Here is a 67387-nt window from a genome sequence, read left to right as displayed (position 1 = left end):
GATGGAAGCAGCAGGAGGTGGAAGCATTATATATGACCCCTCTATTGCTTTTGTTGATTGCTTAGGTTCAACATGTGGGGCTGCTGCACTTGGCGGGCGTGGGGGAATCCCAGGACCTTGAGATTTGTTCTGCCTGGATAGCACGACATAAGAATTGTCCATCCTGCTTGCACCCATAATACTGCCCTGAACAGAAGATGCATGCATACCTGCATCCAGTAATGTAATACTCGCATAAGAGAGACCAGTACCACAAAATTTCATCGTGGAGAAGTGTAATGGGTGGTGCTAACAATAAAAGAAATGACTAGAGTAAAGCTATCAAGGCCGATGGCCAAATGCTAGTTCTGGTCTTAGCAGCAATGCAACAGAATAACTCAATTGTTGAACCTGATTGGCAACCAGAAAAAATCAATCAACTCCGGCTTCTACCATCATGAAAACTAAATAATGAGGAATCAGTAGCAACATGATCGAGATAGCAACTTTTCCGACTTTAAATACTAGAAATATAGATGTTTGCCTATGCAATTGACATGTCCAAGTATTTGCCGATTTAGTCCTTCAGCTTATCCTGAATGTGATCATGCTGGTTCAACTGTGTGTGAATTACCTCTCCAAAGCAAGATAAGAGTGCCAAGAGATGCATATTTGGCATAATCTAACCACAAAAGCGACTCAAATCGATGGAATAATCATGGGTTAGTAAAGGGAAGAGGGATAATCGGGTGGGGGAAAGGTAAGGGTACCGGACGCGGCGTGGGCGGGCAGCCTGTCGGCGTAGGACTCGACTCCGACGACGACGAGCGCGCGGCGACACTCCTGGCACTTGAACCGCGGCAGCGACGGGTCCACCGCGCCGCCCTTGCCGCTGCCGCCGGTCGGGGGCTTCATGTCGCAGGGGACGCTGCTGCTCCCGCTAGGCGGACGCGTCGCAAGCTCCGATGAATTGAGCGGACGAGAAGGGGGGGGGGGATCGCCTACTCTCCTGGTCGGGGGACGAGGGAAAAGGTGTGGCCTGCGTCCAGCTGCGGCCGGCGGCTCGTCCTCGGCTAGGGACTAGGTTGGTCAGATGTGGCGTCCGGGTGCCATGGCCATGCCGCTCGGTGCTCCAAGGAGGTTCGTGGAGAGGTGGAGTGTCCCCGCAGGCACGCAGCAGAGAGACGGGACACGGGAGACGACAGGGAGAGGAGGCGATTTTTTTTTTCTTCTTCCAGTGCGTGGTGCGTGCGTGCGATACTGGGCTGGGATGGGCCGAAGCATGGGCTGGGATGGGCCGAAGCATGGGCTTGGATGGACCGAAGCATGGGCTTTTTGCATATCTATATTTTTAGGTTACAGCGGTTTACCCGCGGTATTTTAGAATCCCAGAACATAACTGTGAGTTAGTTTTATCATCGAGTGTGATATATCAGAACTGTGGTTTACTCATGTTGTGTTGTTACACAAGGATTACTGATACTGGTAGCCAAGTTGTAATTTGTTACTCCATCTAATCATAAATACATGCCCTTTTATAAAAGGTTCGGTTAAACTTTTAAAACTTCAACTAACAATAGCTTTCAAAATATTGAATTTGAAAACTTTAAAATTATATATGTAGATTTATCTTGAAAAATACGTTTATAATATCACAAACTTAATAGATTTTATAAATACTAATAAAAAATACTGATCAAATTATACATTAGAGACCGTATCTTATTCAATCTAGCATGTATTTATGACTACAGGGCTTCACTGACTGGCTTGTGCCACTGATAATTGATATCTACTTTCCAGCTTGATACACTGATAAATTTGTTAGGAAATCTAGAGTTTTACAATAGAATATGAGCTCGTTTAGATCTTTTGGAGTTTGACCTTATCGGAATATATCTTTATCTTTTGGAGATTGATTCTATTTCTTAAGGGTTTTAGCATATAAATATAGAGGTGATGCCCCTATTATAGAATACAGATGGATAATAGAGAAAGTTTTTTTTCCTATATTGTGTCTTCTATTTGTGTGATTGTTTATCACTGGAATCTCTGGACTACACCCAGTAGTAGAGGTTTCTTAACACATTATCAATACGAAGTTTTGTCGAAGACCAAGCTAGCGGAACGAATCTATCTACGACCGAACTACACTGCATCAAATTCATCCTGCACCACGTGATCTCATCAATCCCTACGATATGTGTATGCTGAGCAAATAGATCGTTTTACGGAATTGATCTGTTTGCTAGATCATGATTTGTATGTAATTAACGCTGCACGTGGCTATACCATTATCACCTGTAAGCGGCAAGCGCCACCACCCATGATGTGCGCCTACCACCAGCAAAACAGTTGGTCGCCACCGCCCCACTGCCAAGCTGCATGGGGCCGGACCAACACTGCCACTTCTCTGCCGCCGCGGCCGCCTACAGCATGCCGCCAGCCACACCATCACTTGCCTGTATGCGCGACCGTCGGTCTGCGCGTGCGCGCTGCCTTACCTGTTGCACCGATAGCCGTGCCCGTTCCAACAGCCACCGCGCGCCGCCACTTGAGTTGTCGCATGCACCACCCGAAGCCACCGTCATGCGGGCCGCAGCCGCAGTCGATGCTGCATGCCTCCACCCCGACCACCGCGCTTCGTCGCTTGAAGTCGGTCGTTCACCATTGTCGTCGCACAGCCCTTTCGCGAGCTCGCCATTGCCTAGCCAGCCGAGCAGCGCGCCGCCACCAGCACGGGATAGGCCCAACAATCGCCGCCGATGCCGCCACCGGATGGGAACCCTAACTCTAGGTTGACCTCGGATATTGGGCCTTTAACTTCTATTAAGTTTTAAAGATGTCCTCGCTAACGATTTCCATGTAGAATCTGGTGAAGAACATGATATGGAGAACCTACTCATCACTAAGTGGGATAGTAAAGTGAGAATACTAGAAAAATTTCTCGCCATGAGCAGTGACTTGTACTACACTTACATTAGAGCACCTGAAGTGTTCACTACCTTAAGACTATATTTCATAGTGCAGAATTATTCACCTTGGTCTTAGAATGATGAGGAATATAATTACTAACTCACAAGATCATGATATAAATGTAAAAAAAATCCTGAATCATGAAGATTTTATATGTCATGCATGTGCTATCGAGAAAGTAATAATAAGACCATCTACCTTGAAGGTACAATATAAAATCGCTACATTCCTATACCGAATACGTGGGGGATATTTGTTGTCCTATTGCGTCGTTGTCTTGCCTATTTCGGTATTTTATGGTATTGATTGACGCATCCTCGAAGTGATCACATGTATGTATATTATCTACCCGCAACCACATTCTTTGCAAAGTTGATCTCGCAGATAATACAAATTAGGAATAATTTTCTTGATCATCGAGTGAAGTCCATTAGAATGAACAACGATGGAGAATTTACTTCTAAAATATTCAATGATTATTGCATTTGTATGAGAATTAAAGCTCTGATAAAAAGAATAAAATTTATTGCAAAACCTTTGTTGCAGCACTGTAATTTATCTGCTACATGTTAGGGACATGCAGTCTTACATGCAACAACTCTCATTAATTATAATCATCGTCCTATAACATTCATTCACCTACGCAACTAGTGCAAGGGGGTAATTATGAAAAATTCCCATTTGCACAGATTTGAATGTATGGTTTATGCGTCAATAACGCCGCTATAGTGAACAGCTATGAGACCTTTGCAAAAAGTTGGAATATATGTCGGTTATTAGACTGCATCTATAATCTGTTATTTAGAACCAACAACTGGAAATTTATATACGGTCCATTTTGCTGATTGTATTTTTGATGATAATAATTATTTGTCATTAGGGGAAGGAAATATACCCTTGGATGAAAAATATTGAAAAATTATTTGGCAAACTAAAGAAATTGAGACACATGATCCTCGCACTAGTGAAGTAAATGATGAAGTATAGAAAATTATTGATTTGTAGAAATTAGCAAACGATATGTCTGATTATTTTTTGTGATTTGAAGAGCGTGACTAAATCGTATGTGTCTGCACACCATGCATTGGAGAGTGTGGAAGTATCCAAAGAAGGTATCCCTTATCTTGTGCTAGGAGCTCTGAAAAATAATAAAAGGACAAAAAATTTGGTTCCTCAAGTTCCAAATAGCCGGAGACATCTGACAAAAGTGGGGAATGAGAGCTTACCACAGCCGATTATAAAAATACCCCAAAAGAAAAAGAAGAGGAGCCACTTGAGACCTAATGATGGTATGAAACCTAAGAAAGTAGGCATACCAGATTTGAATATTCCCATATAGGAAGAAACTAGTGAAAATACATGTGCTGAAATTGATATTGGTAAACTAAAAGACCTTACTCCTATAGTAAGAAATAATAAAGACGAGATGTAGAAGCAGCTGAAAGTGCAATCTATAATGAAATAGCAATAAACTATGTGAATTCAGAGGATTTTGGAACAAAGCAACCATAGTAGTTGATATATACTTCGCAAATAAAATTATCACATTTTAAGATGATGACCATGAGCCTGTATCGCTCACTGAATGCAGAATGAGATCAGAATAGAAAGATCTACAGAATGCAATAACAGTTAAATTGTTATCCCTAAATAAATGAGAGGTTTTTGGGCCAGTATGCCGCACACCTCCCCACATCAAACCAGTAGGATATAAATAGATTTTTGTTCGCAAGAAGAATAAAATGAATGAAATTGTGAGGTACAAAGCACGATTAGTTGCACAAGATTTCACTCAACGACCAAACATTGATTAAGAAGAAACCTATTCTCCAGTCATAAGTGGCATTACCTTTAGATATTTGATCTCAATGTCAGTCAACCTGAAGTTGAAAATGGAATTGATGGATGTTGTGACTGCATATTTTTGTGGGAGTTTTGTTTCTAATATTTTTATGAAGGTACCTGAATGAATACTATTGTCGAATCAGGATAAAAGAAATAGACACATTTATAGCATACAATTTAAGAAGTCGCTATATGAGTTGAAACAGTCAGGTAAAATATGGTACAATCGTTTAAGTGAATTTCTTAGAAAACGAGGCTATACAAATAACACTGATTGTCCTTGTGTATTCATAAGAAGGAATCAGGATGAATTTTGTATAATATCTGTATATGTGGATGATCTGAATATCATCAGTACAGAAGAAGAAATAAAGGAAGCAAGCTTGTACTTAAAGTCTGAATTTGAAATGAAAGATTTAGGTAAAACCAAGTTTTGCTTAAGCCTGTAGTTAGAGCATGTGATAGATGGAATTTTAGTACATCAGTCAAACTACACTCGGAAGGTGTTGGAGCGGTTTGATTTTGAAAAATCATTTCCCGTTAAACCCTCATGGTTGGAAGGTCATTGCAAAAAGATCAAGATCTCTATAGACCTAGAGAAGATGAGGAAGAAATATTAGGACCAGAATTCCTATATTTAAGTGCAATATGTGCGCTAATATATCTGGCTAATTGTACTAGATCAGACATAGCATTTGCAGTGAATCTAGTTGCATGATACAATGCAGAGCTCACTAAAAGGCATTGGAAGAGCATGAAAGATATTCTACATTACTTGCAAGGTAATAAAGATCTAGGTTTGTTCTACAGAAAGATATCAGGACCTAAGTCTGGTTGGATACGTAGATTCTAGATATCTATCAGACCCGCATGCATACAACGAAATCACAAACTGGTAATATTTTTCTATGTGGTGGAACTGCAATATCCTAAAAATTATTCAAGCAAACTATTGTATCTACTTATATGAACCACTCGAAAATAATAGCTTTATATGAAATTGCATGGGAATATGATTGTCTTAGAAGAGTGATCAATCATATCCAACAGTCATGTGATTTAAACACTAATAACACCCCCACCATTATCTATGAAGATAATGCTACATATGTTGCACAAATGCAATCGGGATATGTAAAAAACAACTTAACGAAGCATATCAACCCCAAGTTTTTTATGCTCATGAATTGCATAAAATGAATGAAATAAAGGTAATACATACCAAATCATGTAAAAATATTACAACTTTATTCACTAAGTCTCTCTGTATCTAGTTTTGAAAGATATGTTCGTAGCATTAGAATGATGATGCTTAGAGAGTTGCACATTTTATGAGAAGAATTTTCATATAATACCGATACGAAGAATTAAATCTTAATCAAGAAGATTAAGTACCAAAAGTTAATCATAAAAATTATATGAAGCATTTTCGCTTTAATGAGTTTTTTTTAAGTTTTTCATGATAAGGTTTTTAACAAGTCAATTCATTTGATTATATCGTGAGCTATGTAATCTTTCTTTTAATTTTTCTCACTGGATTTTTGAGGAGTTTTGATGAGACATATATATTTCACGAGAAATACCCAATGAAGTGTGTTAGGAAACCTGAAATTTTATAACAAAATATAGGCTCATCTTGATCTCTTAGAGTTTGATTATATTATAATAGGTCTTTATCTTTTAGAGATCGATTATATCTCTGAGTGATTTTAGCATATAAATACATGGTGAAGCTCTCATATACATATAAAAAATAGAAAAATTGTTTTCACTACATTATATCTCCTATTTATATGATTATTTATCCTTAAAATCTCTAAACTAAACCTACTAGCATAGATTCCTCAACAAAATCTACTGCTTGGGCCGTGGATCGTCTTCTCGAGTTGTCATTTCTAACATGGTTTTGCCATGCTGTTAGATCGCAGGAACATAGTGTCCAGATCACGGGCACAGGGCAGGAGAGTATCACGCTGTTCCGGACACAGCGCTTGCGGACCTGGTGATGCCTGATCTGAAGAAGATGAATGCTTTAATCCAGTTTGCGATGCAGAATATGGATGGCGTCGCAGCGCAGGCCACACACACAAGGCCAAGATCAAGACCGGATCAAACAATGGTGCCCTGATCGGGAGACGTGACATGCGCCTGACCCGCTCTCCTCTCATTCTGGACGCGTATCAGGTTCACGTCGATCAGTCAGGTAGGCAAGGGGCCAAGGCGTGCACATGACGAGCAGCTCGTCCTGCCTGCCTAGCTCTGCCGTGGCCACGGTGCTGATCTCGTCGTCGTAAGCACAGGCCGGCCGCACTGCTGCCGCATGACCCAACAGTGGCGGTTGGAGACCATAATGCTGTCGCGTCACATGGATTCACCCAAGCGACGTGACCTGTCTGGAGCAGCTGAGTTGCAACCGACACGACGCGGAGGCGGAGCCGAGCTGCACCGACGAGCTCGGGGCACCAATGGCTCGTTTGCTTGCAGCCATGGAATCGGCTGTCTGGCGCAGGCAGCACATTCAGGAGTCCGATTTCGAACGCCTGGGGCTGGATGCTGCTGTCTGGCTCAGGTAGCCGTACTGTACGTCAGAGAATCTTGTCAAAAGAATTGGGGTTTGAGGCTATGTTTTCAGGGGAAATTTCAGTTTTTGGCACCCTGTTGGTGTGTCCGTCCAAGTTTGACACTAGCTGTCGTGTCTTTTATCTTCTAACACCATGCCACACCAACTAGTGTCAAAGTTGGTGAGACAAAATGCACACCAAAAGATAAAATTCACACCAACTAGTGTCAAAGTTGGAGAGACACCAGTTAGGTGCCAAAAACTGGAAAAAAAAATCCTGTTTTCAGGGCCATATTTTCGAGGGAAAATTCGGTTTTTTTGGCAGTGTCCCTCCAACTTTGATACGATTTGTGTTGCCATGCATTTCTTAAAAGAAGAGGGTGGAGAAGAAGAGGAGGAGCATAAATTCAAGTGTTTTTACATTCTAGAAAAATTGGTGTGACAGGATGTTAAAAGATAAAAGATACACCAACTAGTGTCAAAGTTTCTAGAAACACCAAATGGATGGGAAAAAAGCTGAAATTTCCCTGTTTTGGGTGCTGTCCGATTGTCCCAGGAGCATGACGGCCGAGTCATCTCGTCGCATCTCATCGGCAATCCCTTTCCTCGAGGAAAAAAAATATAGAGGCGTGTGTCCAAATCGGCAAGCCCGTCTTAATCGCATGAGCCGAGGGACAAGGAAGGAGGGAGGAGGATAAGCTTGAAAAAACGTCAGCCGGCGCCATGCCGAGGACCGTGACACTGACACGGCGTAGCGAGGGATTCAGAGGCTATAATAGATGAGTCATGAAAGGGAAAAAAGAGTTCAGAGGCAACAGGCGTACTGCATCCTTGCGAATTTCCTAAAGCACTGAACGGTCGGTCCAGTGAGAGCAGACACTCCGTTTCATCCCAAAAACATTTGGCACATGAAACTATAACTTTACCTCTTGATCCTAATTGACAAGATCATTAGTAGCAAACGGATTTCATAACTCAGCAACTAAGAAAAGAGTGGGAGAAAAAAAAAGGTGACGCTAATTTTCAGTCACCTGTTTTTTTTTTAAAAAAAAAAAAATCAGGCGATCAATCTGAGCAACCTAACCTAGGAAGCAAAAGTGCCGACAATGAGTACAAAGCAAAGCCTTGGGAAAGATTGGACGAACACAAAGTCGCACAGAATAATTCTAAAAAAAAGTCTGCACATAATAAATCAGAAACAGATGTTGGTATCTTCAAGTACCCACCTGTATCACTTTTGTGCTGAGAAAGAAAAAAAAAGATATCACCCCACTAGAGGGATTGTGCCCATTGCCCAAGATATACAAGGTTTTAGTAAAGAAACTTTTGCATTGCATTGGGCTTCACATTGTCTAATCTTGTTTTAATCCAATCTTGGAAGAAAGTAACTGGTGTGAGTCATTGGTATATTTCAAGAGGCATGAACCGCATGTCAATGAGGACACCTTCCCAATCAATTATTCAACCACTAGAGATGATTCGCGTTATCACGTATAATGATTAACTTGAACAAATATGAAAAGGAAAAGAGAGAAAAGATCATTGATAGTTTTGCACAAACTAAGACAAAAAAAAAACATGCAAGGGGCAATTCAGTATGTTCATTGAGATTCAGCTCCTAACATTATGTTGGTTGTGTTGCATCGAAGCAGTTTAGAATTCACACAAGAAATAAAAATGATGCGCACAAAAGTGACTAAATAAGATTCAATGCAGTCCTACCCATCAGATTAAGTTGAGCAAAAAAATGTATTAAGATGAACAGAAAAGGACCGCGTTAGCACAGATAAAATAGTGCTTGAATTGAAGGAGAGGGCATCCAGAATAGTAGCAGTACTAGCACAACTACTGATGCATTAGAAGTTGAAACCCCAAACTATTGGCATACGGATATTTAACATAAAAAGAGGCATATAGATTCACATCTAAAAAGATGGATGTGGATGACAACATATTACCACCTCACATTTTGACAACCAGACATACATAGACTTGCTTGCAGGCGGCAAGCAGCATGGACGAGAATGACCTCTGCTACCCTCTACCATCTAAAATTGCTACTAAATATAGCTATAATGAATAGTAAATAAACAGTAAATTTATAAACAGTAACCGTGCAGGCATCCTCTCATTTCGGTTTGGCTTCGCCCCTGCTGCTACCCTAGGCAGCACGCCAAATACATGTGGCTAGGGTGGATAGAACCATGAAGTCACCAGCAGCCATGGCCACCAGGAAAAAAAAAAGGCCATAAAAGAGCAACAGAAATCTGTTTAAGGGTGCGTCTGGAACATTCAGCACAGGACAATGCTGATGTAGCGGTGCTAGCGTACTAGTAAAATTGACAGCCGACCATGTGCCCTGACCCTGACTATTGCGAAGTACCGCATACAGTTCATTTTTATGAGAACCAAGCCAGATCTAACAGGTACCCAAATAGATACGACTTATCTAACATTTAAGGAAGATCTAATACATGGATGTGGCAAAGACAAAACAAGTGGAGTACTAAACATGATTGAATTCAACGCAACACAAGAAACGCGGACAACATGAGAGTCTTTCCATTGAGCAGCACTTGCAGTTGTGATGAATAAACTCTCCAGAAATTGGTAGCACACATGGGGCAACTACACTCGCCAACACAATCATGCTGCCCACGTAGAGAGAAAGCACACCCTTTGTGCTCTCCGACTTTACTGAACATGCTGTTCCCCAACTTAAAGTCATCTTGATCTGATTTTTGTCTTCAGCATGTTGTTTAAGGCGTGTATTGTTCAGATTATATGGACATAAACTAACCCAAATCCTTAAAAATGAATGCAACATTCGACTAAAGCTACACATCGAGGTGGCTAACTCATCACCCATAAGGCCATAACCACTTTTTTTAGCATAGAGGCTAAGTCATCTTCACCATGACAAAAGAGTGGGCAAGATGTCATCCAAAGGTTTAGCATGCTTGGTCTTGCGTTCCGCAATTGCATAATGTTATAGTTTTCACCTTCTGAGACATATATATACTTAGTCCCCATCCAAAGGGAACTCAAGAATGCAACATTTCAAGGAAATGTTTATTGGCAACAAAGCACCAGTTTTTACGAAGGACTGAGTGTAATGTTTAGGTTTTTTTATGAATCAGGCACCATTCGGCCTCCTATAATATTCTGTTCTCTAAATTCAATAGTCTTATTGTGGTACCATCTACAACTATGAGCAAACATTTTGATCCTTTCTCTATTCAAATGTATTAATAAACAATTCCTCCTTGGTAGAAATCTACTGAAACAATAACTACATGAATAAAGAAATAACTAGAGTGTGTGCATGGATCAGTTACAGATCATTGCCATGCCACAAAAGAAGATGCAAAGAGGCATACATAATCAGGGCACTAGAATTGTATATGTATCATATTTGCGTTGCAGAAACAGCCTGTGGAGGAGGATCAAATTGCTGGTTACTACCTTAATCATTTTAAAAGCGGATCATCACTCCAATAAAAAACACCTCTCTAACTGAAAATTTACCTGAATATCTACACACCTTGCAATAACAAGTAAGGAGCTAACTCAAGGGCGATCGATCCAATACATCCAGCTTTCAGCTATTATACACCTGCGGGATGAGCATAGCACAACCATCAATACATACGGTCATCAATGAATCAAACTGTCCTTCAAAGAAACACAGATGTGACATACTGAACGCAAATGATGAAACTTTTACCTGGAAGTCGGAGAGAAGACTCCGGCGACCATCCACGGAGCAGTGGAAGTACACAAGAGCTGAGGATGATCTTGATTCAACAAGTCCCCAGAGCAAGAGGTGTCCATTGAGTTTTGATACCACACGAGAAAAAAATGAACATAAAAATCCATCACAACTCGACGAACAATAATCCAAGAGTAGCAGAAGCATCCCGTGGCTGCATGCATACACTTTTCTCTCCTTCCTATCGTTTTCCTCTTCAAGGAAGACCAAGAAACGCATGGTTGAACGACCTACTACTGTCCGGACTCCTCGTCGGACTCGCCGTCCTCGCGGTCGTCCTCCCCATCCTCCTGCTGCTGGTGATGGTGATGCTGGTGCGCGTGCGGGTGCTGCAGCTGACTGCTGGCCCCGGCGGCCCCGACCTGGTGGTAAAACTGGCTGAGTGAATGCGCGGTGAGCACGCCGATGTGGCCGTCCTGCGACAGGCCGAGCTCGAGCCCCGGCATGGTCGCCGCGTTGTGTCCGTGGAACATGGGAGCGAACCCGATGTGCCCGCCAGCGCCGAGGCCCCCTCCGGCGGCGCCCCCGCCCGGCAGTTCGAGGCCGGCGGGGAGCCCCATCCGCTGCATAAGCCCGCCGATACCAGCAGCATCGGCGCCGCCCGCGGAATTCAAGAAGCCGGGCGAGAACCCAGCGGACGCGGCGGGCGGCGCCCACATGTGGTGGTGGTGCGGCCTGACAAACGCGGTGGTGGGCGATGTGAGTGACGGCACGGAGGCGAGCGCGGACGCCGGTATGGTCCCCGTGCCTGTGGCGGCGACGATGGCCGGCTCGGCCTGCTGCAGCAGCCACTGCACCGTCTCGCCGTCGGACTTGTGTCCGAGCTCCCTCGTCAACTGAAAGATCCGCGCGGCGCAGAGAGCCGGCATCCGGATCCGGCGCCCCCTGCCGTCGACTTTGGTGTGGCGGTCCTTGTTGGAGCTCCGCTTGGGCGCCAGCGACTGCTGCCTTCGTTCCCCTGCCGCCGCCTGCAGCAGCTGCTGCTGCTCCTTCCCACCGCCCCCATCCTGCTGCGGCTGGTGGATTTGGATTTGCAGGTGGTGGTGCTCCTGGTGCTGTGCCGGCTGCTCCTGGTGGTGGTGGTAGTCCTCGGGATCCAGCTGCTGCTGCTGCGCGGTCGAGGTGGTGGGCTCCGTTTTGTTTAGCGGTGGGGGTGTGGGGAACTTGGGGTCCATCTCCAGAAACACAACTGCAAACTGCACCGACTCCTCTTCCCAACCAACAGCTAATCAAATCAGCCTCTTGCTCTTGCCTTCTTCTTCCCCTGCCCTGAGGAAGCCAAGAACAAGGAGAAGATGATAGGGCAAGACTCGAGAGTCGAGATGATGGAGAGAGATGGTGATGGCCCTGATAGGGAGGACAGGAGGTGAGGGGTGGTGGAGGAAGAAGAGAGAGAATAGAAGGAGAGAGAAGGGGGGAATAAGAAAATCTAGGGAAAGATACCACAGTGCACCCACTTTCTAGATTTACTCTGCTAGTATTTGGACTTTCCTTCTCCTCTGCTCCATTGCCATGCCCTCCTATCTCCTCTCACATCATTCTGGGGTTTTACCCGATGCTAATCTTTCTGAAGTGATGCTTAGCATGGTGTTTTACTAATTACTGCCCCCCCTGAGGTTGGTAGAACTCACCGAGGGCTGAGACTGGGTGCGATGCAAAGGATAGTTTTTAGAAAGGGAAAGAGGGGGCAAAGTTGTCAGCCGCTAAGAAGAGTGCATTTTTCTTACGTCCACCTGGACCAGTAGCGACAGCAATGCTTATCAGACTGTTACAGCCTGTGATCCGATCATTATCACCAGATGTAGCACAATTGTATATGTGAACACCTAGTTTTGTTGTTTGTTTACACTTCACACTTAAATAATAGTATTACTATAACAGGCAGTAGTGCCACTACTATAGTGATATGTATACAGGGGTAGATCTACATTTAAATAATAGTATTACTATGACAGGAGGTTTCAGCCCCACAGCTAGGACTCCATTGAAGATTAGAGCTGAAGAATGAGGAGAAAGGGAAATAAAAAGAGGAAGATAAGGTGAAAGAGAAAGAAATAGCCTCCCTGCCCATCGGATCTGTGTCCATCACTATATGTAAAGCATTGCTAGAAGCATCGGGATGACACAGGTTCCACGGTGCATGATGCTGCAGAAGGTGATATTCAAGTAAAGATAATATTATATGGATTCTGAAATAAGGACGTAGAATGACTCCTGTTCCTACTCCTACTTATTAAGGAAAATAGGCTTATAAAACATTTTCCAGATGCTTGACTTCGGTGCAGGTGGACGGAGCAGATGCATGCGATGTGAACTGAACTGAACTGAACTGAACATAGCCCTCCCTTTCAGGGGCCTGTGTACTTATTTTCATGCATGCTTGCGCTCGGAAGTCTGACGCCCGGACGGCGCAATTGGCTGCTGTGAAACTCTTGACTCCAACACAGAGCTTGGACGGTCTGCAACTCCACGAGCGAAGCACGAACCCTGCAAATTCACTGTGCAGCCTGCGGTACAACTAGACGGCCGAACGGAACAAGAAAAAACAACTGTTTTCCATTGTTCCCTAAGACAGACCTTAACAACAAATTGTTATGGTAGAAATGGCTGCAAATCAATTTTTATAGTGATGTTTTAGACTGTAGTCAGTGGTGAGTACAGAACAGCTGCTCTTATGGCTCATCCACCTTTATCTTCTTTTCTCCTTTTCTCCTATTCTTTTCTTCTTTCTCTTATCCATGATAAGAATTTCCCCCCTCACCTCTCTAAATCCTCCCCTGACTGTAGCAGTAGTGTAACCTTAAACCTAAGCCAATCGGTATTTTGATTGAGCTATCCACTTCATTCCACGCATGATGATTTGAAGTGCACTCTTGCATGAGCGACCCTTGGAGAGATTTCATTAGCATTTCATGTCCCCGTCATGCCTTTTGCGTTACCATCATCAGTATAAGCAACAATATCATAAAATCATCTTTATATAAGTAACCAATCACAATCTTAACTTTTATATTCGTTTATGCAGCTTCAAATTTAATCAATCAAATAGAAACTTAGCTTAGCTTATTCGGACAAATACAACTAAACCAACACTCATCTTTTCAATAAATATAGCTCTACTCAGTTAGATTATACGACATAGCTCTACATGACCCCATCGAGAGACCAAACACAACCTTAAGGAATTCTCCCAAAGTACTAACCTGGCCTGTCTATTCCTCACCTGACAGCCTAATTGGCATCTCACTGCTCCCTCCTCAGCTTAAATCAGTCAGGCATCTCTCTTTTTTTACCAGAGATTACCTCGGCTTGTATTAAAAGCCAATAAACAAGTTCACATCCACATGAGTATGGAATATAGCCACTAGAACAAGAAACAAAAAGAGCTGGGGATACCAACGATCTGTATAGACATACCAACATTCCTAGACCAAGGCTATAAGTTACTGTCCAATTACATTAAATACCAATAACAGCATCTAACAGCTCGCCAATATCACAAACGGGGCTAGGATTAGGCGCGAAGCCCTGCAGCAATTCCCAGAGGTGAGCAGAGGCGTTGTCCACCTTTAATTTATCATCAGCAGATAGGAGGATGCCCCATTTCTACACAAACGATAGAGCGAGAATCAAAACTGCATCAGGCCTTTTGGGGAGCTCCTTCTCGATCGCCATTGTGTTCCTCGTCCTCCACAGAGCCCAAACTATACCTGCAAAGAGGAAAATCCCTAGATTTTGAGAGACGTTAAACAACTTCTGAAGCCAGCTCGCCTATAAGTTGGCTACCAAGGTAGGGAAGCCATTCCAACAAAAGGCTTCTCTCAGAGCACTCCATGAAAACTGCGTGAGCACACACCCAAAAAAGACATGGTTGATATTCTCAATTTTACCATACATGCAGCAGTGCTGACTCCCCTTCTAGCCCCTCTTCTTAAGGGTGGAAGCGACTGAGAGTTTATTATGAAGCATCTGCCAAAGAAAAATCTTAATTCTGAGTGGTAATTTAGAGGCCCATATCTTCTTAGCCCCCTTGCTGAAAACCCCCTCAAACATTAGGAATCTATATAAAGACTTAGTAGTGAAAGTCCTTGATTTGTCTAGAACCCAATCTACCTCGTCTTCAAACTCATTCATCTGCACATTTTGCAGCTTGTGCATCAGCTCCTCCCATTAGAGCAGATCATTATCTGTCAAACTTCTATTAAAATGGATCTCCCACTCATTATCTACATAACTGTCAGACACTAAAGGTTCTGGATTATCACACATGCTAGAAAGGGCAGTGAACTGGATCTTAAGTGGAGTTTCTTCCAACCACACATCCTTCCAGAAAAAGACTTTATTACCTTTATTCACTTTATATATGACTCCCCATTGAAAAAGATGCTTGACCTTGTGCAAACCTTGCCACAACTGAGAAGTTCCTCTCTGTTTGGAAGTGAAGAAGTTACCATCTAGCATGTATTTGGCTTTGAGAAGTGTGAGCTAGATCTCCTCCTTCCCTGAGTAAATCTTGCCAATCCATTTGATAAGTAGGCATTCATTCATAATCATTGTGTTTAAAATGCCAAGACCACCATAGTCTTTAGGCCTATAAATGGCTTTCTATTTAGCCAAATGATATTTGTTTACATCCTCAGCCCCCCTCTAAAAGAACCTAGATCTGATGGTGTCATTTTCTTGTGTACCCCTTTAGGGAGAAAGTAAAATCCTATAGTATATATGGGAAGACTGGTTATGCATGAATTTGTCAGAGTCAATTTGCTCCCATATGTTAGGTATTTACCCTTCCATGTCTAACCTTTTGCTTATTTTTGCTAGGAAAGATGCAGTGATGCCTAGGTGATGATCTGAGACAGGGATACCCAGATATTTTAGATGTATCTCCCCAAGTTTACAGTTGAGCATATTGGCCACCTTATATTGTTCCTCCTGTTCCATCTCAAATGTAAATACCTCAGTCTTGTTGAAGTTTATTTTGAGCCCATATAACCATTCAAAGCAGTAGAGTATGATCTTAAGATTGAGAATTGATCTATCAGATCCATCAAACATTACTATTGTTTCATCATCATATTGGACATGGGTGATCCCTCCTAGAATCAGTTGGTTCACCACTCCCTCAAGCAGACCTTTAGAATATGCTTTGTCCATCAAAGCATTCAGAGTATTTGCTACAATGTTAAAAAGCAAGGGGGAGAGAGGGTCATCCTGTCTTAGCCTCTTATAGGTTTAAAAAAAGTCCCCTTTGACCATTAATATTAATGCAAACCTGCCTCCCTTAATAGATTGCGTAATCCACTCAATTCACATCGGGGGAAATCCCTTCCCTTTTATGACACCTTCAAGGTAACTCCACTTTACTTTGCCGTATGCCTTTTCAAAGTCTATCTTCACCAGCAAACCTTGCTTTCTTGTTCTTCTTAATTCATGAATGACTTCATGAAGGGTCACCACATCCTCCAGGATGTTCCTACCCTTAATGAAGGCAGTTTGGCTTGGACCAATAACCTCCTTGGCTATATGTGTGAGCCTGTTAGTGAGGACCTTAGTGAAACCCTTGAAGTCCACATTGAGAAGGCATATAGGTATGTATTGTTTAATTATGTTAGCCTTTCTAGTTTTAGGAATCAGTGTTATCACCCCATAGTTTAGCCGTTTGAGATCAAGCCTCCCTGCATGCAGGTCATTAAACATGTAAAAAATGTCCTCCTTGACATAGTCCCAGAAGATCTTGAAGAAGGTGGTAGTGAAGCCATCAGGCCTAGGTGCTGAATCTTCTTTCATGTCCCTAAAGGCATCCTCAATCTCCTTGGCAGAGAAAGGTTGAACCAGAGTGTCAATGTCTTCAGCTGGCAGCCTGTTATGATTATCCCAGAAGGAACCAGCAAGTAGTAGGCCATCTCTTGAGTCAGCCTCAAAGAGCTTTTTGTAGAAGTCATAGATGTGTTCCCTGAGCGGGGATTGAGAGGTGATCTGACCTTGATCAGTCTCCATAGACAAGATTAGATTATTCCTTCTTCTCCCATTGGCTAGAAGGTGGAAGTATCTGGTGTTGTTGTCCCCCTCTTTGACCATAGTTCTTCCACATTTATGCTTTTAAAGGATCTCCTCTATGGAGATGGTTTTTTCAAGATTCTCTTCTAGCCTATATCTATTTTCCCAATCCATCTTGGATAACCCATCAGAGTCGGCTCTTTCATCAAGTGCAGCAATTTGAGCCAGCAGGTCTTGTTTCTACTTGTTCTGCTCACCCACCTTTTGCTTATGCCATCCTCTAATGAATTGGCTGGTGTCACATAGGCTTCCATTCCATTTATCCATAGAGTAGACATTTTCATACATTCTTCCTTTCTTTTCCAACCACCTTTGGCAAACCAACTCTTTGAAGTTTTCAGTGAGCAGCCATTGTCTTTCAAAGACAAAGTATTTGCCTCTTTGGACCCCATTCTCCCCTGAATCCAAGACAATTGGGCTATGATCTGAGCAAACTCTAGTCAGGCTCCATGCATGATATAAAGGGAAGTGTTGTTCCCAACTACTGGACATTAAGAACATGTCCAAGTTCACCATTACTGACTTTGACTGCTTATTAGTCCAAGTGTATTTGGGTCCGGCTCTTTTCACCCCTCTAAAGTTAAAGTTCTCAATGAAACCATTAAAGAGGTCCATCAGGTTCTTATCTAAGTTACCACTATTCTTATCATTTGACTCTCTAGTGAGGATAAAATCACCCCCAAGAACAATAGGTAGTGACACGTTGTCACATATTGCCTCCAATTCACAAATAAAATCTTTTGATGTCTTATGGTCTGCAGGGCCATAGACTGTGATGAATTCCCATCTGAGGTTGGTTATCCTCGACCTCATAGTGATCTGGATGTAGAATTGGTATAACTCCCAATGCTCTAATTCTAGCAGGTCATTCTTGACCCCTACTAGAATCCCCCCAGAATGGCCCTGGGTTGGTAGAACAGTCCAAGAGAAGTCATGTCCCCCAGAGATTTCTTTAAGCTCTTTAGCTGTGAAGTCCTTCTTCATAGTTTCGTGTATGCCCAGGATGTCCAGCTTTTCCTGCATGATGTAGTCTTTAAGCTGCTTCCTTCTTGTTGCTTTCCCCAACCCCCTAGCATTCCATATGAGGATTCTCATTTATACTTTTTTTCTTGGTCTGTCTCTTCCTCTTCTTTTCTCAGGGGCACCCCTTGTGACCTCCCCTTTTTCTGATCCTGGCTTGCCATAGCCTCTCACAGAGTTATCAATGACCTCCATGTTCAACTACTGTTCTAGGTCCTCTACCTTGGCAACTTCCTTCTCATTTTGCTTTTGAAGAAAAGCTTTAAAGGTTGCCTCAGCAGTCTTAACCCTAGCTAATTCCTCAGCATTAAAGGCATCTATTTGGATATTAATATCATCAGCTACTAGATCTAACTCAGAAATAACATTTGCAATGCATTCACTGGAGGTATTATTCAGGATAGTAAATTGATTCCGATTTAGGGCAATACCTGTAGAATAGTTCTTCTGCTGAGCTCTTTTCATGGCCTTGGCCTGAATGGAGATCCCATCCATAGGGATCCTGGAGCTTGCCCTAGTTGCAGGTTGGGCCTCTTCTCTTGTAGGTCCTAATCTTTGAGCTTTTAGCAACAATCACTCATCCATGGGAGATATCCCCCTCCTCAGTCTTGGAGCTCAACTGAGATAAGTTATCAAAATTCTCATCTTCTGCCTCCCTACTTGTCTGCATACCAGGATAACTTAAAGTGCTATGTCCAGTCTGAGTCTCAGGGTGATGATCAGATACGTTGGAAGGGGGAGGAGACAAGCATGTCCAAGAGCTAGCACACATCAGGTAGGAGCCCTCCAAGTTGTGGACAATTATCATGCCATCAGGAACCACCTCCTCCTATGTGCTTGTCACCTCACTCCCCTGCCCATCCTCCTTCTCATTGGGTTCCTTGGGCTGTCCAGGGTCATGTAGCAGGAGTCCCTCCTGTTAAAGAAGGAATCAGCTAATAAATATCGAGTAGATAGATATCCATTGTTAGGATCTCAACCAAATGTAGTTAAGTTAGGATCCTAACCGAATATGGTTTGGCTGAGTCTTATTTGTAAGATGTAATCTTGAGACCTTTATATATATGATCACCCGAGCATCTCATAGTAGTTGTGGCAATTCCCAAAACCAATCTACTAGCTATTTTTACATGGTATCAGGGCCTGAGCTTTTCTGATATCCACCAATGTTGATCGAATCCACCATCAGCACTGCGTCATCATCGTCGCTGCAACCCACCGTCACCGGCGTGACTGGGAGTGGACTGACGCTCTTCGCTGCGCCCAATTTCGCCTAGTTCATCAGCAAAAAGCTGGGATGCGATAACTATCTTCTTTGGAGGGCGCAGATTATGCCCTTCCTGATAAGCCATGGATACCTTGGCTTTGTTGATGGCTCCACTCTGTGTTCGCCCATGATGATCACTGTCACTGGAGAGGGTGGTGCAGCATAAGCGCCGAATCCGAAGTTTCTGAACTGGGTTCGACATGATCAAACTGTCATGGGTGCCATCAACTCGTCCCTAACAAGAGATGTCCTCTCTCAGGTGATTCTCCTCTCCACATCCTATGAAGTTTGGAGTACCCTGGAGAGACTTTTCTCTGTGCAGACGAATGCCCGCATGGTTGAAGTCCGGATGCAACTGTCTCACCTAAGTAAGAAAGACAACAGTGCTGCGGAGTACTTCCATAAGGCAAAGAGTCTAGCTGATCGGCTAGCTACTGCCGGCAAGCCATTGCTGGATGAGGAGATAATCGCCTATCTTCTCTCCGGCTTGGACGATGAGTATGATTATCTGGTGACAACAATCACTGCACGGATGTCGCAGAGTGAACCCATGATGCTCAGTGAGTTCTACAAGAACTTCATCAACTATGAGGCCAGACTTGATGGCCGCTCTCGGTCCAAGCAGATGGATGGTGGAGCATTTGAAAATTTTGCTGGCCGTGGTGGGAACAACAACCGTGGCCAGAACAACAATCGTGAAGGCAGACTTGGTGGTGGCGGCAGTGAGCATGGCTGTGGCCGTGGCAGGAGCAAGGCACCACGCAACAACAATTCCAGCTCAAGCAGCAGCAATCGTCCTGTTAGTTAGATTTGCAAGAAGATTGGACATGTTGCTGTCAAATGCTGGTAATCACTCGTTTGAAGTTGATGATACCCATGCTGCGAATTTTTGTCATCATGACAATAGCGCCTATCAAGTTGACACAAATTGGTACAGTGACACCAGGGCAACATATCACATAATAGTGATCTTGATCGCCTCACCACACGCGAACGCTATCATGGCAAGGAGTAGATTCACACAGCCAATGGCTCGGGTATGCCAATTCTTCATGTTGAAAATTCTTGGCTCATCACTCCTCATAAAACTCTAAAACTTTGTAATGTTCTTCATGCACCTAATGCCTCCAAAAACCTTCTATCAGTTCATCGTTTTACTCGTGATAATGATGCCTTCTTTGAATTTCATCCTGATTTTTTTGTGCTTAAGGATCATGCAACGAAGATCCCACTGCTCCAAGGTCGATGTGATGCTGGTCTTTATCCCATACCGTCCATGCAGTTCCTCAATTCTAGCAAGAAGGCACTCCATACGTCTCCCTCTTCCCTAGAGCAGTGTCACATGCGTCTGGGTCTCCCTACGCCAACTATAGTTAATAAAATTCTTCAATCCCATAGTTTAGTTTCGTCAAATAAAGAGTCTGTAGCTACTATTTGCAGTGCTTGTCAAATGGGCCAAGAGCCATCAATTGCGTTTTTCAGACTCGAGTTCATCTGTTGCTACACCTCTTGAACTTGTTCACTCTGACGTTTAGGGTCCTACTATCCCATCCGCTAGAGGTTTTAAGCATTATGTCAGCTTTGTTGATGCTTTCAGTCACTACACTTGGCTCTATCTTTTAAAACACAAATCTGATGTTGAACAAGCCTTTTTGCTATTTCGGTCACAAGCAAAAAGATCACTCAACAAGAAAATTATCTCTTTTCAAAGCGACTGGGGTGGTGAATTTCAACAGCTTAATTCCTTGTTCAAGCAGCAAGGCATCACTCACTATGTCTCTTGTCCTCACACCCATCAACAAAACGGTATGGTTGAACGAAAACACAGTCATATTGTTGAGACAGGCCTAGCTCTCCTTTCCCATTCATGTGTTCCACTTCTTTTTTGGGACGAAGCGTTCCTCACTGCTTGTTATCTCATCAATCGGCTTCCTTCCCCCACTATTCAGAACTCCACACCTCTCAAGCGACCTTTTCATGTTGAACCAGCTTATCATACCTTGCGTGCTTTTGGGTGCACTTGTTGGTCAAATCTTCGCCCATTCAACAAACACAAACTTCAATTTCATTCCTAGTTATGTGTGTTTCTCGGGTTTAGCTCGATGCACAAAGGATTCAAATGTTTGCATATTCCCATGAGTCGTGTTTATATTTCCCGTGATGTTATTTTTGATGAGCATATCTTTCCCTTTACCACCCAAAACCCCAGACCCCCTCCATCCTCATCAGTGACAGAAGCCTCCCTTCTTCCATAGCTTCTCCCTTTGATTCCTGCTGCTGAGAATGCCTAGCCTGAAGTTTTGACTAATCCATCTCTTGGACAAACTGATTTTGCTCTTGATCGTGGTGGTACTGTGCAGGTAACAGGTGTTATGGAGGATGCTGCTGGTGTTTCTAATGGAGCATCCCTCACCGAGCCAGATTTCCTCTGATTCTTCCTCTGCACAGCCGAGCCCGAGTTCTGAATTTTGTCCAACAATAGAGGCGGCTCAGCCTGTTTCATCCCAGCCAGTCACGCGTCTTCAGCACAACATCAGAAAGCCTTAGACATCACATGATGGTACTGTCTTCTATGATCCTCGCAGTAGGACGTTCTCGGTCTCCACATCTGAGCCAGTTGAGCCTGCTTCTTTTGTTGATGCTCTTCAGCAACCCTAATGGAAAGCCATGGTTGAAGAGTATGAAGCCATCCTGCATAATAAGACTTGGCGCTTTGTTCCTCCTGTGCCGGGCCAGAATATTGTGGACTGCAAATGGGTTTATAAACTTAAGAGACATGCTGATGGTTCTATTGAACGCTTCAAGGCACGCTTGGTTGCTAAGGGCTTTTGGCAGCAATATGACATTGATTATGATGCAACCTTTAGCCCGGTTGTCAAGCTAACTACAGTTCGGCTTGTTCTTTCAGTTGGTGTTTCTCGTGGGTGGTCTCTTCGATAAGCTGATGTCAAGAATGCATTCTTGCATGATGATCTCCGAGAAAATATTTATATGACTCAACCTCCAGGGTTTGTGGATGTGACCAAACCTTGGCATGTTTGCAAGCTTGATAAAGCTATCAATGGGTTAAAGCAAGCCCCGCGTGCATGGTATCACAAACTAAGTTCCAAACTCCTGGAGCTGGGTTTCACTTCATCCAAGGCTGATACATCCCTTTTCATTCTTCGGAAAGATGGAGTTCAAATGTATGTCCTTATCTATGTTGATGACTTGGTTATTGCAAGCTCCTCTGCACCTGCTGTTAATAATTTGCTTCGCCAGCTACATCAGTCTTTTGCCATCAAGGATCTTGGTCCCCTTTATTATTTTCTTGGCATTGAGGTGACTGCAGATCCAGGGGGATCACTCTCTCACAACAGCGATATGTTCAAGATATTTTGAAGCGCACAAATATGCAGAACTGCAAGCCTGTTACCACTCCATTATCCAGTTCAAAAAACTATCTAGAACCACAGGCAACCCACTGACAGCTAGAGAAATGACACGATACCGTAGTGTGGTGGGTGCTCTTTAGTATTTATCACTCGCCCTAATATTGCTTATTCAGTCAATAAGGTGTGTGAATTCTTGCAAACGCCGACTGATGTTCACTGGGGTGCTGTCAAGCGCATTCTTTGTTTTCTGCAGCATACCAAGACTGATGGGTGAGAATCCATCGTGATACCTCCATGCTGATCAGCGGCTTCTCTGATGCAGATTGGGCGGGGTGCCCTGATGATAGGAGATCAACCGAAGGTTTTGTTGTATTCTTATGAGCCAATCTTGTATCATGGAGTGCAAGAAAGCAAGCTACGGTTTCTCGTTCAAGCACCGAATCTGAGTACAAGGCTCTAGTGAACACTACGACTGAAATCATTTGGATACAGTCGGTTCTAGATGAACTTGGGGTAACACTTGCTCGAGCACCTGTTCTATGGTGTGACAATCTTGGAGCAACATACTTATCAGCCAACCCAGTGTTTCATGCAAGGACCAAGCATATTGAAATTGATTTTCATTTTGTTCGTGAACATGTTGCGCGCAAGGCACTGGAAGTCAGATTTATCAGCACAGATGATCAATTAGCTGATATTTTCACCAAAGCATTGACTGTTGATGTTTTTGGGAAAATTCGGCACAATCTCAACTTGACTTCTAGCAAGCTGGGATTGAGGGGGGATGTTAAAGAAGAAATCAGCTAGTAGATATCGAGTAGATAGATATCCATGGTTAGAATCTCAACTGAATGTAGTTGAGTTAGGATCCTAACTGAATATGGTTTGGCTAAGTCTTATCTGTAAAATGTAATCTTAAAACTTTTATATATATACTAGTTGAGTACCCGTGCGTTGCAGCGGAAACAAAAATTACACAAACTGACTTCAAGCATATGCAAAAGCTAATACTTACATCAACAAGTAAAATAAACAATCAAAAAACAAACCCATCATACTTTGTAACTCCCAAAGGCACTTAAAAATTAACCTTGCTTAGATTCTATACCTCCACAGATCCATCACTAATCGTAGCAAGAATTGTAGTCTGCTCTGGCACTTTAAATGCAAGAGTCCCAGCCAGTTGACTTATGTTATAAGTTATTTTGTCCGGAAGAATAAGCATGCAGTAGTCATTTCTGAGCGATTAAAGGAGCTTTTCATTTCTTTACTTGTAGCATGAGTTCTTCAAGCTGGCTTGTAAAGACCTAGCATGTCAATGCATCGTAAGGCTGCAACCTGCAATGAAAGAAATAGCAATTCTAGAGAAATATAATAATGTCATAAAATTGTTTCCGAAGGACTCGTGAATACAATCATGTATGAAAATTATGTGCATATAGACACAATACTTTTCCATGGATCTCGTATTTGATTGACCCATCCAACTCAGCTACCAGCGCCATTAATTTCGAAACTGTGCTGTTGATATCTGGTACAGTGAAGGACAGCATTGAAGAATAGACTCTCTGCGATGCAAGATTACTGCAAATATGTATGAAATAGACAACATTTACAATTCCATGCGCTGGCCCATTGCAAAAACATGCTAAAATGTCTCAAGAACATACATTTTGCAACTGGAAATTTATATATCTTTCTTAACATACAACTATCCCCATACTCCACACGAACATGATGTTTCACTATCCTATATTCATATAATGATGATCTTCAGAGTCCATGAGAAGAACTGACAAGTGACAAAAGCTAAGGAGGACAAATTAATCCAATAGTTGATCAAATATTTTCATACACTGAATACCACAGCTGTTCTTGATCTAAGCTTGCAAGAAGCACCATGAAAACATATGAAGTGTATTTTTCATGCAATATTAAATCTAGGGTCATCCCTCATCTTGGTCATTGTTTTCTCAAGAATAATGGGCAATCTGCAACCTCGCAGATCCAACACTCCTTCGGCCGTACCATACGTTGGAGCATTGCTATGGCCGCGATGCATGTTTGACATGTATTGGTGTCGGGCACACGACCTATGGTAAGTCCAACCATGCACATCAAAAAAAGAACCTTTTGCTCAAAAGCCTGAAGCCCACCAGGCCACCAGTAAGTTGTGAAGCGTGCAAGAGAAAAATCACTTAGTCGTGACTCCATCTTACCTGCACAGCTACTCATCTAAGCTGTGCTAGGTGCTCATGGCAAATAAGGAAATTGGAAAAGGAAGTATTTTTCAACACCCATTTCATATGCACAGGAAAAATTTCAAGACAAAGTTCTTTCTACTCCTGGAGCCCAGATTTTCACGACTGGATCTGAAGTTGGCTGTATTTCGGTAGGAACGTACTATACCGAATATCTAGCAATGTGCAGTCATGCATGCCATCACCAATGTGTTTTCAGCGTCTGACAAGTGCACCACACACGCATTTCATCAAACACATGAACCTCACAGCACGGAGCACCACCGCAGCAGCAAGCAGCCGAACCCCCTCCGCCTCATTCCGTCAAACCCCTCTCAATAGTCAATACGCATCCCCTACAACCACCCGAAGGCCTACGAACCAGAGAACACGACGAGGAGAGGGCAGTATCAGCAGCCGCACCTATCGTTGGTGTGCACGAGCGCGAGCTTGAGTGGCCCCGACGGGAGCTCGGCCCAGCGGAGCGTCACACGTTGACGCTGAAGTCGTGCCCCTCCGCGTAGAACCACGCCGCCCGCGGCACGTCCCGGGGCCGCTGCAGCACACATTGGAGCGTCGCCGCTGCCATCCCCCACCACCTCCTTTTCCCTTCCCTCCCCTTCCACACCACGCCAGCGACACGCACAATACTCTCAGATCCAATGGCCCAGAGCGTGAGCTGGAGGCCGACGAACGGCGTGGACGCGGTGGCCGTGACCCGGCGCCTCCGCGATGAGGTGGCGCAGAGGGGAGGCAGGTCGGCGCGATGAAGAGGGATCGGGATCAGGGCGACAGACGGGCGAGCGAGCAATGAGGATGTGTGGGCGCTAGTGCGGCGCGAAGATGCGGGCGGACGAAGATGCGGAACGCAGGGGCGAGCGGAAAATGCGGGAGCCGAATGCCATGAGGCGGAACAGGAACCCGTACCCCAGCTCGTCGGGCTCCGCCACGGAGCGACCCTCGCGCTCGACGAGGCGGTGCAACTTCTCGAGGGCAGCTTCTCGAGGCGGACTGGGGCAGTGGTGAGGTGGAAGGTTCACCAGGGCGGAGCAGGGCGTCGTCGTGTGTGCGGCTTCGGCTTGAGGCGGTGCGAGATCGGCGGCTCGGAGGTGGCGATTCGGGACGGCGGCGGACTGGGGCAGTGGCGAGGGCGGAGCAGGGCGTCGACGTGCGTGGCTTGAGGCGGTGCGAGACCGGTGGAGGAGGAGGACATCCCCAGGCGAGAAGCGAGCGCGCGAAGATCGCAAGGAGAGACGTGGGGGTGCCGGTGCGCCGCCGTTCTGGAGAATGGGGCGTGTGGATCGCGGACGGGGACGGAAGAACGGAAAGCGGGGATTAGTTTGCGGAGGTGAATCGTCGGTGCGGGAAATCCGGGAGCGGAACGTAACCGTGAGCGGAACGACGACGCTTTACAGATCTTTTAAGTAGTACAGATATGATCAGCTGAGCATCTCATAATAGCTGCGGCAATTTCCAAAACCAATATACTAGCTATTTGTACACTCCGGAGACATTATGCTTCAGAACCCTGATGAGGGTGGGAATCTGATGAGAAATGTCTGATAGAAATATCAGGCCTCTCTCTTTCTCTCTACACATGCAGGCAATGGCGAGGAAGGACATGCTTTGGTTCAGGAGCCGGCTTGGGCAGACAAACTGATGACGAACAAGACCGACCAACTGAAGCGATCGGTGGTGGTGGGTGCGTCTGCTCTGGCACCGCGTCTGGGACTGGGACTCCGCTGCTGCCATCAGTTGGGACCCATCTCGCATCAACGCAACACGGCACCCGCCTCGTTTCATTGGGAAATGCTTCGTGTACAAACGATGAGATGAGCAGCTTCTTTTTCGCGCTTTCTTTTCCCTGTGAGATGGATCGATGGAGCATGTCTGCCGTCTGCAGACGATGAGCAGCTCCAACGTGCATGCAAAGGCAAAACGAGCCGAGGGGAGAGACAAGTGCAGTTCGCATCTCAAACTCGGCTCGAACCGAGGCGAATAAACAAATCCAGCTTGGCAGAGGAAGGCGTCGCTCCCTCCCCGAAAGTCTTCGCGAGCATGCGGCCGCCACCGAATGGAGCTCCACGACGTCGAGATCCCATGCAAGAGGAGGAGCAGGAGCAGGGAAAGATGGACGCGATCGTACATCAGAAAAAGAAAGGAAAAAAAAAAGCAAGAGGCACGGCCTGACAGAGAGACAAGGGGATTGCTGCCTGCTGCATGGATCTCGCGTGTACATCGATCTCAAGTGGAGTACTCTCAGGCTCAGCTAGAGATGGCCGAGCACTAGAGCTGCACTAGCTACATCTGCCTAGCCTTCCATCATCAGTAGTTGGCCAATCAACCAGTAGACTAACACGCACGTTGAACTTGAAGTACTACTTCCTGTCATTTCTGCTCTTGCGACAGGTGACGACCGATAAGACTGGCTGGTCTCGTGGCTCTCGCCGGCGGTCGGCGGGTATCAGGTTCCGTGTCGGGACTGCACAACACTGGCTGGTTCCTGATGATTAGCCGCAAGAACCGGTACCCACTTCCTGTTAGCTAAGTGTGTGCTAGCTAAGTATGCGTTTGATTGGAGCGTCACATTAAATGTAATAGATTATCTATGTTTTTTTAATGAGATGATCTAATTTTTTTATTTGATTTGGATAGATAGAATAAATCAGTTTTCTATTTGTTTGGTAGAATTAAGTAGATAAGATGAGCTAATTTTCTATTTGATTGGTAGAATTAAAGTGGATATGATGATCCATTTATATTTATATGGATTCCATAAATATTTAGATGAATTTGTGTATCTTTGAATTTGTTTGAATTCAAATTAAATTAAAAAGATAATATCGCATTGAATGATAAAAACATATATAAATGAGCATTATAAAAGAACTTACTTTTTCACCAATTAACATATGATTGAAAATATTTATATAAATTAATACATCACATTAGAAGAATATTAGTGAATTTTTCTGTTTTTTGGAATTTATTTGAGCATTAAAAATTACGAAAAGTTATAAAAGTAGGCTTTTTTAGAGAATTTTAATTAAATATTGGCTCATATTTTTGGATCAAATCAATTAAAACAGGTTGCTAGTGAGCTATAATTTACTTATAAAAAGATTTAGAAAGTTTAGACCACTTTTGTACTTCTAAATAAAATCAGAAATTTAAATGAAAAGCGCTAACACGCGCGTAGAGACGACGATCGCGAACGCACCCGATCCGGTCGTTTTCGCTGGATCGCTCCATCCAGTATCGTGAGCTTCATACATGCTAGCCACTCCATCCACCCTGGGGAGCAAATCAAACACTGAGAAAATTGGATCACCTTCTTCCGGAAGGTTCTATCCATCGAACCAGACGGACCCTAATACGCCCTGTCATCTTTCACCGAATCAGGGACTCAGGGTAGTACAGGTCACAGGAAACAAGCGGGGTAGGAAAACATAGATTTTCATTTGGCTGATGTAAACATTTGTGCAAGCGGGGTAGGAAAACATAGATTTTCATATGGCTGATGTAAACATACATTTGTTACGATATTGTTAGCCAATATCAAAACGTTTGACCACCCACATCTTAAAACGACACTTGTTTTTTTTTTTATGAACGACACTTGATTTTTGACTGAGATGAGTAAAAGAAAATAAAGGAAAAAAGACAGACGGAGAGGCCATTTTCATAGAGTTTTTTTTATTTCTATACTTTCTAACATAAATAATTAAATAAATGTAACTTAGGTTTAAAGATTTATGAAAATATGCATTTACCGCCCTCTCATGGGACGGTTAGACCCTTAACGCCCTCTGAGAGGATGATAAGCAGTCTGTCCATGCCACAGTGGTAGTGCTGGCCCTTATCGCACTCTTATAGACCCTTACAACCTTCTCAAAGGGTTGTTAGCCCCGTGTGAACCCTACTCATCAGCGCCGTGTGAATATTATTTGACGGCTCCTATTTCTCCATTCAAAATAATGGTCTTTTGTTGCTCTAAAAATTCTATAATTTTTTATGGGTTTCATAATCCATATGCAATCAATTTTAATTAGATTCACCTAAAATCCTATATATAATTTAAACCTACTTTTATAACTTCTAATAATTGTTAGGGCCTCAAATAAATTTTTAAAAATCTGAAAAAATTCACTAATATTCTTATTATGTTATGGCTAATTTTAAAAATTATTTCTAGTCATAGGTTATATGCTAAAAAAGTGAGTTCATTTGTAATGCTATATTTTTTTCATCATAAATTGAAATGCATATAAATAGATCATTACAAAGGAAATAATTTTTACCATATGACATAGGGTTGGAAATAATTTTAGAAATAATTTTAGCAGATAAGAAGAATATTAACGAATTTTCTAGATTTTTAGAAATTTATTTGAGTTTCTAACAATTGTTAGAATTTATAAAAGTAGCCTTTTTGAAGAAGTTTATTTTAAATTCTACCTAGTGTTTTTTGATAAATTCAATTAAAATAGGTTACACATAGATTATAAAACACGAACAAAAAGTTCTAGGATTTTTGAAATAATAGAAGATGGAAAAAATTAAAGCCGTTGAACACTGTTCACATAGGACTAAAATGTTCCCACATAGGGCTAAACACCCTTGGAGGAATCTGTAAGTGTCTATCCGTCCTATAAGAGAGTACGAAGGGCTAATATTGTCATGGTGGCATGAATAGATTGCTTATCGCTCCATCATGGAAATGCATTAGACGTCTATTTCTATAAATCTTTCCATCTAAAGTATATTTATTTAATTATTTATGTTAGAAAATATAAACATAAAAAACTCGTTTTCATATAAGGTAGGCTCAAAGTAAAAGTCAGATCAAATCAGTCAACATTGTATTGCGGGCTCCTCAGTCGCTTCATCCGTTTCGGCCCAGCAGTCCAACAGCAGAAGGTATCGCCCTCGACTCTGCTCCGTCGCGTGGCCCAGATGGTGGCGGCTTGCTCGGGTCATTCCAGTCTTTGGGTGTCCAAACAGCTCGATACCATCCGCTTCCCCCGCGTCAAAACCCAAGCTAGACCTCCAACGGACGACAAATTTATAAAATTATAAAATATATATATTTACAATTTTTTATTTTAAAAATCTCTATAATATAAAACACAAGTTGATTCATATATCATCTCTTCTTCTACTCTCTTCACATCTAATAAAAACTCATAAGATTTGAATAGTTTATCAACTTTTGCTATCCACATTTATCCTTAACATCCATGTCTCGTTACCGGCTACAGATATATGACCAATTTTACTAATAAAAATAAATAAATAAATTAGAAAAATCAGTGGATCATCTTATTTTCTTTTTTCGTATCATATCTAATATCAAACTAGGGCATCACTCCTAACATATTCGTTCAAAAATATTCTCATAGCGTATTCACATATCTATACATTGAGTTTGTACTTAGAAGTATATTTGAGATGACTAAACTAAATACCGTTAATACATTCACTGCTTCATATCACATATTTGTTGGAGCGGGTCAAATAATAAAAATTCCTGCGCTTGGGCACAGTCCAGTCCAGCGGCCCAGCTACTACAGCTGCAACTGACCGAGCACGGGGCCCAGCCCACAACGCCCCGGGCGAACCAACTAAACCCTAGTCCCCAATCTCCCTCCGTCGGCACGGCCATCAGCCTTCCTCGCCGCCGGCCGCGATGCTGAAGGGGATGATCTCGTCGATATCCTGGGTGCCCAAGGGCGCCGCCAAGAACGTCCCCGTCGTCGCCGAGCCGCCCACGCAGGAAGAGATCGACGAGGCCATCAAAACCTTCACCTTGGACAGAGAGTGAGCCCGCCGCCCTTTCCTTCCGGAGATTACTCGCCTTGCATGCTGCTATCCTCGCAGTGACGAATTGTTACCGTGTAATCTGTCTTCAGTGGCGGGAGTGACGCCGACGAGGACGATGATGCTGGAACCATGGACGTCGACGGTCAAGCCGAGGCTGAGGGGGAGACGGAGGAGGTCGACGAGATCGCCCAGGCCAAGGCTGCCGCCAAGGCGCTAGCAAAGGGGGTTGACAATGTCGCTGATGAGCTCCTCGAGCTCAACATGGATAATTACGACGATGAGGAGGATGGTCGGTGCTTTGTCTTGTCTTCCTTTCTTCCTCCCGCGAATTCAATCGGGACAGGTGTGGTTGGAATTTGAGCTGAGGTGATTGCTGTATTGCGAACCTATGATTATGTTAGGGCTCGAGATTTTCAGCACCGGGTTGGGGGATTTGTACTATCCAAGCAACGACATGGACCCCTATCTCAAGAAAAATGATGTAATTACGCTTCCACACCCATTTTTCTTTTTTTGGGTCAACTGACCAAATAAATGGATGTAAATTGATCCCCTTTTCTGCCATATTAGGATGATGACGATGACGAAGATGATGAGGAGATTGAAGACAAGACTATCAAGCCTACCGATTTTGTTATTGTTTGTGCACACAGCGAGGATGACATCTACTCTCTTCAGGCAAGTATCACCTAGAAGCTTTTCTTAATTTGCTAAAAAATGATAGCTGTGGTAAAATTTGGTTCATTTTGTTGAGAAGAATGTAAACATGAAATCTTTACCTGTATTGATATAATACGTTATATTACCACGCTCTCTCCAAGGCACCAACTGATTGGTCATTGATTAACTCATTTTGGCAATGCTGGTTATACTCTGTAAATTAGTGTTCTGATATTGATTCCAGATCTTGCAACACTCGATGTAAAATATCATCAATTCATGTTAGTTTCTATTTCTGACGCTGCCAGCCTAGACTTGCCTGCCTGTTCTGGATGTATCAGTTTAGATACTTCGTGGTTATTTGCATCATGAGGTAATTATATATGACAGGTCAATATACTTGAAGAGTCAGAGGATGGCGAGCAAAATATGTTTGTGCATCATGATGTTCCACTCCCTGATTTTCCACTATGCACTGCTTGGATGGATTCTAATCTTAAGGGTGGCGATAAAGGTAAAACTGTGATGAGTTTACAAGTAAATGGTGCCATTAGAAGAAAATTATTGTCTCATTTTGTTGCTTTCTCTGCATTTTCATATTGCAGGGAATTTTATAGCAGTTGGAACCATGGATCCTGCAATTGAAATATGGGACTTAGATATGGTAATATCTCTTGAAACGCACAGGGCTATCATTTCATACAATGAATTGTTTCGTTGCAAATTATTTTATATACTCTGATTTCACTCAATAGGTTGATGAGGTGCAACCTCATATGGTTCTAGGAGGACTTTCAAAAAAGAAAAAAAAGGCAAAGGGCAAAAAGGTTAGCTACCGTTTCCAATGTTGAGCCTGATTTGGGGTTGTCATTGCTTCTGTGTGCTAAATATGCCCTCTCTTGCTTTTGTTGTACAAGTTTCAGTCAACACTCCTAGCGTTACCCAAAGTAACACTGAAGTTTCTGTTATAAGTCCATTAGTAAGTTGTATTCTAGTTTATGATGTTATCTACTTGTTTCTTCAATTTCTGTTGTGACCTGAGTCTAGCTTACCATGTGGCGCATCATCTGTCTGGTGTCTCGGTGGCTAAACTTTAGGCTAGATTGACAAACAATCTTGACCTAACATAGCATAAGCCTCTTACCAGAAGCTGCTTTTAAGCTTTGTGTGCCAAACCGTTTTTGGCTTTGTATGCTCTCAAATATGCCAAAATGAACTGGTTTGAGATCTGGGCTCGCTTTATCTAAATGAACGTGTGTGAATCAAGATTAAAGTGTTTCATCTGTTTGGTCTTCACCTTAAGTGTAATGACATCACATTGGGTTCTTCTTAGGTTCAGTAAGGTTAGTGCATGCTGGGTTGCTTTCAGCTATCTGATTGATTACACTAGTTCCCATATGAATGCTTGAAAGTATAACGCTGATTAGATGAATGTACTTGGCCAGTTGGCCTGGGCAAACATTATTAGCATTGTTTTTTCCATGTTATTCTGATTCGCATATGGCTGTGTACAAGTGGGCATTCATGTATTCCTTTTCTTCAGTCTTTGTTAGCTATACTAATATTCATACTGCATGAATTTTCACTTGCAGGGGAAAAAATACAAAAAGGGGAGCCATAGAAGTTCTGTGCTTGGCCTTGCATGGAACAAGGAAGTGAGGTGAGCTTTCAACTTTTCATTTCAACTTAAGTGATGATGCATCTTTTCACTTATTAGCTCCCGATGAATGGCTTGTTCTGATGAACTCCAGGAATGTTCTAGCTAGTGCCAGTGCGGACAAAACTGTTAAAATTTGGGATGTAGCTGTTGGTAAATGCGCAGTCACAGTTGAACATCATGATGACAAGGCAATGATTAATACCTGTTTTCTTTGTTGTTTTGTACTTCTGAGCCTGAGACATCATGCTGGTGCATAATCTTAATTTGCTTTCGCTTGGTTTGCAGGTTCAAGCAGTTGCATGGAACCGACAGTCACCTGAAATTCTTCTTAGCGGATCTTTCGATAGAACAGTTGCCATGGTAGTCTATCTGCCAGTTATCATGGGTATTATTATTGAAATTTTCTTTCCTGATATTTGATCCAACATTCTTATCTACAGAATGATATGAAAGATGGTGGACAGAGCTGCCATAAATGGTCTGTTGAAGCAGACGTGGAAAGCTTAGCTTGGGATCCACACAATGAACACTCGTTTGTGGTGAGTAAATGAAATTTTTGCTCGTTTTCTGCATATCTAAACTCTGTTATCTGTCTAGTTCAAAACATGATAGGAGTTGCTGAAAAGCAAGAACTAGTTGAAATGAGAACCAGTTGAGACCTTAGGCTATTCTTTTAGTGAATTTCCATCAGAAAACAGCTTAATTGAAATCTAGATGGATAGAGCTAGTGGTTCTCTCAGCCAGCCATGATATAGTGAATAATTTTCTTATGTATCTGGTGAATATGCTTTTCTCCTTGATTTATGAAATGTTGCACTTCTTTTTGACCGTACGGTTTCTGTTAAGGTTCTATTTTGAGGATATCTTAGTCAAAGGCTTTATGTCTTCCAGGTTAGTCTTGAAAATGGGATTGTCCAAGCATTCGATAAGCGAACAGCTTCATCAAAATCATCTGGTCGGCCCACATTTACTCTGCATGCACACGAAAAGGCTGTTTCTACCATCTCCTTCAGCCCGTCTGCCCCTAATGTATGTTATGTTTTTTATACCTGGGTGCTTAAAGAGAAGGAAGTGCATCTATTGAAACCAGATTACTGATGCCAGCTTTCTTTCTTGCAGTTTCTTGCAACAGGCTCAACCGATAAGATGGTAAGTAATTTTCCAATGGTTTGATGACATATCGATAATGTTCAGTCAGTTACTAACTTCTCTGTAAACACAGGTGAAACTCTGGGATTTATCAAACAACCAGCCGTCATGTGTTGCTTCTCTGAATCCGAAGCTTGTATGTTTTGAAGTGAAATTCCACTTTACTTGTGGAAGGAATTATGTTAAATATCTTGCTTGTACACTTTGCTATTTCAGGGAGCTATTTTTTCGGTATCATTTTCAAATGACAATCCCTTCTTGTTAGCTTGTGGTGGATCAAAAGGCAAACTAAAAGTAAGCACCATGCTCATGTCTGTAAGCTGTTGAAGCTTTGCCTGCGATATATGGCTGTCTTAATTGGCATTCTTTTTCATGTTTCACAGGTCTGGAACACACTAACGGAGTCAGCGGTAGCTAATAAATTTAACAGGTAGAACTGAAATATCACCGGCACTGAAGGGGGATGGATACTTGTGGCGCCAGAAAGACAATAGCATTCAAATTTTACACATGCGTGGGTAGATTGATTTTATGGTAGAAGTTTTGTCCATGTGATGAAAGCCTAGTTTTAGTGAATGAATGAGATCAAAGCATTGATTTATGTATTTTGGTGCTTGTACAACAAATGACTCTAGGCAAGGTTTTGGAGTGGAACTATCAAGTTATGACGCATTGGCTCAATCCACCTTAGTGCAAAAAAGGTAGCTGTTCATATACACAGCCTCAAAACAGCACACTCTTGAACCCCATTTGAAAACAAGAACTTCACATGGAACACTTCAGCAACTACAGTAAACAGGTAAGGCTTCATGCCGCGTGAAAACCAAATTCTTACTGATTCTTGTTTACTTTACAAGTTTACAAATATCTGCTGCACTGCAACAAAGAAAACGAAAATATAAGCATTTTCGGCAGTAACTTGGTAGATTCTTGTGTTAACAATTTGCTGTCTTTACGTGAAAACAAAATATGTCAGTTCGGTGAATACGATTTTGAGCTAATTCCAGTTAACATCAACTACCTTTGCTATAGCTATTTTTTTTTAATTTCGAGTGCTACGACTATTATACTACACTAATGAACTTTCCACGCTCTAAAGTCCACTGGGATTATTCTATGTACGTACAGCACGCTAATCCGATCATCTCATTGTGGACATGCATCCATACGTGCACTCTCTTTTGCCACCATTATTTACTTTTTACTTCTTTTTTTCTTTCTCGCATCAGCTGCACTGCATCTGTGTAATAATGCGCCTTTTTTTTGTGTCATGTCGTGTGGCTGTGCGTTTCAGAAAAGAATATGTGATCTCATCGCGAAACGGCAGGCATGCATGCAACTGACGCCGATCTGATTCAGCAGCCGCAAAAGCTAGCCGAGGCCGGACACAAGCGATTCAGATCACTCGTGACAATCCACTCAATTGAAGAAATGATTTCGCAGTACGTATCTTTTTTTTTTAAAAAAATATTCGTTTGAGCGTATAAGTGTTTCTGCGTGTATGGCATTTGATAAATCTGAATAAGCACGGCGTATGCATCTGCAGTAGCAGGCACCTTTTCCTACTATTATCATGCCTGAACACTCAGCATTGCGTGTGATCGACCCTATTTGACAAATTTGGTCCAACACACACGCCATTTTTCATGCATCTTCGTTTGATTTTTGTTGGGAATTATGTAAGGGCCAAGTTACCAACACAGGAATTGTGAATTTGTGAGTACTACATGGTGCATCAAACTTTGACGTCAGGAAATGCAAGAGCCACGAAGTACCATCACAGATATTTCAAGGTCACACTATTAATTCAGGAGTAAGTTTTTAGAATTTTCTTTTGGGAGAAGAACATGTTGTTAGAAATGAGACAAACTACAGAGAAACTTGATGATTTTGTACTGAGAAGAAAATGAGCACTCAAGTTCAAGCCGAAGAGGACTCAAATTTGGGTGGTGGAACACCTCCCTAGTCTCAGTTGCAAAAAATGTTCGCAGTATAACGAGTGTACATTCACGTATCAACTTCTGAATAACAAGTTATCACTCCATACTTCTACTGAAACTACTTCTTTTCAGTTGTGAGAAATCGTTATCCCGACAACTTTGTACCGTCAGGTTGAGAGTACAGGACACCTTTGTTCCATAGGATACGTGCTATAATCATCACGGCATCATGCCCAATCGAGTCTTGACACAAAGCAAGATAAGAGAAACACACCATGCATCACTTTTTTTCCTTTTACTTTATTAAAGGTCACACACATTCCTTGTTTCTCCTTTTTCTCTTCCTAATACTTGGGCATGGTTAAACTACAGTTACACTGCGATTGCATGTATGATGCATGCCAACCTCCTACAGTAGAATGGTTCTTCTTCTCCTTAATTATCTCTGACTCTAAGAATACAGGATTAAGGCTAGCAGCACAAAGCACTACAAATCCTTTTGGATGCAATATTGCTTTGCATCTTCCAATTCCAAGGAAATCAACTAATAATATGCTTTGCTCACATATAGTTATCGATCAGAATCAAAGAAGCTCTTGGCCTCCAGCTTCCTTTCCTTCTTGACCCTTGCAATGAAGTCCTCCACTCTCTTGTGCAGCTCTTCTTCTTCTCCTTCTTCTTCCTTCACTTCCTCCCCCTCCTCCACTGCTCCAACAAATGCACTGTGATCAGTAGTCACCACCGCTGCGGTGGTCGCCTTTGCGATCGTCGCCTCGTTCCTCTTCACGCGCTCCTCGTGTATCTCGCTCACCGAGGAATGATCCGTCCTCAGCGCCAGCCTAGACTCGCTGACCAGGAAGGCGACGATGAGGTTGCCAACGACGAAGAGACACTTGGGGCTGAGCAGGAAGGCTGTGGCCAGGTCAGGGAGGGTGGTGAGGAAGAAGAAGCTGAGGAGTGAGCACAGCCTAGGGAACCAGACAGGGCTAGTGAGCAGCAAGCAAAGGACAAAGGTGGCCACCATGTAGATTGTGAGAGTAGGAAGCAGCTGCTGCTGCTGCTGTCTCCTGCTCCTGCCGTACTTGTTCACGGCCCTGATCTTCTCTATCCTAACGGGATCCATTTGGACGCCAATAGAACAATCAGGTTCTTGCAATGAGCAGCACAAGAACGGATCGATATGCGAGATCTATACAAGAATCTATGTACAAAGACTTGAGAGGAGGCTCAAGAGGCCACAATGAGAGGGGAAGAAGGGGGTGAGAGAGTTTTATATGTGGTTGAGGGGAAGGTAGGCCATGAAAGGCAGGAGAAGTAGTAGTAGAAGAAGAGATGTGCAATGGCCAATGCAAGAGGGGTCATATAATGGTGAAGGGAAGACACAGATCCCCTATTGGTGGTGGAGATGCAATGCAGGCAGACACATGCTGCTTTTGCAAGGGGGCATATGAGATTTGATACTGCTGTGTGCGTTGTGGGTGGGGGCAGCTGATTGTCAGAAAAGATATGGCGTCTGCCTTCTGTTTACCCCCCTTTCTTTTTCTTTCCCTCTGTTGCTTTGGGTCCCTCTGCTCTTATGATCCTGATCCTTGACTTGATGGTATTCATTTTGGAATTTGGATGCCTCCAGAGGGCAATGGATTCCATTTGGATGCCTTCAGCAACATGGTGCTTGGTTGGTAGCCAACTTGTCTAACTTGTTTGGCGCCAAGTAGCTGATCTTCAAATCTGCAGCCACAAACTGTGCCAAAAACACAGCGATAACATGTATTACAGCTCAAGTGTACCGACTCTGGGTACTTGATAGCAAGCCAAGTACTTTGTTCTTAGCCTAGAAATCTTGTAAGCTGGCTCTATTTTTCTTTTTCTTTTTTCTTTTAAAAAAACATGGCAAGCGCATCGATGTTGTTAGAGATAGTTATTGTTATATATTATGATGGTGTAAAATCCTGATACTATAAAAAGTTCATATACATACACACACACAGACTAACATCTCTATAGAATACAAGTTATTATTTTTGATATGATATTACAGCTAGATTTTCGTGTTAACTTGTCAACCCGCCGTCTCTCTTTGCTTCTAGCCCGTCCATCCTGTCGGCCGCTTTCTCTACTAACCGGCCGACTTCCCCACCCGCTCCGCCTGTTGGATCCATCTGCTTCACGTTGACGCCTGATTTGTAGCGGTTGTATGCCGTCGGCCCGTCGGCCCCGTGGCTGTCCACTGTCTCCGCCTGCCGGTGCGCGCCTACGCAGGCCGCTAGATCGCTCCGCTGATGCTCCTCTCCGCTGCTGGCTCCCCTGTCTTCGCCGCCGGCATTGCCCTGCCGCTGACTTCCTTGCCTCCGCCGTAATAGCAGAGTAACGCGTCGACTAAAAAAATTTGTAGCTGCTACCGCTCTTCTTTGCGCTCTCGCTTGTGGCTACTCCTTCGCTCTCTTGCTGTTGCCACTTTTTTAGTATGTTGTCGGATACCGTTTTAATTCCTCGGTGCTAGGTGATTTTTTTACGGTGTCAACTATCGGGATTGTTATATATTGTACATGTGTAATATCTCCGTGCTAGTTTTTTTTTTTTTTCATATTGCTCTTCTGTATATATATACATTGATTTATGGTCTCTATGGAATATATGTTGTTATTTTTAACATATATTTTGTATTAGAATGCCTCCTAGAAGTTGCGTAATCATGTCAGTGTGACCCTGAAAATTATGGAACTTATGGTGGATTCACTTTGAGAAACAATTGTGGTATGCCTACTGACCATTTCTGCTCATGTGCTATGCATTCTAGTGGTACAATCAGTGCAACCGCAAGTGCACCTGAAATTGGTTCGGATTCTATTGAATAGGTCTTTGTGTCAGGAGCTGAAGTAGAAATGATAAAGTGTTCAACAGTACGACGGGTCGGCCTATCTATTTTGTGTTAGAAACTACAACACCAAGTCCTAAGATGCAATGCCTAGACACCTTCTCTGACTGAAAGGATCAACAAAAAGGTGATACCTTCAATTGAGTAACTGAGTTTGAGGTGAGCTAATTAAGAAGTCAAGATTAACACACAACAGTCTACACAATAAAAGTTTCTACCAGAATATGCGTATGCACTGGAAGCATCTGAACCATATACTTTTAGAGAGTCACAATGTTCCATATTTTCCTCTATCATATGTTTCTATATCAAATCAAGGGGGATACTGAGGAGGCAAAGACCATATATTCTTTGAATTTTAAGAACATTTTTTTTCAAATGACCATTGCATCAGAAAATTGTTTTAACAGTCAACATAAACTCATCTTATAACACCATACTGCGCAACCATTGCTACATCGAATAAACCAAAGACTTACGGACTAAGGAAAGATAATATTAAACTCGGTCCAGTCCAATCCAACAAAACGTAGTGAAGTAGTGCCATTATCCTCACCCAAGGACCCAGCTTCTCTCTTTAGCAAATCTACTGAGGAGCCTACCAATTGAGTGTAGTGTAGAACATGTCAATATTGAACAAGGCAAACACAAAGGTTTTTGTTTGTCTCTGCAATTTGCCTGTCATGACAACGTGGCATGCATTGCAAGACAAGAATGGCTGTGGAATTATGGTTACCACCATCAGAATATGCTTTAGGCTAATAATTGAGAAGACAAAAGGGAGCACAATTCTTGATAAAAAAGGCTTCAATAGCAGTTGGTGGTTGCATCTTAGCTTTACTGTTATGTGGTGTGGACTGTAGAGTCTGCAAGCAAAGGCAGAATTTGCGATAAGCATGGCTGCATGGGTGATGGATGGATGCTTCCATGGTCCTTGCTTGGTGTGGAACACAATTTTCTCACTGCCCATTCATTTACACTTTGTTGTGCAATCAGGTTTTGAAGCTCTCTTTTTTTTCCCCAAAAAGATATTCCCTCGGCAGAAGATCCTAAAGATCTCACAAGATCACTAGATGCTCTTCCCGCTCTTCTTTCACAGAATTGAGCCTAACAGATGATTTTACAAGTGAGGCATAGCTGTTGATGCAAGGTTGCAATCCTAAATCTTTTATGTTTACAAGAAAAAGAAGGGCTATAGAAGTTTCTATTAACATTGTGGAATCCTCTCATCCCATTCCATTCCTCTATATAGCAAATAAATGTGATCACACATATGAGTTTGACTTAGGTGGTCAATATGTGCTACTGTCGGCAAGCAATAACTAAGAAACTTCTCAAAATCTGTATCCAAAAGCTTGACAGGCAATGATTTCTTCACCAAAAGCAAGTGCCACATTTCATGAGAACATGGTGAAGCTCAAGCCAGGTCGATCCTGATCTTCATCAAAAATAGATATTCTTTGAGAAGATCGTAGTAATATTCTTCTCAACTATGTGGGTTAATATAGATTAAGCTAAAAGCACCTGATGGCTATGACTTCGTACAGCAATCAAAATCCATCATGGAAACAACAATCGGAAGGTTCCTAGAAATGTGAGAAGGGAAGAAAGATATGACACAAAATATTCAGTGAATCTGTGGTACAGATATTTCAGAATTCAGACATTATGCACATGCTTAACCACCTACAGCTATTTGTTGTCCTAAGGCTAGTGAGCAGATGTATGGCCTCAACTCTTGATGCTGCATTACTTTTAAAAAACTTTGATGGTAGGGTTAATGCGGCAGCATTTTATCATGCAAGTTGTGTCATCATCACTGGGATAATGAAATTTGGAAAAATAAGTCCTTTGGAAGATAGAAAACGTTAAAATGTTTCAAGTGACTCTAAACCTGTAAATAAACCATTTTGCCATGGTAAATCTTCCAAGTCAAAAGGAAGCCATGAAACATGATTTTACACTTCTGATACTGTGATGAGATGCCACTGTTGATCTCTTTTCAAGATTCCACATGCACAAAAAATAGATTCTGATTCTTGGGAACATTGAAAGAAAAAATGATCTATCAATTGGCATACTTTTTGCCCCTCTCCACGATTCCACTTGCACAAAGCTTGAGGAAAAACAAGGTGGATTCTCAATAACGCTTGACTTGGCGCCATCACTCACCAGTGCTACCGGCTCCTGTAATCCTATTGTTCTTTCCTTGTTGGAGGAAATATTTCAGCCCATAGACATTACTAAGGAGACATCATAAAAAGCTTATCTGGAGCCTTTAGCCTTCGGACTTTCTGAAGAAGCTAAAAGTTTTCAGAGCCCGTGGACCCCTCCGGCCACCGCCTCTCGAGACAGGAGAAGTAATTGGCCTCCGCAGGGAATATCTGCAAGAAGAAACACCAACTGCAATTGGTCTGATACGAAGTGATCGGCAGTTAATGCTGTGCAAGTGGTGGCTGCCTTGACATCCCAATGCAAATGGAGGTCATTCTGACACCCAGGATAGTGCGACGTCGCAATTTACGACCGGTCAAGCCCCACTCTTTAGGCTAGTTCACACAACTATATTTGCCATGGTAGATGATATCTTTGGATGGGGGTAAAAGTATTCTACCTAGACACAGGCTGTGTGATTCAACTGGTCTAAGTCTCTGTGATATAGTGATAACATGTGTTCACTATCTTCGTAAGGGGTATACTTGTATATTTACACCCTATATAACACTATACTGACCCATAGCCATTAAGCCTGGGGGATCAATCTTTTGGTAAAAAACACATGAGTTTTCCTTCCTCTCCACTTCTTCTCTAAGCTTGAGTCTCCTCTCTAGAAGAGTCTCTCATGCGCACTTGTTGGTGAAAGACCTTTTCTTTCACCAATAACGCGTCATCCGTGGGGACTCAAATATAGAAATAGAAAGAGAGGTAGGATGCCACCAAAAAAAACCACCAAGGCTGCACCACAGGTGACTAACTTCCCCGCCACGCCTGTGTGAGGGTCCACATGACCATCACAACCATGCAAGCTATGTACACCCACCAGTTCCACCACCAGATGGAATGACAACCCTCTGGCCACCGCTGACCTGACAGTGGCCCTGGCTCGGGCTGGCACGGAGATCCCGACCGATGCGGAGGCCTTCCAACAATGGCGTAGCGAGTACTTCGCAGCACCCCAAGGGGTTAAGACCGAGGCCGCAGCCATGCAGGCCGCCCTTCAGTGGTTCTGGATGCTCGAGCTCAGGGGCACTCATGCCTGGACCCACCCTCGCGGAGCCTCCTGTGATGGCACCCAGGACACCTTTGTCGAGCTGGTATCTTCTAAGAATCTGGCTACCGGGCAGCCTCCTCTACCTCCCTTGATGGAAGGGAGCTCCGAAGAGACCATAGGCTCTAGTACGCGCAGATCCTGCCAACGCCTTTGACGTCGACAACATGCTCCGGTACCACAGGAAGGGTACTGGTGCATCCTATATGGAGCTAGGCGTGGCTATAATATCGAGAATTGCCAAAGCCTTATAGCCTTCCGGATGGGTCACAAAACCAGAACGGGCCTTACCGAGCCCCCCTCGGCTTGCTCTACCTCCTCCTACTCTGCCACCAATGGTACAATACCCCAGTGACAAGGATTGAGTCGTACCAAAAACCCTAGCCAGAACGGAGTCTAGCAAGCCCTCGGCGAGGGGCCCTTGCCTGAACCACCAGAGCAGTTGGGGCCTCCAGAGTGCCTTCCACACTGAGTTCGATACTAGCTGAATTGGTCATGACAAAGGACAAGGGCTCCGACAGGAGGGCCCTTGTCGGTGACATGGGAACTAGGGGTCCCCGAGTCCCGAGGCCAGGACAACAAACTGCCACGTGGCATCTTCCCTCGGGGACTATCTCCCCGAGGGCCGAAAAGAGCCAGTTCCAGGAGGGGTGCTCGGGGCCATGAACAGTGGTCCCCGAGTACCCAAAGTTCCCCGAGGACCCGAGAAGAGACATATCCGAGAGAGGGCGCTCGGGGCTATGAACAGTAGTCCCCGAGCACCCAGAGTTCCCCGAGGACCTGAGAAGCCCCTTGCCGATGGACCCCACAAGGGCTCAACGGTGAGGTGTCAATTGGTGAGAGACCCGATACTGCATTTAAGAGGGAGCGTGGCCTGTCGCTTCCAATCACCCCCCACGCCTGTCGTACTGAGTACGTCAGGCCCTGCCACCGCCTAGTAGGAAGGCATGGGGATATTTAATACGACGGGTCCCATCGCGCGTCACCCTGCGGAGCCCGTAAAGAAAACGGCTTGGAGATATCGTCGCTGGGCTCGAGGCGTATCGCCTGCCCCCCTGCTGTGTCAGACCTGCTCTGACTGAGCGAGCATGCGGGGTTGTTCGATGGCTGTCTGGTGGGCCCCCCTGCACCTGCTAAAGTTGGGCGTAATGAGCGACAGGACCGGCCAAAGGCAACTTTTCAACCCCTGTAACATCAAACTGCAGCCCCATGATGGTTGCTTTCCATTTATGTCACATGAAAACTCGTGCCCCCGTTTCTGGGCACGCCGAGCCTCCCCCAACAGGATACGGCAACAGGTCGAACAGGTCGAAGAAGTTCTAGCACACGGTTGAAGGTCAGAGAGATCGGTACTTGAAGACCGAAGCTCTAGACTTAGATAAAAAAATCTTGTAACACAGAGATCTAGATAGAGACATTCCAAGAGCATTAATAGCATACACACAGAAGTAGGGTATTACGCTCCGCGCGACCCGAACCTGTCTAAAATTCCTTGAGCATTTACTCCCACTAGCAGACGATCATCCGTCTCGCCTACATCTCACATATTCGCATTAAATCCACGTACGAGATAGATCCAGAATCAGCCCCCCCCCCCCCCCCCGGCCGAATCTCAAAGGGGTCCCTCAGGATCTCCGCTTGCGGTGTTCACCCATCGACAGCCCTGGGTGTCCAAAAGGTTCGTGAGGCCAAAACCCTTCGGCGGACGACATAAGCCGGAGACACTAACCCTTTTCCCGCCTAGGAGCTATGAGGGCTTCCGGGTCTCCAACCTTGATGGGGAGGCCTTATTTTGGCAAACATACGCCCATGTCCACCTAGAAATAGCTTGCATAGTTGGTTAAATTTTTAAAACAAAAGGGGCAGTGTACTCTAAAAGTAGTTAGCCTAGTTGTTGAAGGCCTCTATAACAGATAACTATTTAGTAACAACAGTAGACAGTAAAACTTAAGCTATATCTCTGTTCAATAGTAGATAGTAAAACTTAAGCTATATCTCTATTTAACAGTAGACAGTAAAACTTAAGTTATATCTCTATTCAAACAGTAGACAGTAAAACTTAATTCACACCTTTTCTTAAATAGTGCACAACACATGTAAACCTCTGCCACACAGAGATGTCTTCAAAACCTCCGCAACACGGAGATGTCTTGAAAACCTTCACAACATGGAGATATTTTGAAAATCACTGCCACACGGAGATATCTTGAAAACCTCTTAAAAACCTCCCGCACACAGAGATGTTTTAACAAAACACTACAACATATTAAAGGCGATAGCCTTCGTGCTAGAGAGGTAAGAAACCCTTCGACATCTTTTAATGCCTAGCCCTACTTACTGGAGAGGTATGGCCCCGCCGGTATCTTGAAGGTATAGCCTCCGTGTCGATGAGGTGTGGACCCTCCAACATTGCTACATGCTAGAGCACATTGCCTCCATCAGAACCGCGATGGCCCTCTGCTCCAACATCGACTACACTTGCGGCCTCCGCATAGGCCCCGGAGCGCGTGGCCTCCGTCAGAACCTCGATGCCCCTTGGCTCCAACATCGTCGTCGAGCCTCGCCACGGCAAGCCACTGAAGGGGTCATAGACTCTCCCCCTCATTGCCTCCGCCAAGCATGTCACCTTAAGGGTCAGACAACGATCACACCTCGGGCCACCATCGTCGGGCTCCGGACTGCTTCGTCCCCATCAAAATCTCATAGGAACCATGTTAACACCTTCAATTCTCGACCTTAGGCTCTAGGGCATGCGATTTCCTCCTGGTTACATCGTCCCCATCAAGCTTCATCATCGCTGCTTGCGGTTGTCATGGAAAGGCTCTTCAAAGTCAAGAAGTTATGTTAGGATATCCTAACTATGAGGCTGGGCTGGAGTTAGTTCCTTCGGAATCCGCTCACCCCTCCACATCTCGGGGCTAGTAGATGAGGGGTACTGTTGGGGGAAATATGCTACCTCACAGACATCACTAAGGAGACGTTATAAAGAGCTCATCCAGAGCCCTGAAGCTTCGGACTGGCTGAAAAAGCTAAAAGTTTCCGGAGACCGTGGACCCATCTGGCTACCACATCTCGAGATAGGAGCAGTAGCAGGCCTCTGTAAGGAATATCTATAAAAGGAGAACACCAACTGCAATTGGTCTGACACGAAGTGACCGATAGTTAATGCCAATGCAAGTGGTGGTTGCCCTGACATCCCAATGCAAGTGGTGGTTACCCTAACACCCAGGACAGTACGGCACTGTAGTTTACGATCGACCAAGCCCCACTCTTTAGGCCAGTTCACACCACTGTATTTACCATGGTAGATAATATCTTTAGGTAGGGGTAAAGGTATTCTATCTAGACCCAGATTATGTGATTCAATCAATCTAGGTCTCTGTGATATAGTGATAACATATGTCACTATCTCTGTAAATGATATACTTATATACTTACACCCCATATGACACTATAAATACAGACCTGTGGCCATCAGGTCTGGAGGCCTATCTTTTGTTAAAAAACACATGTGTTTTCCTTTCTCTCAGCTTCTTTTTCAAGCTTGAATCTCCTCTCTAGAAAAGACTCTCGTCACACTTATTCGTGAAAGATTTTTTCTTTCACCAACATTCTTTTTCTTTGTCTCGTGTTTATTGATTAAGACTTGTTGCATTAGAGTTGAGGGGCCAAGAAAAAAACCCCATCTCTCCTTCGGTTCACCCATTTTATTGGACAAAAGGCCAACCTGAGGCTCATGCCCCTCTTTGCTTTGCTTCAGCAAAAGCAAGGAAATCATGAGAAAGAAAAGAGGGGCTGGAACACTATATAAATATCCCTTTTACATTACTTTATCGAATAGATTAGATCAATGCCTAACCCACAAGGTTCATTAAGAAAATGCCTAAATTTTGTTGTTAGCTCTAATAATTAAGGCTATTGTTTTTAGCGGAATTAGTGCTCGCCACTATTTTTATAGTTCTTTGGTGCAGTGTAATTATTTTTTGGTTGGGGAAATAAGATCGATCTACCATCTCTAAGTTATAACAAATTGACGATATTGTTTACATAAAATTTTTGCACAAGCTGTGTTAGGCCCCTCAAGTATATGGGACATCAAATGAGGAAATGCAAGAGTCAAGTAGCTGGTTTGTGGTCACCAATTATACTACAACAGTAAAACCCTCTGCTGCCCCACGTGTCAAAAGAAACTCTTTTACAAATAAGAACATTTGAAGGTTGTTTCTAGTAAGGCCTCAACCACATAGCATGTCCCCAGTAATGATGATGTTGATCAGTTGATGGCTCGATGCATCGCAGCAGTGTGGAATCTCCTGGACACCACTAAATTTCAAGCATCGGGTCAGCTCGCCACAACATCCAACACACCATTACATGGAATTTGTGGTCTAGGAAGTTGGAATCGACCCCACCGTCACCCTAAAGCATAACTGCCAGAAAAGGCACAGCAGATACATCATATTATCTCTATTCTCTTTTATTTATCGTTTAGAATATTAACATAGTTTTCAATAAATATATTTAATTATTACTTTTGATAACCAACTTTTAGTAAAAATTAATAAAAATTAGATAATATCAAAATATTTTTCTTGATAAATTCACCACTATCTTTTTCATATGCCAAATTTTAATAGTTTTGTGTATATTAATGATCAAAGTTTTTAAAATCTAACTACACGCATTCTAGTACGACATCTATTTAAGAACGAAGGTTGTAGCTAACAACAAAGCGTAATATGACCCTGTATTCATAATGCAATCTTACATTTCCAAAGAAAAATGTCAAACATTGTTTGTCAAAAATAAATAAATAAATATGATACAGAAAACTTATCAGCAGTCTGCGTTGACATCAGAGTTTTCATCTACAGCAGCTAATACCAACTGAGGCTCAATGGCTCCCCCCGCTCTTGCCTTCTTGCGTTCACGCTGCACGCGGAAGTACTCTATCTTCCTTGCTCTGTAACTGTTTGGGTTCATAGGCTGTTTCTCATATGGGTAAACGCTTACCTGTAAGAGAAAAGGCAATTAGATGAACATATCTGGACCCCCCAAATCTCACTTAGATGCAGGTAAAAGCAGATGTCACAAGTAATAACCAAGATGCAGCTAGCTACCTTTTTCTTGTCTGGTCCATATTTCTCAAACTTGACTAGTCCATCAATCAAAGAAAATAGTGTATGATCCTTGCCCATTCCAACATTATTTCCAGGATAGACCTGAAATGTCCAAAATAAATGTAAGTACGAAAAAGGCAAATACAGGAACAGATCAACCATAAAATGAGTGCACTGTTCCTACACCAAAATGCACAACCATATAAAGGATGCAACGGTATAAACCTTATACAACCATAATTTATAAATATCTAGAATATTGGCAGCAGGTGTGTAAAAATAAAATAAAAACCTAAAGAGAGATGCTGCGGTCATATAAATTGCATTTGCACACCAAATATCCAGGGAAGGCACATTAAATAAGAGAGACCTGTCAAACCACAAATCGTTACATGGTATTCGTTATTCAATTGTCTGTCATGTTAATTTGGTGCATTTTTTTTATAAGACGTGCACATTCGGGCACCTTCCAATACACTTCAGATTGAACTATGTCTGATCATGCTTCTAGAGGAAATCCATCATCAGTTGGCAGTTGGCACTCTAGTGCATCAAGGTTACATTGTAAATAATTTTGAAACATCTGCAGCTAGATAGCAAATATCAATACAGAGACTGTTATTGCACTCTTTTCTGTTAACTCACGTGTGCTAAAATCGCAACCGTTTCTGCCTTTGCAGAATGTTAGACCAAAGTTAGAACTTAGAAGGAAACAGCTGCCAGTTTCAGAGGCGGCAGGAAGTGCAGTTAAGCACAATGCCAACAACAAACATATCCAGACTTACCCTCCCCCCCCCCCCCCCGATTTGTATTCAAGGTTCATCACCACAATCTAAGCTTCATAAGTCCTATCCTCCTGAATCTAGGTCGTTAATTCGGACAAGAAAACAACCTTAGCGTCTAATTAAACACTACAGACAGCTATCTCACTCAATAGTCAAAGAACCAACCAACTCAAGCATCCAAGGCCCTGAAAACCCAACCCAAGAAGCAGTCAAGGAAGCAGAGCGAGAGGAGGACAGGACCCTGGTGCCGCGCTGGCGGATGATGATGGCGCCGGGCTTGGCGACCTGGTCGCCGTATATCTTGACCCCGAGCCGCTGCCCCTTGGAGTCACGCCCGTTCTTGGTGCTCCCGGCCCCCTTCTTGTGCGCCATTTGGATGGTCAGCCGCCGCGCCGGCACCGGAACAACGATCCCGGCACCGCCGCCGACGGGGAGCGCGGCGCGGTCGCCGCGGAGGAAGGAAGGGCGCGACGAGGGGGACGCGAGGGACAGGCCCTGGAAGGCGCCCGCCAGTGCGAACGCCATGGAGGCCATCTCTTTCTCTCTCTCGCTCTCGAGTGGAGAAGGTTCAGCTGCAGGCTTGCAGGAGCAGCAGATGAGATGACGGTGAGGTGATAGCAAAGGAGTGGAGTGGAGGGAGGAGAAGGGAGGTTGAAGTCGTGGGCTTTGAATGGGCTCAAAGTTTTGGGTTGCTTGCTGTATTGGGCCTAAGCTATGGGCTCAGTGTCGCTGACGAAGGAGGTGTATGAACTTCTTTATTTTTATAATATAGTTTTAAATAAAAATTGCAAATGTATGCCCTAATTTTAAAAATTGCAAATCTATATTCCTGTCATCCATCGGAAGTGTTTCCTTTTCAATGGGTGACATGTTTAAAAATAAAAAATATTGCATTCTAATACTCTTAAAATTCAAAACACTATAAAAATAATCATAAAACATTTTGAAAAAATTATGTGATATAGATGATGCTATCATATAGCTCTTAAAAAAATTTAACTCAATAATTAATTGTGCAATGAGAAACAAAAAAGATAAATTTCTTATACAAATCATATTTTTGTCTTTTTTTTTGGATAGCAAGATGATAGCATCTTTTGCACCACATTTTTTTAAAATTTGTCATGACTATTTTGATAGTTTTTTTAATTTTGATAGCATAGAACATAATATTTTTAATTTTTAACCATTTCGTCCATTTGGAAGGGCGACGGCGAGTCTAGATAGGATTTTTTTTAAATGGACACATATATTTATAATTTTTTATTTAAAAAATAAAAAGAATCAAGGCGAGGCGAGGCGAGGCTTCTTTGCAAGAAAGGTGAAGGTGAGGTGAGCTTGTAGAGCAACCGCAAGAGAGAGGAGTGGAGTCGGTCAGGGCCACCGGCATGTGAAATCGATGGAAGAAACTAGGGAGGCTGTGGATGCATGGATGAATACCATTATGATGGCCTTGACCGGATTCCGGCAAGGAGGAAAGCTGGACGGGCGGACGGATTGATTGCTTGCATGGACACGGAGCATGATTGAGATCCTTGACGAAGTGTGGCAAGCATTGGAGTCGAATCATGGCCCAAACCCCACCATCTCATAAGCTTCCGGTTCCCGTTGCTGTTGCTGCTGCTCTCTACCCGACTTTTTTTTTTGTTAAGAAGAATTCTCTCTCAACCTGTGACCAGAGGCATATTTTGGAGAGCCCGGTAACTCGTTTTGGATGTTAACTCGCCTTGATAATATCCGGGTAATTTCAGTCGGAATGCTTCGGCACTTGGGCCAGAGGTAAAACCATCTACTACTACAATTCATCCCTTGATAAGACAAGCAACTCTGCACGCTAATATGCATATATGAGTTATTTTATCCATCCATTTATTTTATCTGATATTTATTCATTCATTAATTCTTTTATATATTTTATAATTTTGTTTACATATCTTTTCAGCACGAATTTCAATGTAAATAGAGGTCTTAATAGCCTATCCATCTGCAATGGTTGAAACATCTTCATCCGGTACCCTATCCAACCCCCTATAGTCAAATTTTAAGAAAAATAGCAAAAACATCCCTTCAACCAGTATCCTATTCCACCCCCTATAGTCGAGGACCCCTACTTCCCACCCCTATAGTCAGTCCAGATAGGGGCCACACTGGATCCCAAATAGGGACTCATGCTCATCACCTTCCTCCGTGTGAACACATACGTCTTTTTATGGAGTCCGTCTGATATGCCCGGAGTTCCCAGGGATGTGATCGAGCACAAGTTGTCTGTGCGACTAGAGAGGCGACTAATAAAGCAAAAAGCACGTCGATTCGCAGCAGACCGGAAGGAAGCGCTTCGTCAGGAGATTGACAAGTTCTTGGAAGCAGGCTTCATCCGGGAGGTGCAGTACCCAGAATGTCTGGCTAACCCAGTCATGGTCTGGAAGCACAATGACAAGTAGAGAATGTACGTCAACTTCACCGAACTTAAAAAGGTGTTCCCAAAGGATCTTTTCCCTCTTCCCCGAATCGATCAACTAGTTGATTCAACGGCCGGCAACGATCTGTTATGTTTCTTAGATGCTCGATTGGAGTACCATCAGATTAATATGTTTAGGGAAGATGAGGAAAAGACGGCTTTTGTTACACCCTTTGAAGTTTTTTGCTATGTAAAAATATCTTTTAGCTTAAAAAACGCTGGTGCTACTTACCAACAATGTATTCAACTCATTCTTCGACTACAGCTCGAAAGAAACGTCGAGACATATATGGACGATGTGGTCATCAAAGCAAGACCAAGACAGACCTGGTCACAATACCACATGAAGCTGAACCCGGAGAAGTATATGTTCGGGGTTCTGTCAGGGAAGTTGCTCGGATTCCTCATGTCTCATCGAGAGATAGAGGCGAATCCTGACAAGAGTAGGACCATCGACCAGATGAGATCCCCGACTAGGTTAAAGGACATTTAGAAACTAACAGGATGCATTGTTGCTCTGAGCAGGTTCGTCTCAAGGCTAGGGGAGAAGGGATTATCGCTCTTCAAACTCCTGAAGAAAAATGACCACTTCCAGTGGACGGCGGGGGTAGAGAAAGCATTCCAAGAGCTCAAAAGGTACCTCTCCTCCCCTCCTGTACTGACTGTGCCTCGACCCGACGAGGAGCTTTTGCTTTATATTGCCTCAACACCACAGGTCGTGAGTGCAGTATTGGTCATCGAGCGGAAAGGTCTCTAATGTATTACGTCAGTGAGGTCCTGCACAATGCGAAGGCTCGATACCCACAGTCTTAGAAACTCCTATACGCCATCGTAATAATCTCTCGTAAGCTCAGACACTACTTTTAGGCTCACAGAATCAAGGTAATTTTCTTATTTCGAATTAGAGAAATTCTCCATAATAGAGATGCGACAGGAAGAACAATAGAGTGGGCAGTAGAGCTCGGGGGATTCGATCTCTAGTTCATCCCCCGAACGTCTATCAAGTCCTAGGCACTGGCCGATTTTGTAGTCGAGTGGTCGTCCTTCGAACCCGAGTAGGTACAGCGACCAGAGGCAAATGAACACTGGACCATGCACTTTGACAGATCATTCACACTAAAGGGAGCCGGGGTTAGAGTGATTCTAACCTCACCTACCGACAACATCCTTAGGTACGCAGTTCAATTATATTTTCCAGTCACTAATAACACTACTGAATATGAGGGCCTCTTGTCAAGAATGTGAGCAACCTCCACACTTAGAATTAAACGATTATTGGTGATAGGGGACTCGCTACTAGTCGTGAACCAGATGCAGAAGGAGTTTCAGTGCTCTAACCCAACAATGGCAGCATACTTCACCGAAGTGATAAGACTAGAGCTTCGCTTCGTCGGCTTTGAGGTCAAGCACGTCCCTCGTAAGGACAATTTCCTAGCCGATGAACTAGCCCGTCTAGCTTCTTCCCGTGAACCTATCCCGATCAGAGTCTTTGAAAAAAGACTCTCATGACCGTCCACTACGATCTCTGGCCAAGGTGAAGGGGATGCTCCACTCAGAAACAGAGCACCAGAGGCAACATCTTTGGAGGTAATGCCTCCTTTAATGCTGTCGACCTCGGGCGACCATCATTTGGATGGATCACCCTCCTTTTATGATGGTCACCCTGCTCGATTTGGGTATGATTTGGATGGATCAGATCTTGGACTATCTTCAGAATTGAGCAATCCCTGACGATGATGCGTCAACAGAAAAGGTCTCGCGACAAGCCTGCAAATACTCTCTGGTAGAGGAACGCCTCTACTGCTGAGGGAGCAACGACCTTTTACTAAAATGCATCATTCAGGAAGAGGGGAGCGCAGTGCTCTCTGATATCTACGGAGACATATGTGGTAGCCATGCTTCATACCACACCCTGGCCAGAAAAGCATTTTAGTAAGGATTCTATTGGTCCACTGCCCTCTAGGATGTCTGCGAGCTGGTAAAACAGTGCGAATCATGTCAGTACCATGACCGAAATACCAACCTACTAGCTTAGGCGCTGCAAACCATACCACTCTCTTGGCCTTTCGCTGTCTAGGGGCTCGATATCATGGGATCATTCCCTAAAGCCCCAGGCGGTTTTGAGTTCCTATTTGTGGAAATCGACAAATTCACTAAGTGGATCGAGGCTGAGCCCGTTAGGAAGATCACCGCCACAACCACGATTAAGTTCATACGAGGGCTGGTAATGTGGTTTGGCAGTCCAAACTGCATAATCATGAACAACAGAACTCAGTTCGCCAGTAGTGCTTTTGAGACTATTGCAAATAAATCGGGACCAAGGTTTGTTATGCGTCTGTGACTCACCCCCAAAGCAACAGACAGGTCAAAAGGGTGAATGGGATGATAATGCAAAGGATCAAAACTTGGGTCTTCGACTGGCTTAAAAGCAATTCGAGACGCTAGGTGGACGAACTCCCCACAGTACTCTGATCGTTGGGAACAATCTCTAGCCAGGTCACAGCCGAAACCCCTTTCTTCCTAGTTTTTGGCATCGAAGTAATTCTCCCCTTTGAAATCACCCTTCAGTTGCCTCGAGTCAGCAATTACTCAGATAACGACAAGGTGGCACGACGGGAGGATGACATAAACCTGATCGAAGAGTTCCGCAGTCGCGCTCTAATTCGAGCTGCCCGTTATCAATAGAGCCTCAGACACTACCACGATCGAAAGGTGCGGAAGTGAACACTAGTCGTAGGAGATCTCGTCCTTAGGCAAATCCAGAATAAGGCTGGTCAGAATAAACTCTCCCCTAAATGGGAGGGACCCTACAAAGTGGTCGCCATCTCCTGACCTGGCGCGGTCAAGCTATCCATGAAGGACGGCCGTGAACTACACAAGTCCTAGAACATCGCCTTGTTACGTAGGTTTTTTGTGTAGGGTAGCTCGAAGACGGGCTTGTCTTTCTATTTTGCAGGACCTTTCGGATGAGTGTGGAATATAGCTTGTAAGTTCTTAAATTCAAAAAGAAAACCCATACTCTCTATTTTGCAGGACTTCATAACCAAGCCATGGGCTCCTGACATATTAATTCTTCGCACGTGACCACAATGGATGGCCACTATGGAACTTAGTGACCAAGATGCCAAACAACCAGGAGGCCAGAGACAACAACCACCAGGCCACAAGTCCTCGCTAGGGCCGAGCACCACTCACCCCCGACGAACTTGCCAAGCCGTGTCTTGTTCCGCGCACCAAGAACCTGACTAGTGGGTGAATAGAACAAAAACAGGCGTTCAACCCCCATGCTTTTTCATTCATAGAAAGGTTAGGTTGCAGGCCGACTAATTGCATCCGATCGGACTAACTATCCTATTAGATGCCTACCCTATCATCCCTAGCTCAAGCGGTTAGCGCAGAGTTGACAGAAAGAGTCCACCGAACTCTCGCCTCTATTTGCCCTTGAATGAGTCAAGGACCCTCTTGTACTCCTCCTTGGAGCGATGATCGGCATAAGGTTCATGGAAGGTGGTTGACGCAAAGACCATGCTGGGGTTGTTGACCTGCATCAGCGCACCCTACAGATCTCCCTTTCGCTTCATCTCTAACTCTCCCTCTTCATCGATCTCCTTCTCCAGAAGGTCCCAATCGACCCCTCCTCATCATCAGAGATATTGATGACCTCGACCGAGGGATCCGCCCGAAAGGAGATCGAAGTGGACTGAAGGAGGCGGCTTTCTTTGGAAGGGCATGAGCTCGATGATCACAGGATTCAACCTCGTAAGCGTACCCGCGACAACCTTCGTCTCCGAAACAAGCACCATGGAGAGCGTATCTAGAGTCAGAGCCGACTCTGCCCCTGCTGAGTCATTTGAGGTCATCGACCTCTCCGGCGATGAGGGAGGGGAATACGCCATAGCCTCCGGGCATGCAGACACTATGGAGCAAAATGCAGGACGGGATGGAGGCGAATCGATTCTAGGCACTAAAATCTTGAGGATGAGAAGGAAGGCGAGGGGTGGCTCAAAAGGCCATCAAGCACTCCTCCTTTTTAAATCACAGCGACACCCCAACCAGCACAACCTTCAAAACCGCTCAAAACCCGAGGGGGCGCACAGAAGGAACCAGGAGTCCTTCAGGTCCAGCAGCAATCAATGTCTCTCTTTCTCTCATACCCTCCTTTTCTCCTCCCGAGACATTTAAACCTCCCCACGTGACACGAAGTTTAGAGTTGCACTCTGAGGACTGACTGCATCAATAACCACTCTCTAGGCAGACTACGACCGCCCGGGGCCTAAGTGGTGTGACCAGGTCGGGCCACGGTCACGAAGAAGCTTGGGGGCTACTATCGGTGTATTGAGTAAAGGGGTACCCTAACAAACAGGCCCCATGAGGAATATAACGATCAGAGGCGTATATTTCCTAAAACTGCTCAATCGCACGACCAGGGTATGGTTCCCACGACTAGTACACGGCATACGCGACCAGTCTCCTTGTACCATCATATAAACAGGTGATCGGTCTCACTAGTCGTAGGGCCGTATCTGACACAATCTGTCCAATCGTATTTATTAACATCCATTCAAGTATTTTCCTTCCCCAGGCGCCAACTCCAGTGGGCGAAGTCATGGACGGCGCAGAGGGACCTTTTCTCGTCTCGTAGTATTAAATGATATGGAGTGAGACTTTTACTGGTCGACGCTGTGCCGCACGACGGACGGGACATTATCAGCATGCCAATCAAGCAAGTGGTCGGGGACGGTCCTTCATAATGATAGCTTGGGTTAGATATTAAGATGAGCATGGTCTTCTGTTTGGACCCACACATAAGTTCTCCTCCTCCCTACTATATAAAGGGATAAGGACCCTGTTTATAAAGAAAGGAAGATCAAGTCTGTCAGCCAGCTAGAACGACCTCTGTAACCAATTAAGATCCTCCATAACATAACACACATGACATATGATTATTATCCTCTGGGAGGCCTGAACCTGTATAACTCCCTGTGTCTAAATCCATTGTACACGCGCACATCAATTCTTGAAATATCGTTCATGCACCCGCTGTCTAGCATACCTCGAAATCATTGTCAGGGGCTAACCCTTGACAGTTTTCCTTCCCTTCTCCAATGTATGTTGGGATGTGTGCTCGATAGGTAGGTCACGGGGGGAGGTGGTGCAGATGAGGCGCTCTAGGGATGGGTCATCGGGGCGACGGTGTTGGGCTGGTAGAATAGCAATGCATGGAGGCGACAGGCTAGAGGGAGGAGAGGGCGTGGGTTGCCAAGGGAGGCGGTGCAGAGGAGGTGCTGGATGGGCGGGGGAGGGCCAAAAGGAGGTCGAAGGTTGTGGCTCCGTGCGGGAGGGCGTGCTGGTGGCGCTGGAGGGTGGGAGGGCCGAAGGAGGATGGGCGGGGTGCACCAGCGGAGGCGACACAACATGGAATGAGGGAGGGCGGGGGAGGCAGCGCCATGAGGGAGGGCCACAGGAGGCATCTAAGGGGAGGTGTGCTCGGCAGGGCTTGAGCCGACAGAGCAATGGCACATGGAGGCGTCATAACGGTAGGAGGGGGAGGAGGGGAGGGCGTGGGTCGCTGGGGGAGGTGGTGCTGAGGAGGCACTGGATGGGCGGGGGAGGGCCAACGGGAGGTCAGAGGTGGTGGCTTCGCGTGGGAGGGCGGGAGGGCCGAAGGAGGATGGGCGAGGGAGCGCCAGTGGAGGTGGCACGGCACGACAGGGTGGGGGAGGCGGTGCGACAAGGGAGGGCAAAGGAGGATGGGCAGGGGATCAGGAGAGGATTTATTCATAGCAACGAATAGATGCTTTTTGCAATGCATAGAATAGATTGTTCTATGTAGTTTGCAGCTTTGGTCGGAGTAGCTGATTTGGGATTGTATTGTGTTGGTGAAATCTGGAAATGCTATTCTACTATCAAATATTTAGTTACACAGATGTGTACCTAATGGAAAATATCAGTTATTATCCTACGAATTATTTTGAAAAAAAAATTGGCTATGTGACACCAAAAGATCACTAGTTTAGAAATATAAAAACAAAAATGATACATCATGCGATTCATAGATCCTTTCATAAAGTAGTTAAATGTATATTTTGCAATGCTAGAAATCGATGTTATGGTATAATTGTTGTTATGCAGGTACAAGTTACAACAATGGATATTTTTTTGGAATTGATGAGTGAGCAAAATATTGAAAAAAAATAGACCGTATTGAGATGATAGTCAATTTGGAAAGAAAAAAAAGGCGTTGAAAAAAGTTCTGTTGGAAAAAATTGTTAGAAATATAACCGTTAGAATTAATTTGGTAGTTATATGATAGTGATAAAATATGGGTGAATGAAATCTACAGGTCAAATTTAGAGGGTTAGTTGGAGCTCATATAAAAATAAAAGGTCACTCTGGATGGAGAGAATCTCTATATAATATAGAAGTTAAAATTAATTTGTTACAAGATAGTGGTAAAATATGGGTGATTGAAATCTAGAGATCAAATTTAGATTAGTCGGTAGTTTTAGGATTGTAGTAAATTATAAAAGAGTAAAATTTAAAGATCAAATTTAGATAATCGATTGGAGCTCACGTTGAAATAAAAGATCAGTCTAAATAGAGAATTTCTGTATAAAGATATAGAATATCAAATATATGTTTCGATTAGAGATGTTCTTAGCGTAATTTCCATTTCCATCCCCGATCCTTGAAAAAGGAAAAGAGAGGTATGCACCGATCAGTCATCGCCATCATCAAGATCTCGGCCGAAACGAGACTGGATCACCTCGCTGCAGCACCGTCTCTCAATCAATCAATCCGTCCGTCCACCCGTTGCGTCCATCGTGCAGGACCGTCCATCAGCTTTAAGGTACACCCTCCCGCTGTTTTGACGGTGCCAGTGGGTCACACATTCACAGCACAAGCAACATGGACATTGACCGAGAGTGATGCGACGCCGGCGATCATTAGCTTATCTGACCGCCGACGCCCGACAAAATCCGGCCGGCTTCAGGTCCTTCTAGGGACACACGGGTGGCATCGGGCAGCCACCGACGCGTCTCCGGCGAGGAAATTCTTGCGCATCTGAGTTAACTCGACGAAGCTTACCTCTCGCCTGTGTCCAAAAATTTCATAGGAGATGGTTCAACACTCGCATTTCAGACAAGGCCTAAACTCTAGGGACAAATTGACAGGTCCACAAACTTGCTCAGCCACTTTATACATCGGTAGAGCGGCAAGAAGGTGACATAAACTCTTAATTTATGCATTACTCTAGCTTTTCGATGTCTTTGAACGTATCTTGTCGTTTCAGCTGAGAATCGGCAAGAGTTGATCGCATTTTATACAGGGACTTTGTTTTTTTTAAAGATCGATCTTCCATAATGAATTTGAATCATGATCGTCAAAAAGCAATTAAAAGATGTGGCAGAAAAAAGACGGCCTCGGTCCAATGAGAATGATGGGGGATCAGATAATTAAGCAGTTGGTGTCGGCATTGGAAGTGAGAGGTGTCTGGCAGACAATTGATGTTCTGTGTCTCTGTTATTTGCGGAAATATTATGTTTCGAAATAGGATACAAATCCGTTGTTCCGAAGAAGCCTGTGCTAAGGGTATTGAGTACGCGAAGCTGGATCCAGCCTTGTGTCGACCTGGCCCGGCCCGGTGCAAGGTTTTTTTTTTTCAAACACATAAAAGTTTTGTGTGTTATTTTTGTAGAAGAAAATATAAAGGTTTACAATGCACACCGTTGTGGAAACGGCTGTAGCATGCAGGGTGGTGGTACAATGGGCACCTTCAACATTCTGCGTCAACCAGCTATAAGACTGTTTCATAAAAAAAACAGCTATAAGAGTGTTTTTTTTCTCGAGAACACGTTTTAGCACAAGCACACCACTGCGTCCAAGCAAATTGGAGCGGCTGATTACATGATTAAGGATTATACGATGAAACAATGACTACCTATAAAAAAAACTAGAGAAGTGACAACAACAACAGTGCTAAGAAGGCAACAACAACAAGGCTAAGACGGATGTAGAACCTCCAGCAGTCGCTTGTCACCGGTCTGCACCCAACAACGTCCTTCATCCAAGATAGTCCTGCTCAAATCACCTGCCAAGGTTGTGGTACAATTGAAGATTCTTTGGTTCCTCTCCTTCCAGATACACCAGCTGACCAGAATGAGAAGGGAGTCAAATCCACACCTGAGATCCTTTGGAAGCCGCTTGCGTGTTGGTAGCCACTAGTCCACCAGGTCCATGTCCACCCGCGGGGTGAAATGATGGAGTCCTGCCAGCCTCAGTAGATGAAACCAAACTTCACGGCTATAGACACAACCGAGGAGCAAGTGTTGGATAGTTTCAGGCACATGAGAACATAGGGGGCAAGGTCCGCCATTTCTCAGGTTGTGCCTCTATCGTCGGTCATTCGTCCAGCAGCAACCATAGAGCACCAACCAAAAGAACTTGCATTTTGTCGGCGTCTTTATCTTCCATAGTTGTTTCGCTTCGGGGAGCTTCGTTTGTCCATGGAAAAAAGCCATGTATGCCGATGATGATGAGTATTACTGGTTTGTCGACTATTTCCAAATGAATTTATCTAGAGCCTCTGTCTATTCAACATGTTCCACGACATCCCAGATCCGAAGGTACTCAACTAGAACAACAACCGTCAGCGACCCCGTGATGTCACTCACCCACCGTCGGTTGCACAAGGCATGTGCCACCAAACGCGAACGCGAGATGCTCTTGCCTACCACCTGGAACAGATGTGGCGCCATATGTTGGATTGAGTCGCCGACCAACCATTTATCAATCCAGAACAAAGCCTTGGAGCTGTTGCCGATCTTGACCATGAAGGAAGCATCAAATATGAACGGATGATGCACTCAGATTTCATTGGCAGGGTTACTCAGGTTCGCAAAATGTCCATCCGATGTAGCCATTCCGAGCGGAGGCATAGCGCAAAGCCTAGATATGAGAGGTTAAGAATCCCAACCCGCCAAGCGATAGGGGTCGGTAGACGCGTGGCCAGGACACCAGACAATGTCCACCGGTCACCATGTCTGTGCCACACCAAAGAAACGTACGACAGAGCTTGTCAATAGCCTCCAGCGCCCAAGGTGATAGGCAGGTAGCGATGGACATGTAAATAGGGTCGCCATTAGAGTCACTTTGGGAGTAGGACGCGACCAGCGGTGGTGAGCAGACCTGATTTCTACGTCTACAACCTATCTGCCATGGCGTCCATGAGCAATTGAACCTCGCTCTTTCGCAGTGTCCGCAACGACAATGGGGTTCCAAGGTACTTAAATTGGAAAGCGGCTACCTGGTAGGGGAAGAACCGTCACATCGTCATCATGTCCTCATCATCGCTATAAGAGTGTCCACGTTATATTTTCGACTAAGTGAAGGATAGAAGGACGAAAGAGAGAGAAAAAATAGCTATTGATTACTAACCGATCTATAACGTACTTCAAGACACATGCATACTTTAATACCCTATTACGTATTAAATCTCGAAAGCATGACATAATATATCTAGCCTACTGAAGTGGTTATCTAAGATGATATGAACATCTCTTGTAGCTAGTAGCTAATTATATTATTAGAGATGCCCTTACATGCATGGTCACTATTTGTTCAACCTAGCTATTTAATTTGATGTTGATTCAGCAGAGCATGTCCGTTGCATCATGCAGTTCGCGGGCAATGTGAGCGATCGACTATAAATGAATTCATGTTCAAATTCGTTGCCGCCACCCTTGACTTGAGCGACCGGAGTTACCAAAGAAAAGGTCAGCATGTAATTACACTACCACAAGAGCTTGTTTTTATCTGCATACTCTACCTGGACATTTCATTTCATTGGAGGTCCGTCACAATGGTGGAGGAGGAGATAGAGGTAGTGAGACACGGCGGCGGTGACGTGGGCGGCGACAGCAACCTATCCCGTCCTAAGTTGTTGATATATATGATCCGAAATATGATGAAACTGATCGAAAGGCCAAGTCTGTCGAGAGATAGACCAGCTCATGTGTAGGCCTGGCCAAGGACGCATGCATACTTCTTGTAAGCCGTACAGAAAGAGTAGACAACTTATTACGTGTTTATATCTTTTATGATATAGTGGAGATCGGTGTATTGCGTCTATGGTTCTTCCTGTAAGAGTTTATGTGTCTCCGTGTTCTTATCTACTTTGGTTATTTGCATGTCAGATTTGTAACACAAATCTCGTACTTATACTGGCACTCTTTGCTCTGACATTCGGAAGGAGCTAAAACCCTCTGATTCCGTCCACGAGCTGCCGGAAATCTGAGAACCGCCGTCCAACTATGTGCGGGCGCTGCAACTTGACCCGGGCTCTTCACCGTAGCTGAATTCATTTGCTAAGTATCGAACAGCTCCTTCGCGACCTGCATTTGGACGAAGCGCCAACGAAGAATCGTCGCCTGTCGCTCGCTGTGCATGATGAGCATCGGCGTCCTCTTCAACATGGCCACTTACTTTGCAGTTTTGGTCACGACTTCCGAAACCAGGTTTGGTTCTGATAGGCTAAAACATTCGTCATAAGGATAGCCGAGCAATATTAGCTGTTAGGAGAGAGATTAATTTATAAATTAGGAAGATTTAAATATTAGAGGAGACTAGATTAATTTTTCTCGCAAAATTTAATTTAGACGTAATGTTTATATATATATATAAACAGACTTGCGCTCACCCTAGTTTCTTCGCGGTGTACGATGACCACGGCGAGGCACAAGTGGCAGGTGCCCGTGGTGCTCGCGGAGGAGGTGGGCCTGCGCCGGCGCGTCGGGAGTGACGTGCGCTGGAAGAAGATGATGGTGGCCAGCTTCGTTAGGGTGGACGATGAGGTCACCGGCGGCTTCACCCAAGCCAAGGTTGACATCGATGCCGAGTCGCCCTTCTTGACCGTGGGCTCCACCGTCGTGGTGGCTGTTCGTGGGGCACTGCCGCATCGTTGTCGCCAACTGCGGCGACTCGCGCGCCATGCTCTCCCACGGCAGTGGCGTGGTGCCACTCTCCATTGACCATGAGGTATCGATCTTCGTTCTCGACAATGACATCTACTCAACCACCTTAGTTGTTGATTAATAAGTACATAAATTAATATCTAATACTAGATTGCAAGTATCCTCACATGAGATCAGTATTTTACTACCTCGAATTGTTGTTTAATTTAGATGTGTATGATCTTTATATAATTACAACATGGTAGACATTCAGTTGCGATTTGTGCTTACTACAGTTACAACTTGGGCCTATCGCAATTGCAGTCACCTTTGCGCCACCCCCAAGTTACGACTAAGAAAAATAGTCAGTTACAATGGCACAAATAGTTGAGTTACGATCACATGACAAAAAGTATATAATTACGACTAGATTAGATACCGAGTTACGACCATATATATTTGTAGTAACTGACATATCTTGTGGATCGTAACTATACTGCTTTTGTGATTGTAATTGGTGTGTGTCTAGAAGTGAACAAGCTACGATCACAAGATAAAAAGTACATAATTATGACTAGATAAGGTATTGAGTTACAACCATATATATTCGTAGTGACCTGTCTTGTGGATCGCAACTATACTGTTTTTGATATCATAACTGAAGGTATACGCAGAGGTGATCAAGTTACGATCATATAACAAAAACATACATAATTACAACTAGTGAATGTATCAGTTACGACCATATATATATTTATAGTAACTAACCTATAGTTCACTATGATTGTAACTTATTCATCTTTACGCACACCCTAGTTACGTTCCTAAAAATAGTATAGTTACGATCCACAAGATATATCAGTTACTACAAATATATATGATCATAACACGGTATCTTCTCTAGTCATAACTCAGTACCTTCTTTAGTCATAATTATGTACTTTTTATCGTGTGATTATAACTTGTTCACCTCTGTGCACACCTCCAGTTATGATCTTAAAAGCAGTATAGTTACGATCAATAAGATATGTTTGTTACTACAAAAATAGTATCATATTGTAATTGTATAACGATTCTAAAACTTCATTAAAATATAGCCTTTATGGTCCCATCCACTTCGGTCGTTGCAGACCACAGGAGTAAAGCTTACATGGCGGAGGAGGCTTCGTTTGCGCAGCCGAGCCTCGTGGCCTCCTGCTTGGTCCACTATATCGTCAAGCTAAGTGCTCTCTTGCGCCCTCTGCCACGTCATGTCTCCATTTTCTTGCGTCCATGTGTAGCCCTGTATGCCTCTCTGGCATCGATTGATTTGGGAAGCTATGGCGGGGTGGTGCAGATGGAGTAGCGATCACGAACAAGGGTGAGCTAGAGAGCATCAACGAGGGGAGACTGCGGTTGGCGTGCGCGTAGCTGTGGCATGCCATGTCCGATGCCGATGGCGTCAACCCAGAGAAGGTTCTGGATAGGGATTGGAGTAGGAGACGTGACGATCTGGCTCGGTCGACCGCAATGGTGCAACGCAAGTCTATTCTGCGTCTAGCTATATAATAGACTTGTCGTATCGCGTGCGCGTACACACACACACACACACACACACACACACACACACACACACACACACACACACACACGACCTACTTAGTCGCAATTCAAACCCACTTATATCTCTAAACTTATCTATAATTTAAATCCAACTCTACCTCTTAATCTTATCTCCTAAATAGAACTTAATTTAAACTAACCAACCAATCACGTGCTACAACACCAGTGTTACTGTTCACGCGCGTGAACAATTCCTACAGGTAACAGGTTCACTGTGAAGTGTTTCCATATGGTCGGTCACTTATGTATCGGTGGAGCAGCAAGAAGATGACTGGTCCAATAACTCTGAATTTATTCATCACTCTAGTTTTTTCATATTCTTAAGCTTATCCGATTGTTTCACGTGAACTTCAGCAAGAACTAATGGCATTTTATACAGGAGCTTAAAAAATTGAATAATGGTATTCAGAAAGCAATTAAAAGATGTGGAAGAAAAAAGACGGTCTCGATCTAAATGTAAATGATGGGGGATCTGATAGTTGAAGACATGACAGTAAAAAGTAGGGGTAAACACTTGATGACTTGCACAAACCTTTGTTTGGTCTCTCGCGACTTCAAGTCACCAGCCATGATGATCGATTTGATCCTAGGTCCATAGCGCTGGAATTATATTAAATTTGGAAAATGCATCCTCATATTACATAAAGATCTATGAGAAATAAAGAAAATATAAAAATAATAGAACCATGTCTTCTTCTTCGCCTCTAATAAAGTTCATTGTTTTTCACCTCTCTCTGTAGTACCTGAGCAAAGCAGAAAGTCAAAACTGGAGTCAAAACCTTGTACTAACTATAACGAGGAATCCCAATCCTTGAATAGACACAATAGTCAATATCTCGAATTCACTGTCAAGACGTATATGAGTCTCTCTCATGCGCTTCGCTGAAGTGCCACCATCGATGATGTCACCGTCGCCAGAGAAGAGGCGGACAAATCCAATCATGCATGATCACTTCACCATCAAAGCCACCATGAGGAACTCTGGCACTTCATACCTTTATTGAGGGGGGGGGGGGGGATCCTACTAAGAGATCTACGAGGAAGACGGGGCCTCACACCTCCTCATCGCTGGCGAGGTTGCTGAAAGTACAAGAGAAGAGGGGACAAGGATGACGGGGAAGCCCTAGGCCAAGTCGCAAATGGAACTGGCCTGGGCAAATTGCAGTTTTTTCAATACGTGTGGGGGTCTCAGATCCATCTTAATCACTAGGGTTTGGATATTTCTGCTTCTCAACTTGCATTTCAACCTCCAGGTTGGTGTGTCGGTTAGGTGTTGGCATTGACATGGTGTGGTTCAATAATTTGCGGGAATACTATGGGTCGAATATGTTTCGAAATCCTTTGTTCCAAAGAGGTTCATTCTAAGGGGATCGAGCATGAAATCGCGAGGTTGGATCCAACCTTGTCTTCACCCGGCCCAGCCCATGTCTTTGAATACCCCTAGTGATCAACAATTCAACCTGGCCTTTTCATGGAACCTAATGAAATCCCTAGATGGTGTGTGTACCAGATAACCAGAAAACATTTCTGCACCAGCTACTCACACGTGGAAATAGCTTGGCATCTGAAAATAGTATAGGCACTTGGTTGCAGAGGACCCTGTTTTGGATTACGTTTCCTGTTTCTTTCTAGACACGATGCAAAGCAAAGATTAACCACCAAATCAAGTAAAGGGGAGAAGGATGCTGACAAGCACCAATTCCACATGACAGATTTACCTACCAAGAGAGACCAATGCTCCATATCATATGTTTAGGTGTTGGGGTTGGGTTTGGGTTTGGAGTGTGAGATTGGTTGGGTTGGGTTGGCTGGCCTGGTAAGTTAGTGCATTTTCTTGGATGGCCAATTATGATTCATGATATTCATGGGAGAATCCTGTAACTTGTAATCACTGCTTCTGCTTGCTTGTCTTACTATAGATCTGTTTGGTAGAGCTCTAGCTCTAACAATTCTTGAAGTAGGGTATTCCTGACTCTAAAAATTCATAGAGCTGGAGATAAGGTACACTAGATATATTTAAATGAGTCATCATATTTACATTCTAGACTAAAAATAGATATTTAAACTACTTTATATTAACTTATAAACACCACATCTGAGTTGAAGCTAGGAGCTAGAGTCCTGTCAAACATGATCTATATTCCTGTTTCTATTTTTGTTTATGTTCCTGTGATTGTGTTTCACCAAACATTTCTGGCTGGACTCAACCCACCACTGGACCAACAATTTTCTTGGTAGGTTAGTCCCTCCAAAACCTAAGAAAGAAAATACTGAGTATGTTATTCAGGGAGGAAAATCCTGGTATTGTTGTGATCAATAGTCCAAGTGGCTGTCTTTCCATTATGTCATGAAGACTTATGTCCTGTGAAGGAGAGTACTTTAGTGAAAGAAGAATAATTATCATTGCTAATAATTACCACAAGAGAGGGGGGTGGGGGAGGCAAACTAACCTTCAAGAGTGCAATGATCCAAGTCATCCAAAGAGGGAGATGGTAGATCAAAGGGGAAAAGGGAGGAAATTCCCAAGAAGAGAGAAGAAAGAAAAAGAATGATGGTTGGCCATGAGAGTGAGAGTCGTTCAAGTCATTCAACAATGCAATGATCCCTACCATCCAAAGCTGTTGTTAGATCGCAGCAAAAAGGGGGGAAAAAGAATGAGCAACGAAAAGAAGAAGGCTTTAGGGAAAGTAATCTTTGGATCAAGGCCTACTAATTACCCCGTGGTTAAGGAAATCCACCTTCAACCGGGACGTGTGAAAAGAATAAAGCCGCCGAGGAAAGGTCTCGCACGTACTGCTCACAGCTAGCTGAAGCTGATTGCTCCTCGGCCTCTACACGTGCGAGGGCCATCGTGCGAGACTCGCTTTCGCTTTTGTTCATCCCGTGCGGTGACATTCTACTTGACACAATATTAGATTTGTACTAGATTATTGAGTAAAAGAAATAATGGAATGAACAATTATCGATTACATATGATGGCAGCTATGCCATCGAGTGCATGATTCTCATTATACGTCGTAGGTATTTAATTTATACGCAATTAGTTAGAGCTTGTTCGTTGTGTGATCCATGCTTGCAGTGGCGAATTTAGAACCACTAAACAGTGAGCTCTCCTTCTTCTTCTTCCTCATCTTCCTCTTTTTTTTCTTCCTTTTCCATATCTAAAAATTAAAATAAGCTCGGGACTCTTAAGTGCGTGCGTTAGGGTTAGAGGGCTTAAGCTCCCTCCGCCCGCCCAACGGTGGATCCACCCCTAATGGATGGATAGATTTCTTGCAACCTGAGGGAAGTTACCATGCACTGCGGTTTCAATCTGCCATGATGTCGAATGAGTGAATCCATCCGCAATCGCAAGCTAGCTTTAGCTGATGCCTGCCGCTTTCCTAGCTCATCATGGAAGGCTCACTTGGAAGCTATACTAGACCTGGCCATCAACCACTGCACCTATGTGCATTAGCATCGTTGTTAATTTAATCGCCATCGGCATCGCCATTAGAGGTCGAAATTACGGCCGTGGCAACATCGGTCATATCGCGATGAGAAAAGATCACAGAAGCTCTCTGATGAAAGGAGAGGTCGCATAGATAGGCAGAGCTGCAGGAGAAATCTTTGCTGCGTGTTTATGGTCCTGAGAAGAATCCGGCTCGATGGAGACAAGTTGCCACTCGAATCTGCTCTACTCATCAAAAGCACTCAAAGCTACGCAACGAAAGATCGCCATGGGTTGCCAGTTTCCATCATTGTGTCCATCCGATCGATCCAGCTGAATAATCATGCCATCTGACCATTTATTTCTCCTTCAAACTGAACTACAGTAATATCTTCAGACGAAGAAGATGCCCTGAGTGTTCTGTGGAAGTTAACACATACCCTGAGTTGAGTTTTACACAATTATTATGGTTCAAGATGTGCAAGCCATCGATAGTTTACCCTTAACGCTATATATAGATTATTTGGCATTGCCTTTCAATACAAAGGTAATCTATTACTCCCTCTGTTCAGAAA

General features: G+C 43.8%; 5 protein-coding genes and 1 pseudogene across 7 annotated transcripts in view; 1 reads left to right on the top strand and 5 right to left on the bottom strand.

Moving 5' to 3' along the window:
- LOC133927653 (beclin-1-like protein) overlaps window positions 1-1236 on the bottom strand; it is a 6547-nt gene extending 5311 nt beyond the window's left edge. For both annotated transcript variants that reach the window (XM_062374098.1, XM_062374101.1), the window contains exons 1-2: window positions 750-1236; window positions 1-209 (exon numbers count right to left, since the gene is read on the bottom strand). The exon at window positions 1-209 is cut by the window's left edge and continues 150 nt beyond it. In XM_062374098.1, coding sequence (XP_062230082.1) covers window positions 1-209; window positions 750-894 — 354 coding nt within the window. In that variant the 5' untranslated portion in view covers window positions 895-1236. The remainder of the gene's footprint in view (window positions 210-749) is intronic.
- Window positions 1237-10569: 9333 nt separating this feature from the next.
- On the bottom strand, window positions 10570-12678 carry LOC133927627 (transcription factor TCP20-like). Of its 2 annotated transcripts, XM_062374085.1 has the most exons (3): window positions 11088-12678; window positions 10889-10976; window positions 10570-10793 (listed from the first exon to the last, which is right to left on the bottom strand). In XM_062374085.1, the coding sequence occupies exon 1, from the start codon at window positions 12305-12307 to the stop codon at window positions 11366-11368; it is 942 nt and encodes a 313-aa protein (XP_062230069.1). In that variant the 5' UTR covers window positions 12308-12678; the 3' UTR covers window positions 10570-10793; window positions 10889-10976; window positions 11088-11365. The 2 variants fall into 2 exon arrangements, with proteins under 2 accessions (XP_062230069.1, XP_062230063.1); XM_062374079.1 differs by having other exon boundaries at window positions 10726-10976.
- An 11459-nt stretch (window positions 12679-24137) lies between these two features.
- Window positions 24138-25679, bottom strand: LOC133890929 (uncharacterized; annotated as a pseudogene).
- Window positions 25680-30683: 5004 nt separating this feature from the next.
- Window positions 30684-35063, top strand: LOC133927611 (uncharacterized WD repeat-containing protein C17D11.16-like). Its single transcript, XM_062374067.1, has 16 exons — window positions 30684-30910; window positions 31003-31202; window positions 31315-31394; window positions 31484-31591; window positions 31964-32087; window positions 32179-32237; window positions 32329-32400; window positions 33166-33233; window positions 33325-33421; window positions 33519-33593; window positions 33674-33772; window positions 34125-34262; window positions 34353-34382; window positions 34456-34518; window positions 34599-34676; window positions 34766-35063. The coding sequence occupies exons 1-16, from the start codon at window positions 30780-30782 to the stop codon at window positions 34814-34816; spliced, it is 1473 nt and encodes a 490-aa protein (XP_062230051.1). The 5' UTR covers window positions 30684-30779; the 3' UTR covers window positions 34817-35063.
- A 1519-nt stretch (window positions 35064-36582) lies between these two features.
- Window positions 36583-44051, bottom strand: LOC133927622 (uncharacterized). The gene has a single exon (XM_062374074.1). It carries the CDS (start codon window positions 37443-37445, stop codon window positions 36894-36896), a length of 552 nt encoding a protein of 183 aa, XP_062230058.1. The 5' UTR covers window positions 37446-44051; the 3' UTR covers window positions 36583-36893.
- A 3144-nt stretch (window positions 44052-47195) lies between these two features.
- LOC133927603 (large ribosomal subunit protein bL27c-like) lies at window positions 47196-48984 on the bottom strand. Its single transcript, XM_062374060.1, has 3 exons — window positions 48611-48984; window positions 47586-47687; window positions 47196-47478 (listed from the first exon to the last, which is right to left on the bottom strand). Exons 1-3 carry the CDS (start codon window positions 48902-48904, stop codon window positions 47302-47304), a joined length of 573 nt encoding a protein of 190 aa, XP_062230044.1. The 5' UTR covers window positions 48905-48984; the 3' UTR covers window positions 47196-47301.
- Window positions 48985-67387: the final 18403 nt, after the last annotated feature.

Source organism: Phragmites australis, chromosome 1 (genome assembly GCF_958298935.1).
Source record: "Phragmites australis chromosome 1, lpPhrAust1.1, whole genome shotgun sequence".
NCBI lineage: Eukaryota > Viridiplantae > Streptophyta > Magnoliopsida > Poales > Poaceae > Phragmites > Phragmites australis.
Note: the sequence above shows the minus strand (reverse complement) of the source record. Positions and strands in the feature narration are given on the sequence as shown.

What these genes read in the sequence shown, in the direction of transcription:
- LOC133927627 (XM_062374085.1), bottom strand. Translation starts at nt 12,307, where the DNA reads ATGGACCCCAAGTTCCCCACACCCCCACCGCTAAACAAAACGGAGCCC.
- LOC133927611 (XM_062374067.1), top strand. Translation starts at nt 30,780, where the DNA reads ATGCTGAAGGGGATGATCTCGTCGATATCCTGGGTGCCCAAGGGCGCC. An exon ending in AAATATGGGACTTAGATATG is followed by an intron (nt 32,238 to 32,328) that starts GTAATATCTCTT and finishes TTCACTCAATAG; the next exon opens with GTTGATGAGGTGCAACCTCA. An exon ending in TCGATAGAACAGTTGCCATG is followed by an intron (nt 33,594 to 33,673) that starts GTAGTCTATCTG and finishes TCTTATCTACAG; the next exon opens with AATGATATGAAAGATGGTGG.
- LOC133927622 (XM_062374074.1), bottom strand. Translation starts at nt 37,445, where the DNA reads ATGGATCCCGTTAGGATAGAGAAGATCAGGGCCGTGAACAAGTACGGC.
- LOC133927603 (XM_062374060.1), bottom strand. Translation starts at nt 48,904, where the DNA reads ATGGCCTCCATGGCGTTCGCACTGGCGGGCGCCTTCCAGGGCCTGTCC. An exon ending in TCCGCCAGCGCGGCACCAGG is followed by an intron (nt 47,688 to 48,610) that starts GTCCTGTCCTCC and finishes TGGACATTTCAG; the next exon opens with GTCTATCCTGGAAATAATGT. An exon ending in ATGGACCAGACAAGAAAAAG is followed by an intron (nt 47,479 to 47,585) that starts GTAGCTAGCTGC and finishes TTTCTCTTACAG; the next exon opens with GTAAGCGTTTACCCATATGA.